Source organism: Lynx canadensis, chromosome B1, assembly GCF_007474595.2.
Source record: "Lynx canadensis isolate LIC74 chromosome B1, mLynCan4.pri.v2, whole genome shotgun sequence".
In the NCBI taxonomy this organism is placed as follows: domain Eukaryota; kingdom Metazoa; phylum Chordata; class Mammalia; order Carnivora; family Felidae; genus Lynx; species Lynx canadensis.
In genome coordinates this window covers 9,206,520-9,278,608 of record NC_044306.2, presented here as the reverse complement: position 1 = coordinate 9,278,608, position 72,089 = coordinate 9,206,520, and the positions used below count along the sequence as shown (strand labels likewise).

At 36.0% G+C, this 72,089-nt stretch overlaps 1 long non-coding RNA gene across 1 annotated transcript; it reads left to right on the top strand.

Annotated features, from left to right (window-relative positions):
* Positions 1–32,410: 32,410 nt before the first annotated feature.
* LOC115511445 lies at positions 32,411–55,279 on the top strand. The gene is made up of 3 exons (XR_003968069.1): positions 32,411–32,420; positions 38,059–38,063; positions 55,189–55,279. It is a non-coding gene; the product is annotated as an uncharacterized LOC115511445 (long non-coding RNA).
* The last annotated feature ends 16,810 nt before the right edge of the window (positions 55,280–72,089 follow it).

The window sequence follows — 72,089 nt, the reverse complement described above, 5'->3', positions numbered from 1 at the left end:
TCTTTCTTCACTTGGGGTTTTCTGCCTTTGTTAATGTTACAGTTAGATAGAGAGAATAGCAGCTTTCATGTATGTAGTATAGGTCTTTGATTTGTTGTTACCATGAGCCTTCCATATATCAGCCTATATAAATGCCAGCCTCCTTCACGATGATCGCGAGTTAATTTCTCATGAACTCGACATTTTGTTTTTGATTTCACATTTCCATCTTTTAATTTTGTGTGTCCATTAAGTAATTACCGTAGTTATAGTTATTTGTATTAATTTGTCTTCTAACGTTCATACTAACTTCACTCTTTACTATACATTCTCCTTTATCGTGTCATTTTTATACTCAAGTTTCCTTGTTACTAATTAGTACGCTACCATTTTAGCTTAAAGAAGTCTCTTTAACATTTCTTCCAAGGTTAGTTCAATGATGGTAAATTCCTTTTTTCTTTTCTTTTGTCCTCATCTCGTTCATTACTTTACCACTCTACCACTCTAGTGTAATTTTCAGTTCAGTTATTTTTTGCTTCAAATCTATAACTTCTCTTTGGTACTTTAAATATAAATATAAATACATACATGCATATATATATGTGTGTGTATATATATATATATATAAATATATATATAAAACTTCTTGGAGATTTCTCTGTGTTCATCCATTGTTCTCTATAGATTGATGGGCAACTTTATGACTATAAAGTTTTGAAATTTATCAACTAAACTTTGATTTGAACTTTTTTATCAACTAAAAATTGATTACTTACCTCCATTTCATTAAGGATTTTCCCATGGTTTTATTTACTTTTTGTTTCATATGGAATATATTCCCATTTCCTCATTTTCTTGACTCTCTGTGTTTGTCTGTATTAGATGCAACAGCTATCTCTACCAGTCTGGAGGGTGTTTTCACAGAAGGACTAGGTGTGTTGCAGTCTGCTGTCTGTGCAGTGCCCTGGGGGTTGTAGCCTGCAAAGAATGGTCTCTGTTTGAGTCCTTCAGAGCCCAGAAAGGCAAGCCCTACCTGGCCCTGAGAGCCAGGCATTCAAGGGGCATCCCCTTCATTCACCGTTTGAATTGGCTGGGCTTAGTGGGGCAGGGCCACAGGGGAGCACCCAACCCATACATTAGGGGCCAGCAAGGTTGAGAGGAGAATACAAAAATGATGCCTGCATTCGCAGGCATCAGCAAAGTAGGAGAATTGAAAAGTGGTGCCTGCCATCACTTCTCACCTTGGAGAGAGTTCCAAGAGACACCTGTCCATACAATAAATGCTTTAAGATGAGTCAATTTAGCTCCTTGACATAAAGTCTAGGCACTTTTCATCCTGATGTTTGGGTGCCAAGTCTGGGGTGAATTAAATAATAGGGTATTTTTGCAGGTGTTTATTAATAGATCAATGAAATGATGAGAAAACATGTGGCTGTATCTTCAAGAAAGGGAAGATATAGTCATTTCAAAACAATGAGAAAGATGAAATATCTATGTAATATTTGTAGTCTGATTTATTCATTACTAGATGATACTAATTAAGGAATCATGTTTACTATTTCTCTGGTTCTATAATTAAACTATTTTATCACAGTTGGGGTTTTTTGTTCTGCTCATGTTTTGAAAACAAATAATCTAGGTGAACAAAAAGTTCCCATTGCTAAAGAAAACCAAGTGTTGTTTGTTATAAAATCCTTGAAAGCAGATTACACAATCCACTATTCTATTTTTTATAATGGTGTTATACATATGGCTGTTTTAAAGATTAAATGTTGAGTTTATAATCAATACACATTTTTTAAAAATTCATGTTTACTTTTAATTCCATACAAGCACCTTAATAACTTCCAATTAAATTTAGTATATGTAAAATAATATGCTGAATTAAGCACTTAATATCCTGAACTACTCTAAAATATTATAGAAGTAGCCTCTCTTGTACTGAGTTTAGACGTCTGCATTTGAGTGTTAAAAGCAAGACAAGTCAGGGAGAAGAAGAAATAAAGAAGAGTCATGTGAATGTATTCCTATCTCATTCTCATAGAAATTTGATTTTTAATTTATGATTCCACCCATTTAAATTTTATTAAGTGATGTGATAATTGTGTAAAACAAACATGTTAAGCATTTTACTTTGGATGACTACTAATCACACAAAATCTGGAAAAGAGAAGTTTCAGCAATTATTACAGCAATTATTCATAAGTTGGCATCTGTTGAAATAATTTCCAAACAATTGTTTTTTTCCCCCACTATTTGTCAGAATATGCAAACAACTGTTGCTTGCTGAGGAAAATTACAGCTTTATCTCTTACAAGTAGATACATTTGTAGTATCAATTTTTTCTTACCAAATGAAAGTTACATGAAAATTTTAAAATTCAAAAAATTGTTAGCTTATTTGGTAACAATTCCTACAATGTCTATTAGAGGAAAGTAATCTCAATAAAAGTTACAATTATAGTAAAGTTTCAATGGAAGTATTACTTCCCAAACCTTCAAATCTTAAGAGACAAAAAGGTATTGAAATCTGTACACTTACTAAATTTTTATTGAGGCTGAACTAATGTGTTCTTTATGAATCAAAATATCAGGACACTTTCTCTAATACTGTCCAAATAATAGGAAGACTATTCTGAAGTATTACTTTTATGAATATTAATAGAAAGTTGGAAAGGTCTTATTACTCATTTGAGACCACAGGTTTCTGATTAGTGGGAAAAAATGTTGTGAAAGGCATGATAAGCATGCTAATATTTTAATAAATAAAAATATATGATTGGGTTCAGTATTCCTATATTCTACAAAAGGAATGTAGAGGGGCGCCTGGGTGGCGCAGTCGGTTAAGCGTCCGACTTCAGCCAGGTCACGATCTCACGGTCCGTGAGTTCGAGCCCCGCGTCGGGCTCTGGGCTGATGGCTCAGAGCCTGGAGCATGTTTCCGATTCTGTGTCTCCCTCTCTCTCTGCCCCTCCCCCGTTCATGCTCTGTCTCTCTCTGTCCCAAAGAATAAATAAAAACGTTGAAAAAAAATTTTAAAAAAAACCAAAAGGAATGTAGACCTTAAAGATAAATTTATAGAATATGAAAAGGAATGAAGCAGAGTTAGAGGAAAAATCATTGAATAGAAAAATATGGTGATGATAAACTATTTTATCCCACTTAATAATACAAATTAGAGAATTATATTGATGAAGACAGGTGAAAACAATATAATCTCACTGAAAGACATCCATTCAGCTTGGATGTTGAAGGGGGCCTTCACTGTAGAATTTCAGTAATCTTGTGTGGTAGAGCTTCTCTTTTGATTGGGCTCCAGTATCTTTCTTGCAAAGGTTAGTTTTCCTTGATCAATGAAAATGCTACCAAACATTCCTTGGTCAATCCTTAACACACTCTGTATGAATCATCCTGACTGTAATACTTCCCCAAGGTCACATCTAACAAATAATGTACCTGTGACTTGAATCCAAATCTAATTCACTCTTAATATTAGTTACTTATTAAAAAAAATTGCGAGGTTCTCTGACAGTCGAGGAAGCAAATGAAAGTAAACTGTTTTCTGACATACTAAATTGATCTGCTGCAGGAAACACAAAGAGCTGTACTTTCTCCTGTTTTAAATTCATGCTGCAGAACCAGTGGTGATGAATAAGTCAAACCTATGTCACAGAAGAAGAGAAAACAACCAAATTCCTTTACAAGTTCCCACTGTTGCTTCTATGCATGGTCTTCTTCAATTTGGGCCAATCTTGAACTAAAAAAATTTTGACTGTGAGAAGTTTGGATATAAGGCTAGATAGGCCTTATATTCTCGAAAAGAACTTAGGCTTAAATTAGATTGTAGTTGGAATCAGGTAAAGGAAAAAGTCCTTTTGTTGATATTTTTTCAGTAGCTAAATTTGGTGAAATGGAACAGAAATAGAATATCCAGGTAATGAGACAGAGGACCAAATGTAATCAGGGCAATAGGTAGAATGAGAATAAGTGTTTTCTTCAGTGGGTGATAGGCAGGATAAATTGAAATAATCAGTGTGCTTTGACAGTAGAACTGAAAATAATTAGGTGTATGTTTTGTTCTAAATTTTAAAATTTCTAAGTCCTTTAATCCTGAAAGTAGATATGAAGCTAGGTTTTAATAAAGATGTCCAGCTCATTTTCTAAACAAGTGGCTTAGATTTTGTTTCTCTTGGTCCAGCTGAGAAATCCTGATTTCTCACTTAAATGGGCTAACTCCAAGGTTGCAAAACAAACTTGATCAGCAGGGTTGGTCAGAACTCTGAAAAACCTCATTTCCTCTAAATATCCTGATTAATCAGATGCATCTATTTGTTTATGTGTTCATGCTTAAATCTATCAAACTAATATTTCATGAGTACCTGTTGTACTCAGGCACTAAGTAGAGAGCAGTGAAAAATTGAGGCAAAAGATGTTTTCATAGAAGTTAGACTCTTTTGAACCATAAAAAAATACATACAAAATTTATTATTCATAGTTATATCTTAGGAGGAAAACAAACAAGATAATTAGGATAGAATGGGAAAGTGAAAGTCTATTGTAGAGTTCTATACAGGGGAGTTTGAGTTTTCTATCGGCCTGGACCTAAATGCAGGGAAGGGGGTGTATGTGCATGTGAAAATTGAGATAACAGAGTATCAGTGTTTAAGAAGAGCAACTCAGGGTGGCTGGGTGGCTCAGGCAGTTAAGTGTCTACCTCTTGAGGTCAGCTCAGGTCAGGATCTCATCATGCATGAGTTCGAGCCCCCCTTTGGGCTCCTTGCTGATGGGTGGAGCCTACTTGGGATTCTCTCTGCCCCTGCTCTCTCACTCTTTGTCTCTCAAAATAAATACACTAAAAAAAAAAAAAATTACTGAAAAAGAACAGTGCAAGTCAACTAGTTAACCAACACTAACTACAAGGGACATCGCATTGACTGAAAAGTGAAATTTGAGGACAGAGAAAAATCTTTTCAATTCTAATTTGAAACAGAAGTTCTAACTTTTTAGGCTTTTGGTTATAACCATGTATACACTATATTTAATGTACTGCATTTCCACTGAAAAGGCACTTCACCAAATAGTAATATAGTAATACATGTCCTAACAATATTCAAGGGTAAATTTGATTCTATTAAGCAAAAATACACACACACACGCACACATATGGTAAAATAATAAATTCTACCAAAACACTTAATGTAAATAAAAATCACTTATAATTGGCATTTGTTAAATTTAACTTTTTAAAAAGGCATTAAATCAGAGCACCTGGGTGGTTCAGTTGATTAAACATCTAACTCTTGATTTCAGCTCAGGGCATGATCTCATGGTTGTGAGATCAAGCCATATGTTGGGCTCTACACTGACAGCCCGAGGCTGCTTGGGATTCTCCCTCTCTCCCAAAATAGATAAGCATTTGTTATTTTTTAATTTGTTTTTATTTTTTAATGTTTATTTATTTTTGAGAGAGACACAAAGAGATGAAGCATGAGCATTGGAGGGGCAGAGAGAGAGGGAGACACAGAATATGAAGCAGCTCCAGGCTCTGAGCTGTCAGCACAGAGCTCTATGTGGGGCTAGAACTCACAAATCATGAGATCTTGATCTGAGATCATGATCTGAGATGAAGTCGGATGCTTAACCAACTGAGCCACCCAGGCCCCCAATAAACATTTTTTAACAAGGGCATTAAGTCCAATAAGTTTACATGTACATAAATTCAATATGGCTGCACTTTTGGCATTGCCTAGGTAGACCTGGGCTTTACTTTTTAATTGCACCAATTTTTAAAAGCTGAAAGAGTGTATCATGACCTTAATTGTCGATCTGACTATAAATATCAGTTGTACAGAAATGAAAAAAAAAATGGAAATAATTTTATGTGACACTAAAATATACTACATAGAAATAACACACCAGTTTTAAGATACAGCTTCTTAGAAAATTGGTATTTTCATGTTGTGTAAATCAACTATATTGAGAGAGAATCTGCATACAGTAAAAAGTGCCAATTTTAGGTGCACAGTTTGATGAACTTTGACAAATACTTATGACGACAATGAAATATCTCTTAAAAAGTTCCTAAAGGGGCGCCTGGGTGGCTCAGTCGGTTGAGCATCCGACTTCAGCTCAGGTCATGATCTCATGCTCTGTGAGTTCAAGCCCTGCCTCAGGCTCTGTGCTGACAGCTCAGAGCCTGGAGCCTGCTTTGGATTCTGTGTCTCGCTCTCTCTCTGACCCTCTCCTGTTCATGCTCTGTCTCTCTCTGTCTCCAAGATAAATAAATGTTAAAAAAAAAAAACTTCCTACAAATCTCCTTTGCAGTAAATCTTGATGCGCTTTGTCACTAAAATTTAGTTGTGTTTCTAGAATTCACTAGAAATGGAATTACATGTGAATTTTTGGCTAGATTCTTTCACACAGGATAATTTATGACCCATCAATGTGGTTGTGTGCATCAGCAGTTTGTTTGTATTTATTGCAGAGTAATCTACATCATGTGTGAATATGACCGAATTTATTAATCCATTCACTATTGAGGAACATGTGAGCTGTTTCCAGGTTTGAGATGTTAGGAAAGAAGCAGCTACAAAAATATATGAGCAATTATTTTGTTCTCATTCCTCTTGGGTAAATATACAGGAGGGCAGTCACTGCATCATATGGTAAATAAATAATTGACCTATTATAAGAAACTTACTCCTCCCATTGTTTTTAAATCCTCATCGACAAATTAACAGCCATTTTATTTTTTTATAATTTAAATTCCAGTTAGCATACAGTGTTATATTAGTTTCACGTGTATAATGTATTGACTCACCACTTCCATACCTCACCTGGTGCTGATCACAACAAATGCCTCCCTTAATTTCCATCGCCTATTTAACCCATTCCCCCCATCCACATCCCATCTGGTATCCATGCATTTGTTCTCTATAGTTAAGAGTCTGATGCTTGGTTTCTCTTTTTTTTTTCCCTTTGTTTGTTTTGTTTCTTAAATTCCACATGAGTAAAATCATATGGTATTTATCTTTCTCTGTTATTTCACTTAGCATCATACTCAGTAGCTCCATCCATGTTGTTGCAAATGGCAAGATTTCATTCGTTTTTGTGGCTAATATCCCATTGTGTGTGTGAGTGTGTATATGTGTGTGTGTGTGTGTTTGTGTCTGTGTATTTCCTTATGCATTCATCAGTCCTTGAAATTTTATCTATCATAACAGATACATAGTAGCATCTTATGTTTATCAGTGCAAATTTAATACATTTTGACATATGTTCATCTCCATGAAGCCATTATTACAGTACAATACTAAACCTACTGATCACTTCCAAAATTTCCTTGTGTAATCCTTTTCTTCCCTACTTTGCCACTTGTCCATCTCTAGACAAAGATATTCTTTCTTTTCCTTTACTTTAAATTTGAATTCTTTACAAGTTTTAGTAAGTGGAACCCCACAACATATTTTCTTAGTGTATTCAGGGCATAGTAGTTCATTGCTTTTATTTAGCATTAATCCTCTGTGTACCTACTATAATCTGTTAACCCAGTGACCTATTGATATTTAGGCTATTGAAATGAAGGTGCTCTGAATCTTTCTGTCCAAGGTTTGCATTTATATATGTTTTTGTTTCCTTTAGGCAAATACCTAGAAATTTTGGCTAGGAATACCTAGTAATATTGTAGCCATTCCTACTATGGAATATAATATATACATATAATATAATGCATAATAGCAATAATGGTTGAGATATAAGGGTGCTGTATGTTTAGTGTTTTAAGAAACTGCTAAAATGTTTTGGAAAACTGTACTATTTTACATTCCCACTACAGGTTTTAATATTGAGAGTTAGTTCACAGGTCCCCAAAATGTGATATGATTCATCTTTTTAATTTTTGCCATTTAATGGGATGTGTAGAGGTAGTTCATTGGAGTTTTGATTTGCATTCGAATAGAGTCAAATGATAGTGAATATTATTTTGTGTGCTGCTTTCCCTCCAGAAATGATCTTTGTTGAAGTATCTGTTCAAATATTTTGCCCATTTTTAATTGGGCTGCTTCTCTTCTATACACACACACACACACACCCACACACACACACATACAAGTGCAAGTCCTTATTGAATATTTTCTGCAAATATTTTCTCTAGTCTGTTTTTTAAAGCTTTATTGAAGCAAAGTTGACAAACCATAAATACATACATTTAAAAGTCCTATATTAAAATACGTATCTATTTAAAACATAATTTGATACATTTTGAAATAGGTACACACCTGTGAAATAATTACCACAATCAAGACAGTATACATGTGCCTCAGTGCAAAAATTCCCTTTTTGTTGTTCGTCCTTCCCACTACACTCTCACCATCCTCTGAAACTACTGATGTGTTGCTGCTCTACAGTAGTGTGCATTTCCTAAAGTTCTGTACCAATCAACCATACTTAAAAAGTTGTTACTTTCAGGTGTATAATGTAGTGATTTGACAATTATAAACTTTACAAAATGCTCACCATGAAAAATGTAGTTATCTGTCATCTTACAATGTTATTACACGTCGACTATATCCCCTATGCTATATTCTACATTCCCATAAATTATTTATTTTATAACTTCAAGTTTATATTTCTCTTTCACCCAGCACCCCTCCCCTCAGGCAACCACCAATTTGCTATATTTGAATCGGTTTCTGATTTTTTGGGGTTTTTTCGGTTCGTTGGTTCACTTGATTTGTTTTCTAGATTCCACAACTAGAAGATTGTTGGAGGCAAATCCCCTTTCTCTTTGCAGGAAAAGGGGTCTTACCATGCAGATTACCTTGTCTTTCAGGAGAGGATAGATAGGATGTATATGGCAGACTCATTGGCAGTGACTGAAAAATTTGGCTCAGCAGTTAAGACAGAATTTCTGGAGGAAACTGGAACTGTAATTATATTAGGTATCAAGCCCCAGTTTGGGACCTCCATCAGGTGATACGATTCATCGCCTTTTGATCTGACTCTCAGCTTAATGGAGAGATGTGATCAGGTTTAAGGCATTAGCATCATTCTCAGCTACTGCTCTGAACTTACTACACCCGTGTTGCTCTTTTCTGGGGTGTCTGTTACCCATGACAATTTTACTTAACCCCTGTGATTTTCACAGGTCACATCTTCCCATTTTAAGGTGGTAATTTTAAGGTGGTAATTTTTTTTTTTTTTTTTTCATTTCTTAGATGTTCCAGTCAGGGGAATCATTTGCTTGGTGGCTAGTGCTGCAAACACACATTTAAAGCTTTTGAGAGAAAATAACACCTCAGGGAGATGATCATGATTGCTATAAGCCATAGATAGAATTCCCAATATTTAGAAGGCACTTGAGAGCTGTGGTCCCAGTGCGCCTCAGTGGCACAGTAGGTTAAACATCCAACTTCAGCTCAGGTCATGATCTCATGGTTTGTGTGTTTGAGCCCCATGTCAGGCTCTGTGCTCACAGCTCAGAGCCTGGAGGCTGCTTTGGATTCTGTGTCTCCATCTCTCTCTCCCCCTACCCTGTTCTGTCTCTCTCAAAAATCTCGAGTAAGTCAAAGATCCCATTGAAAGTCACCTTTTGAAGTCAAGCAAGTTGTTGTTCTGTAATTGCTTTAACTTCCACAGATGTGTTAATTCAGGCACAGAAGAGGTTGTCCTAGCACAGATACCACCTTGTTCAGCTAAAAGATAATTAAGAGCTATTTTATTAACAACCACAACTTAGACTAGAGAGTTTAAGGTTATCTGTTGGGTGACTACTGATTTAGCAGCAGATACTGCAGTAACTTTAAGAATTTAGTGGAAGTTTGTGATGATAGCCTCATTTACATTTCTCCCTAACCAGAGAACCATGGACCTGCCAAAAGGAATGAGTTCTGGCTCAGGATTGCCTCCTGGTGAATCCTTTTAATTTACCATTGAACATTTAGGATAGACAGTCAATAGATGTCTTGTGAAAAGTCAGTGGCACGGTTGGATTTCCTCTTAGCCTGAAATAAAAGAGGTTTCCACCCTTAGCACCAGCCTGGGAAAAAGATGACGGTGCTATCTTTCCAGGCCAATTCCAGAGTAATGGAAAGGAAAAGAGTTTTATGTTCAGTTATGAAGTCTTGATCCATCATCTTAGGAATAAAATGTCTACCTCAATGTCAGCTGCTTCTCTTCCTTGTCAAGCAGATTTAGAGGTCGATAGCCTCTATGCAGCAATGGTCAGGTCCTTTAAGCTGTACTCAAAGGCTGTCTGCCCCTGAAGATGATTTAGAATACCCTGTCATCAGTCTCCATGTCAGGTTCCTTTAAATTAGAAGCCAGAAAGGCTTCTTTAACCTGTTCATGATAGGCTTGAACATAACACATTAGAGACTCATAGTAGCTGATCATATAAGCATGAGACAACAAAGGATCAGCCAAAGATCGTATATGGATAGAGTTTCAAAACGTTCATAAGATTTCTAACAATTCTATGATTTGCACAGTAAAGTGGGCGCCTCTATCACTGGAAAGTCCAAACCAAGTGGGAAACATTGTTTGTTGTTTTTTACTGTGAGGCAATCAGACTTTGTGGCAGGAAAATGCTTTAACCCATCCAGAAAACACAGTCTATACTAAACTGCAGCTTAATGATGTCTAGCCACTTTAGAAGGAGGTTTGAAACCTCTGGAAACAAACTTTTTTTTTTGTAGGATTATGGAGCAAAAAGGTCAGACATTGCCGGTAGCTTGTAATTTTGTAGAAGTGTCTACACCTATGTCTATTTATAATTGGAGTCGTTGTGAATGTAGTATGGTGGGTGAAGAAGAAGTGCAGGAACTGGAAAATCGGGTTGGTCAGGGATCTAGGAAGAGCAAAGCCATCTTGAGCTTCCCATATCCCTGATTATTCATTAAATTTACAACTGTTATTGGCACACACACACCCCATTTTTTCTGTGATGCAGGAGAACGTTGACATGTCACAAAGGACATTAGGATGGCAAGTCTGACCATGAGGGGTCATTTTTGCAGAAGCAGGAGGGACTTTACCTACTTGGGCCCCAATTTTACAAATAAAAAGAAAGCTTGTGACGACTTCTCATGTGATTTCCATGTCAAATAAGCCTAATTAGTTTAACAAACACTTTTGGGATAGTCCAGATTAAAGACTTTTTAGAATTTGATTTGGGGAAGTTTCTCAAAAGTACTTAAAAAAATTTTTATTGCACTTGTCCAAATAAAATTACAGATTATTACGAAACCTAATATTTAAAGAGCAAAGAGACTTAGGATCTTAGGAAAAGCAGACCAAACATTCAAGAATACTTTTTTTTTTTTTTTTTTACTAAGTTTAATCTTTGCCAGCTTGATGACACATTAAATTTTTTTCCAAAGGTTTTTTTTTTTTTTATATACCTTCTATACTTCTTTCAACATTCTTATTCTGTCCTATATTTTTCTCTTTAATCCAACCTCCTTTTAGAATAAAATTACTTTACTTATCCTCAATGAAAAAATATAGTATCTCTATTTTCAGTAGTTTTAATTACATACAGAATTTTTAATACTTAGAAATCCTGATTTCTAGTGAAAACTAAGAAGTAAGCAATTGTGAAACGTTGGTCATATCAGCATTTTTTTATTTGCAAATTTATAAATTTTACAATATCTAGAAGTATATGCCTTAATTTTTCAGTATAGCAGTTATATGTCAAAATATGCTTTTAGTTTCTTTGTAATAAGCCAAAAGTACATAAACCTATACCTAGTAATTACTGTTTTGTCTATTTACATATTTAATGCATTTAATTCATCATTTCACTTGCCAAATATTTAAGTTTTTAAGTTATCAAAAATATTTGGGGAAACTTTTTTTTAATTTGCCTGAAAGTTCTCATTTAATCTACTTTTTTAACAGCTATGTTTAGATTACTTACAAAAATGTTACTAAAGGTTACAGTAATTCATTATCCTAAGCTATTATGTTGTTGTTGACATACCTTATAAAAGATAACAAACTGATTTGGCCAGTAAACTCAGGTAGAATAAAAGTTTCATATTTCATGTCAATCCTAAAAACGTGCCTGATTTAGTTAAACCATGAACCTCAACTAGCTTTTATATAAAATATTTTTCTAGATCATGTGAGCTTAGAAAAGATTTGAGTTAGTTTCCAGCTTTTTTACTTTTATTTATTTTATTTTACTTTTTTTAATGTTTTTATTTTTGAGACAGAGAAAGACAAAGCATGAGCAGGGGAGGGGCAGAGAGAGAGGGAGACACAGAATCTGAAGCAGGCTCCACGCTCTGAGCTGTCAGCAGAGTCTAATACGGGGCTCAAACTCACACACTGAGATCATGACCTGAGCTGAAGTCGGACGCTTAATTGAGCCACCCAGATGCCCCTCCAACTTTTCGACTTTTAAAATGCCAAATCCTTACAAGCGCTTTGCTTCAAACCAACTAATTACAGCTGTTTCACAAATTAATTTTAGTGCTTCGATCTGGAGGTAGGAACACATTTACAATACATACATAGGCACATGTGAACATGTAGACTCAACTTCTGTTTTAAAATCACTGTCATGAAATAGGTACAGAAATTTACCAGTTATAAACCTCCCGTCTGAGTTTTTTTGGTAGATGGAATAAGTAAAGGCCATTTGTCTAGATGTCTAAAGTAAAGCTTTCTATTTGTAGAAAAGACATTTCACATTTTTATTTATTTCAAGTTTTTAATGGTCTTTCCCCCCTTGTTTTGACAGGAAAAAAATTACTTCCTTGGAATTCGATTAAAAAAAAAAAAAGGACTAAGGAGTTCCTGGACAAGACCAGGCAGTACTCTGAATATTTACATTTTAAAGGCACCGGGTAAAAATGCAAGGAATTTTTAGGACGTGTATACACTGAAAGCCCAAATTTTTATAATACTTATAAAGCCTTTTGAGATAAATAGGGGGAATTTTGGGATTTGTAAAAAGGACTGATGATCTTTGAATTGACTTTGTAACCACATCTGTGATTCTGTAAAAACTATAATTGTAAAACAAGGACAGTTGTGTTTAATTTTACAAAGGATTGGGTTGTCCCCTAAATGATATCAAAGAACCTTACTTAGGAAAACATCTTAATTTCCTCTGGGTATATTTAGATTAAGGGAGAATGCTTAGATTTTTGTTGATCATCCTTTGAATATCACCTTCCAGATTGTCCAAATTACTTTTTAAAAAAAATTTTTTAACGTTTTTTAATTAATTAATTTATTTATTTATTTTTTGAGACAGGGAGAGAGAGAGCATGAACGGGGGAGTGTCACAAAGAGGGAGACACAGAATCTGAAACAGGCTCCAGGCTCTGAGCTGTCAGCACAGAGCCCGATGCGGGGCTCCAACTCATGGACCGCAAGATCATGACCTGAGCTGAAGTCGGCTGCTTAACCGACTGAGCCACCCAGGCGCTCCCAGATTGTTCAAATTTCTGGGCATAAAGGTAGATATGCCCACTAGGGAAATCTTTTTTTTTTTCTTTTTTTTTTTTTTTTCCATTCTGATGCAGCAGTTGGCCTAAGAGAGCAGGGGTTAAGGTAGGGAGACTAAATCTAGTATCAACTAAAATTTGGCAGTTTTAAATTGATTTTTATTTTAGTTTTTCCTTGGCTGATGAAAGAAATTACAGTTTTTAAAGAAAGTTTACCAGAGAATCCATTAGAGTCCTGCTAACTCTGGAGGGGCCCATATAGGGGGCCCTTCCTTAGAGCACCACAACTGAAGAACTTGCACAGGGCCTTTGAGGACAATCTTTTTTCCAGTGTGCTAGTTGTTGACAAAATAAACATGGATCTTTAGACCATCATTTTGATGGTCACCATTAGAAGTGTGAAATATGGTAGGTAGGCCCAGGTGTTATTTTAGGTGTCTAGCCTTGAAGCTCTTATAGCTGTAGAATTTTTTGACAGATTTTTTCATTTTATTTATGACTTTGTTCCAAGGTTCTTTCAAAAAGCTCAGCGCCAGCCCTGAGTTCAGTCAGGCCTGTGGCCTCCTATCTTTATTATTATTATTATTATTGTTGTTGTTGTTATTGCTATTGTTAACCCACTAATCTCAAGGGAAAATGCATTTACAAACAGAGCAGCTAGAGTACATTTGATGACCTTAGTTATTTGTATGGTCTGGAACACCAAAGCAAGAGTACTTCCCAATGGGCTTTAAATAGTGTCTCATGGAGTTATCTTTCTTTTGTTTGCAGGTTTGAATAATAAACCAATCAGTAGAGGCAGGGAAGACTTTGGGGGTGGCTTTTAAAAGACTAGTTTCTATTCTCTGAGCTTTTTCTGGTCCATAAGATTGACTACATTGGAGAATGGTGATCTCAAATATCAACCTTGGCGGTATGCCATTCTGCTTCCCACATCCATTTCTGGGCATCACAAGATCCTATTAAAACGTGGAGAAGCTGATAAAGATCTGGGAGCCTAGAGTTATAGGTCCTGATAATGATTTTAAATTATTAGGAAAGCTTGTGAGGCTCCTCCCTTGGTTTTGGAGATTCTTTCGTTATGGCCCTTAATTGAGTGTTTGGCCAAGGACTGAAAGACACCTGAGGATTGCCTATAGGGTAGTTTATTTTAAAAAGTAACTGTCGGGGCACCTGGGTGGCACAGTCGGTTAAGCGTCCGACTTCAGCCAGGTCACGATCTCGCGGTCCGTGAGTTCGAGCCCCGCGTCAGGCTCTGGGCTGATGGCTCAGAGCCTGGAGCCTGTTCCCGATTCTGTGTCTCCCTCTCTCTCTGCCCCTCCCCCGTTCATGCTCTCTCTCTGTCCCAAAAATAAAAATTTAAAAAAAAAAAAAAAAAAGTAACTGTCATCTCTAAAGAGTAGAAAGGGAATACAGACAAAAAATTACTAGACTAGGGATACTCAGGTAAAGGAAAGAGGGAGGCAGGAATCAATATTTTGGACCAATGGTTTGTAGTGTGTCATGTTGATTAATGTGCAGAATTTGAACCATCCTTGCATCCCTGAAATAAGTCACACTTAATTGTAGTAATTGATTATGTAAAAGCATTGTTGAATTTGGCTTGTAATCTTTTTTGTTGAGGATTTTTGCATCTATATTCATCAGGGATGTTGGTGTGTGTATATATATATATACATATATATATACATATACATATATATATATATATACATATATATATATATTTTTTTTTTTGCAGTGTCTTTGGTTTTGGCCTAGTGGAATGAATCTGTAGGCACTCCTTCATCTTTTTATTTCATGGATTACTTTCATTGAGAAGGATAAATGTTACCTCTTCTTTAAATGTTTGGTAAAATTCACTGGTGAAACAGTCTGTGGACCTATTGGGTAATCTTCGATTACTGATTTAATATCATGGTTACCAATCATTTTGCTCTGATTTTCTATTTCTTCCTGACTCAGTCTTGAAAGACTGTAGGTTTCTAATTTTTCATAGTAGTCTCTCATAAGCTTCGCATTTTTGAGATATGGGTTGTAACTTTCCTTTCCTGTCTAATTTTGAGTGTTCTTCCTGTTATTCTTGAAGTCTACCTAAACTTTGATCAGTATTCTTGATCTTTTCAAAGAATCAGCTCCTAGTTGCATGAGGTGTTCTTTTATTTCATTGTAATGCCCGAAGTTCCGAAACCTCCCACAAAAGTCCACCAGAGTCGTAAGTCAAAGCCAAGCGGCAAGGGTCGTTTATTGCAGGTTCGAACCTGGTCCTCTGCGCACTCGTCGCCGGTGACACAAGAGGCCTCGATCAGGGTTGGTACAGCGTTTTTATAGACAGAGACAACTAGCACAGGGGAGGCTTCAAATTATGAGGGGCCTGATTAGTTGATTTTAAAGTAAGGACATTTGTTGTTCTCTGATTGGGCGTCCTTTGTCTGTCCTTTGGCGGGAAGGCTTTGTCCGTTACTTGTGGCGGGAGGAAAAAGGGGGAAGGGGGTAGGGTAGGTGAGGAATGTGCTAAGCAAGCAGGTTTACAGAAGAGAGAAATGCCGGTTAGTTTATGTATAATCACTCATTCCATTACATATCAGACTACATTTAGGAAGGTTTACAACCCATTCTACTACACAGTGGGTTACATTCAGGAAAGGCCTCACAATGCTCGTAGCAAACCTCAAGCAAAACAGACTTCTCAGCAATTGTATTTCTTATCCAAGATCCATAATAAGCAGAAAAGAGAACCTGGCTTTAAACTAAGGCAGGGCTGTCATTTGGATTGTTCCTTTCATCATAAGTATCCACCTCATTTATTTTAGGCTCTTTATTATTTCCTTCCTTCTACTAATTTTGGGCTTGTTCTTTCTGTACTTGATTTAGGTGTACGATTAGATTGCTTATTTGAGAGGCTTCTTGTTCTCTGACTTAGGGTAGTAGTGCTATAAACTTGACTCCTAGAATAAGTTATACTTCATCCCAAATATTTTGAACTGTTGTGTTTCCATTTGTCTCCAGGCATTTTTCATTTCCTCTTTTGCTTTGTTGGCCCCTGGGTTGTTTTATATTATTTTTTCTCCATGTGGTTGTGTGTTTTCTAGGTTTTTTTCCCTTATAATTGATTTCCAGCTTAATATTGTTGATAGCAGAAAAGATACTTGGTATGATTTCAATTTTCATAAACTTATTGAGACTTGTTTTGTGGCCCATTACATGACTGATCCTGGAGAATGTTCCATGGGCACTTGAAAAGAATGGGTGCATTGACAGAATGTTTTACATATCTGTTAAGTCCATTTGGTCTGACGTGTCATTCAAAGCCACTGTTTCCTCAGTGATAGTCTGTCTCAATGATCTATACATAGAAATAAATGTGGTGCTCAATCCCCTATTGTACTATGGTTAGTTTGTTCCTTTATATCAGTTAATATTTGCTTTATATATATATTAGGTGCTATACTGTTAAGTGTATCAATATTTACAATTGTAGGTCCACTTTTTGGATTGGTCCCTTTATCATTATATAGTACCCCTCCTTGTTTCTTGTTACTGTTATGATTTTATCTAAGAGTTGTTGCCTTATTTTGTTTCCATTTGCATGGAATACCTTTTTCCATCTCTTCAATTTCCTTAGACCTGAAGTGTGTCTCTTGCAGGTAGCATACTTACGGGTCTGGTGGGTTTTTGTTTGTTTTTATCCATTCCATCACCCTGTGTCTCTTGATGAGAGCATTTTAACCATTCATATTTAAAGTAATTATTGATAGGTACATACCTACTGCCATTTGTTTCTCTGGTGGTTTTCAGTAGTTCTCTGTTTTTCCTCTTCCTGTGTTCTCTTATGATTGGTGACTTTCTTTAGTATTATGATTACTTTTAATAAAAAAATAAAGTTGTGGTTATTATGAAGTTTATAACAACATCGTCTGCATATATTAAGTTAGAACAAATTATAGTAGCACATTTGTACTGTACATTTTATGTATAGGATATTTTATATCTTCATTTTATGTTTCCCTCAACTAATTTTTGTAGCTATGAGTTATTTTGCTACTTTGGCTTTTTAACATTCCTACTACCTTTATAAGTGATTGATCCACTAGTATGACTATAGGTTTCCTTTTACCGAGAACATTCTTTCATAAGGTTCTTCTTATTACGGCCTTGTCTTCTCTGCTCCAAGAAATCCCTCTTAACATTTCTTGTAAGGCTGACTTAGTGATTACAAAATCCTTTAAAATTTGGTTGGGAAACTATCTTTCCATCAATCTTCAATGATATCTTTGTCAGATAGAGTGTTCTGTTATTTTTTCCTAGCCCTTTGAATATACATGCCATTCCCTTCTGCTGAAAAATTAGCTGATAGCTTTGTGAGGTTTCCCTTGTATGTGATTTTTTTGTTGTTGTCTCTTGCCGCTTTTAAACTTCTCTTTGTAGCTTCAACTTCTATTTTAAGGATGTGTCTTCTTTGGGACTCTCTATCAGAGATTGTTACAATGTGAAAGTTAGTTGCTTCATGTTGTCCCAGATGCCCTACAACCTATGCTCATTTCTCTTTATTTTTTGATGTTCAGCTTGGATTATTTTCACTATCCTCTCTTCATGATCACTGATAGATTTTTTCTGCCTCTAAACTGCTGTCGATTCTCTCTGGGGTATTTTTCATTTCACTTATTGTATTCCTAAACTATGATTTTTTAATGTTTTCATTGAGGTCATTTACACTTCTCTCCAGTCTGATGAGTGTATTTATAATCATTAAAGTGTGTAATAGGGAGATTGCTTACCTACTTTTTATTTCTGGGGGTTTGTCTTATATTCCTAGGAAAAAATAGTTCTCTCTCTCCTTATTTTGTTTGACTGTGTTAGGTAGATCCGTCACACACTCTCTCGTTCAAAGTAGTGGCCATATGCAGAAAGCATCTGGTGGATACACCATTTTTCCAGGTCACCAGAACCAGGCACTCTAGGGGTGTCTCTTGGTTTTACTGCATGCATTCTCCTGGGAAGACTGGGCTTCAAAGACTGTAGACATGCTGGTGGCTGGTTAAGAGGCCTGGCTCTAATAGCTGCAGGTGTCAGCCCTTACCTACCAGTCAGGAGTTGCCCTGGACGTTTGCTCACCCTAGCTGGAGCTGCTCACTATGTGTAGTGATATAATTGTTTTGGGGGAATGCTGATTCCTCCTGAGGATTCCAGCAGGTGTGGTGAGGCAGGAGCTACTTTCAAGGGGCACCTGCCAGTGGGGGCATGCTGATGAGCTGGTCTGCAGGGGAAGGTAAGTGGTGCTATCACATCAGTCAAAAAGTTTCAGTTCTGAACTCAGAAGTGTCTGGCCAGCTCTGCTGAAGGAGGCAAGAAAAATGGTGCTTGGCACAATATATTGTCTTGGAGAAAGGTATTGCAGATCCCAGCACCTCTGGCACACAGGCTAAAATCAGTGAACAAATCTCCTTCACATATAACTCAGTGCTTTAAAACCCCTCTTTCTGTTCTGGGTCTCCGGCTGTGTGATATACTAGCTGGCACTTTAGGATCAGTGTCTAAGTTTTCAATAGCTCTCCTGCTCAATTTCAAAGCCACATGTTATGAAGGTTGTCTTTCCCCTGAAGGTCTGTAGGGCTTGGAGGTGCCTTCTTTTGGGGGGAAGAGCTATGCATTTGTGATATTCCTCCTGAATATAAGGCACCATGCTGGGGGGTTTGGTTCCTGACAACATAGCTGTACCTGCTGCTCTTCTTGATGTGGTTGCTTCTTTTTCTGGGGAAGATCTGTTACATTAATCTTCAGGTTGCTTTCTGGGGGAATTGCATTATATGCAGCCATTGCCTTGGTGTGTCCATAGTAAGAAGGTGAGTTCAAGATCTTCCAACATTGCCATCTTTCCCTGATGTCTTATCTTTTCGTTTACAGTCCATAATTCCTGAGTAAAATTTAAGGAATTTTTGCCTACCTCAAGGTCATTAACTTCTTTATTTTCAAATATTTTCTTTGTACTTTTTGCTCTTGTATTTATTTGGATCTTCGGTCTCTTTTGAGTTAGTGTGTGTTTATGATGTGAAGTCTCAAGTTCACCATTAGATAACCTTTGCACTATTTTAGAATCAAGCTATCTTGATCTTCATTTGTTTGGCCTCTCCTTGGCTCTAGGGGTGTATATTTTTAGTCAAATTTTTTAAAATATTCACCATTATTCCTTAACTACCCCTCTCTATTTGCAAATTCCAATTACAAGATCATTAATATCCTTTCAATTTTCCCAAAGCACACAGTTTTGGGGTTCTTTTTCTTCAGGCATTTTGTGCCTTTTATTTGGGAAATTTTTTGTTATAACATCTTCAATTTCAGGAGTGTTTTCTTCCTCAGTGTGCTTTTAATCCTATCCACTGTAAATGGATAAGAGCTTAATTTGCATATCTAAAAGTTGAATTGGGGACTTTGTACATCTTTGACCATCTATAAAATAAGCTGTCATTCCTCTACCTTTTTGAGAAAATAGATGTGATTCTTGTTTTTATGCTAATTATTAAGTTTGTTTCTTGAGTGGTTTTTCTCTTCACTATTAGTGGAAGTGTCCTGCATCTTCCTATACCTGGTAATTATTTCATGCCAGACATTGTGAATTTTATTACTGTTAAATTTATTTGCATTTCTATAGATACTATTGACTTCTATCTGGGCCATGGTTACCTTGGAAACTATTGTCCTAAAATGTTTATTAACTATTATTTTAATACCTCTGAGGTGATTATTGGGACCCTTTTATAATTTGTGAATTTTGTTTATGTCTTGGCCAGCTGTTCCAAGGAATGTAATAATTAACCTTTTCAAATTCCAATGTTTACAGTCATTTTGCTCTGTTATTTTTTTTTAATATTTTACTGATGGAAATTTTAATGTATCATATGTAAAAATGTTAAAAACTCATCTTCCTGGCAATTTAATACCTTCTTTTTGCTTTAAGATGAAATAATCAATCTATGGTTTCTAAGAAATAGCAAATCTGAATGTGGTCATCTTAAAACAACCTATAAAAGATAAGATGCTCAAACCTTTTTTGTTGTTGTTGTTGTTATTTGCTTCTATAGTTAAATGCCTCAGAAGACTATTCTAAAACTATACTGGAGACCTTTGTTTCAGAGATAAATTTTCACATCTATCCACTGATTATATATAGCTATATCATAACTACAGATAAATATAAAGCAATGCATAATTAAGTAGTCTATGTGCTATACATTATTACCTTTTTTTCTTCTTTTGAAACATTTCAAGAAATCACATTAAAGAAAATAAATTGACATACTAATTGTTGAGTGTTGGTTCTAGAAATAGGGTAAAATATAATTATATTAATAATGAAGCTAAATCCTTGATGGGTCAATTTCACTGTAAAAATAACTTTGGCTACCAAAATATCATCTTAAATTTTTATGCCTAGAATCACCTAAAATGAGAGACTCTAGGACGATGAAGAGTTTATTAAGCTAAATTTCATGCTATGACTAAAGAATTTTGAGTGGCTATTTTACCTCAGGTGGAACATTGGATTTAAATTGAAAAAAAAACGAGGCCATAGTATTTTAAGATATATATACTTTGAAAGCATAAGTATTTAATGAAATACATATAAACATTAAATGTTTTCTAAATAATAGGGAGAAAGGCCCTTAAAAACAAGGGAAAATTAAGCAGCACTATTTTAGAAATAGCTTATTTTCATTATTATTTGATCATGAACCCTAGGGTACAGTGTATAAAAATGAATAAACACATGCATTAAAATTAAATACAAGTGTGATCACAAATGTCACTTTAAAAGAGGAGGTGAAGTAGCTGTTAAAACTTACTTTCTCATGTTATTTTATCTTTGCTGCTTTGGTGTATAAACTTCAAACCAATCTGTAGAATGACTTTTGACTCATTTCATACTAAAAATACCAATGGACATCAGTATTTAAAAATATTCCTGGAAAAAGATGGTGGCCTAAGGCTGTCAACTAAATTCCCAATGTCTCCAAAAAGAGTAATTCCTTTTAAAGAACTGAGGGCTGATGGAACATTTTCTGCAAAGCCAAGGATGGGGAGACCACATCAAGGAAAGATGGACACAAAATAATAATGAGGACTCCACCACCAACACAGTGACCTACTGTCCAGAGGGATATCAGTGGTGGGGACGGGGTCGTCTGTGGTGGACTCAACGATCCTGGGACCCAGTAAAAAATAAGTGGTAGTTTAAAGGGTGGCTAGACTATAGCTGAAGGAGAGCCATTTAGTAATTCACAGCATCAGACAAAAAGGCAGGGAGCTGCTGACGTGCCACTATGACTGATGTTTTGCTGTCCTCCAGTTTCCTAGTGTGCATGGAAGCAGGGTCCCTAGGCTCTGGCCTGCCTGAAAATGCCACCCAGGTGCAGCACACCTGGGCTTGCGCATGCTCCCTCCAACTATCCTGCCAGAAGGACCGTGTTCTGTACGTCTAGCACGGTACCCAGACCAGCTCCAGATGACCCAGAACCACATCCTTCGGGGGCCCGTGGGCATGTACTTAGACACCCACCCCTCCAAGCCCTGCTTGTATTTCCACCACGGGGACCTTGGCAAAACCTGCCCAAGGGCCTCTGCATTATTGTTCCAGTCATCATGCCAAAGCAGCCACTAAAACAAAGTCTGCACAGGGAATACTCCTCTCTGGGTCTGCTACTTCAAGAATGGGAAAGGTAGCTGGTCTGCCTAATTCATAAAAGCAAACAAAATCATGAAAAACAGAGAAATGCATTTTACACTCAAGAACACGATAAAACCCCAGGAAAAGAATCCTAACAAAAGAGAGGTAAGTAATTTACCTGAGGTAATTGGAAGTAATACTCATAAAGATACTTTTCATCCATAATTTTCCCGAGTTTGTTGCATAACAACTTCAACAAAGAGATTAAAAATACCCTTGAGGGATTTAACAGCAGAATAGATGATATAGAAGACCCGAGCAGCAACCTGAAAGAGCAGTAAAAACCAAGCTCTCAGAATATATATATTAAAAAAAATGTGACTAGGCTAATGCATCACTGGGATAATATTAACATAAAGCAGAGTAAAATTCACGTTACAGGGGTCCCAGAAGGAACAGGGAACACAACTGTCCCAATGAGGGGAAGAAAACAGACATCCAGACCAGGAGGCACAGAGAGCTGCAACCAAAACGAAGACAGGGAGATTCACCCTGACCCATATTATAATTAAAATGTCAAAAGTTGAAGACTAAGAATCTTAAAAACAGCAACAAAAGAAAAAATGGTCAAATACATTGGAAAGATTGAAAACTATAAGCTGATTTTTCAACAGAAAGCCTTGTGGTCTAGATGGAGCAGAGGATAACTGTAAAATACTGAAAGGGAAAAACTTACAAGGATTCTTGAACAGCACGATTATTGTTCAGAATTGGAGGATAAATGGAGTTAATAATAAACTATGCACCAGGATGTTTAAAGCAGCATTATCGATAATAGCCAAATTATGGAAAGAGCCCAAATGCCCAGTGACTGATGAATGAAGAATATGTGGGGCATACATACATACATACAGTGGAATGTCACCCAGTAATCAAAAAGAACTAAATCTTGCTGTCTGCAATGATGTGGATGGAGCTAGAATGTATTATGCTAAGTGAGGTAAGTTAATCAGAGAAAGACAAATACCCTATGTTTTCACTCATATGTGGAGTTTAAGAAACAAACAAGCAAAGGGTGGGTAAAAAAGAGAGAGAAACCAGGAAACAAACTCTTAACTACAGAGAACTGATGGTTATCCGAGGGGAGATGGGGAAGGGGATGGGAATTAAGGAGTGCACTTGTTGTGATGAGCACTGGGTATTGCACAGAAGTGTGGAATAACTATAACATTTATATACCTGAAACTAATAGTACACTGTATGTTAACTAACTGGAACTTAAACCTTAAAAACCAGAGGAGGACCCCAGAAGAAAATTACAGATGAATATCACCAATGAACAGAGATGCAAAAATCCCCAACATTAGCAAAAATGAAATTGGTACGTTAAAAAGATCATATACCACATGCAAATGGGATTTATTCCAGGGATGCACAGATGGTTAAACATGTGCAACAAAATGAGGGATAAAAATCATTGATCATCTCAATAGATGCAGGAAAACATTTGACAAAATCCATGTATCAATGATAAACTTAACCAAGTGTATAAAAGGAATGGACCTCAACATGTAAAGTCCATATAATATGAACTCACAAGTACCAACAGACTCAACAGTGAAACGGTGAAAGCTTTCCCTCTAAGATCACAAGACTGGCCCCTCTCACTTCTTTATATTCAAGTTGATATTGGTTACACAATAAGTAAGTTATGCAGATATTATGGTATTGGTATATAGTCAATAATGTAACTTTATGGTGACAGTGTCTAAACTTACTATAAAGACTGCTTTTGCAATGTATAAAAATGTCAGATCACTATAATGTTCACCTGAAACCCATAGCATATTGTGTAGCAATAATACTTTTTTAAAAAAAGTAATTCAGTTAATGCTTTAAAGGTCCCTAATGAAACATATCTGGGAAAAGAGAGAATGTTCAATACCGAAGCACAGCAAACAGTGAAGTCTGAGAGGCTGGCCGGGCAGTGGTTGGGCTTTCCTTATACAACAGAAAGATCAAGGACAAATGGTTTCCTTCAAATGCATTTGGTGCTCTGACTGTATAAGGCTAGATGCTTTATTTCCACATTTACCCAGAGAGTTAATCTTTGGATTTCCAGGTAACTTGTTACAGATGACTACAGACTTTTATAACTGTGAGGCACTGAAAAGGAAGATCTGGGGCACTGGATAAGGAAGGACACGATACTTCATGAATCAGGACACGGATAATCCGTTTCCACTGTGACCCTCTGGGTTACATTAGACAGTTCTTCCATGTAGTTAATTTGTCACAGTAATAAGATGAAGTTTCTGGGTATATACAACTAACACATCATCATAAGGGAAATATTACCCATTAAGCCAATGAAGGGCCAGCCAGAAGGTTTACTTGTGGTGATAGGTCTCCTTTATAAGTTCAGAAAAGGGAATTCCTAATGCTCAGCAGTTGAGATGTTTACTCGCCCTCCATTTCCTGAAAACTTGTTGTGCTCAAATTATCATCATTAAAGTTTTTACACAGAGGGGTCACATGTCGGTTTCATTCACATTTCACCCAAAGTAAGTCCCATGATCTCACCTGATGTCAAGGATGCATGAAATGATAATCCTTGATAGGAAGGGCAGCAAATAGGAATACAACCTTCTACATGGGCCTTATTTACTTAGTTGTCTAATTTAAGAATCTAGTCCTAGCGACAATCAAAGATCCTAAGTTGTCCACTTCAATAAATTCTTAGTATTCACTCCTTACTATAGTGATTTAAAAAAAAAAACAACTAATCTTTGATTAGATAATAGCTGCAGTCACCACACAAATTTTTTTGTATCCCATTACTAAATATAAAAATACATTAGGATATTCAAACAATTTCATTAGGCTTAATTGAATGTTAGATTGAGGCAACATTAGAATAATAGGGAGTCATTCAGATCATGGACTTTGATGTTGTGTTAGCTTTTCTTTGAGTTCTTGCTCTAACAATGCCCAATTTGAATAGGTTAAATATTTCAACATTCTTATTGGTAAAATTAGGATAAGAAAAACTTCTTCATTGAGTCATTGTAAGAATTATTTGCCACAATGTTTGCCACGTGATAGATGCTTAATATATTGTTGTACATTATTAATAGAAAATAAACTAATCCCAAAGACTCAATGGTGAATTAGGTTAATTTGTAATGGCTATGAGAGAATCATCTGTGGTTTTTAATCTAACTGCCCATCCCTCCACAATCAAGAGTCTGATACACACCCTCTCTGGAGGGACAGTCTCCCTCTTCCTTCTGAATGGTTCTATAAGTCATGAAAGAATAGCATGTTCTATCCTTCAGGTGTGTTGGTGAAGCACAAAGTTTGACAAGCCTTGCCTAGTGAATTCTAGTGTCAGCAGTAGACCTTTCATAAAGTAGTTTCAATTGCTTTAAATCCGGATCTCCATTCACTGATAAGAGTGTTGACTGCTCTAGCTCTTTCTGTAAGCTCATAATTGGGCCAGTGTCATATGCAAATGTTATCAAAATTAAACTAGAATGGACCGTGCATGTGGTGAAATATGTGCATAAAATACAGTATTAACTGTATTAGCCAAAAAAGTCTTTAGAGATTGTCAAGATTGAATAAAGTATTTCTGAATTAAATACTTTATCAGGTGGAGAAATTCTATGTATAATAGTATTATGTAAGGTATTTCAATTAAAATTAAAATCTTCACCACATGCTTTTGCGATTACACGAAAAAAGATACTATTTATACAACAAAGTAAATGCTTCCTATGGATGATATGCATAGTAACTCAAAAGCCTATATTTAAACTCACTTTTGCATAGCTTTTATCAATGTTTCATTTTACTTCTTTTGTGAAAAAACATTTTGTACTTCAATGTCCTTCCCTGCCCCCGCAAAAAACTTTTCTGAATAAAGATTTTGAGAAATATCAATGCCTTCCCATACAGGTTTCAGACTCTAGACAGTAAAATTTTAGTTTAGTTTCGAATATATTGTCCCATAAGGAGGCTTGTCATGTAAACCAATGGATGCATCAAACAATGATTCTTTGCACTAATTAACTTGAGTTGACTAAAAATATTCCACAGCGTATGCCATAAAAAAGTTGAGAGCTACTTGTCTTATTCACTATCAGTGCCAAGTTATACTTATCTAGGGGCTTTCTGTCTACTAAAATAACAGTTTTGCTATGCCTAGAGACACTTTCTATCAGTTTTATGAGAGCACACAAACAAGAGACATCAGACGCTTAGGCAGTGGGTATTTATTCTTCACACAACACAGTTGTAGCCATCTTAATCAGCTATATCAATGTGAGAACATTCCTATAGAACATATTACTGATTATTTTGAAACATGTCTACTCAGCTCAGAAGCACTTTCTTTTTTGATGTGTTCATTTTATTACTTCCTTAAACTATTGGAATCCACTTCAATCTTTATCTCACTGTAAAATAGGAAACATCATCACTTTGGCACTTGGTGGATACTACCAATAAACAAAGTTTATAAATGATAGAATGTTGGAAACTTCAATAAAAGCTTTTGAAAGTTAGGTCTTAAAAACAGAGTATTTCAAATTACTTTGAAGGATGTTTCTTAAACAGAGGAGAATTTTCTCCCTCTAGACCTTAGGTAGGTGAAGAATCACCTGCATCAGAATTAGAGTAGACAATGTCAACACAGTGATAGGTACTTACTCTAGCTCCACAGTGAGAAAAATCTCTCCTGATTCAGTGATGGGGAATTAGAACAGGAAAACATAAACATTTGGAACCTACAGCAGAAACATCTACATAGAAAGCAGTTGGATTTGAAATGAAAAACAATTTATGTTTTTAAACATAGCTGACTTTTAAGGAGTATGGATAGTTTTAAACTTAAGCATCTTGATGAATTTGACTATGCATGCACAAAGTAAAATGGGTACTGAAAAAGTCATGAATTGGTCTATATAATAATAAGGAAATTAGAGTTTCAAGGGCAATCAGACATGGATGAAGGTGAGAGAAGGGAATGGAATTAGTGAAGTGGAAAAAGGCCCAGCAGTACATGAAGTCAAGGAATAGGGGCATGTTTCAGAAAGTGAGGTGGTTTAGATCATTTTTGTGAAATGCAAGCTGTTCAAGTCCCATTTTTTTTTCAGTCGATTATATCGCAATAATGACTACTGTCCTAAATGATTTATTTCTATTTCTAAAAAAACATTTGGGACTTCAAAATATGAAACAAATTCGGTAATTGTAGAAAGTAGAACTAAATTCTAGTGAAGACCGTGATAGAATAGGTCTCAAAGTGATTATTAGGTATTTATCTGAGGCTTCCTGTGTCTACATGTATGGAAAAGGCTTGAACCAAACAGGTCTAGATTTCAAGGGACCAACACATGGCGTTCATGAGTCTCATAACATGAAATGGTTTCCTTTGGTTGTTATTTTGAAAAATAGTATTCAGAGATCAAGAAACTGTGGAATAATAAGGTGTATCAAATTTGGAGGCATCTATATGAAACCACAAATATTAGAAAATGGGGAATTTACAGAAAGTTTATTGTGAGAAATGGCATAAATCCCAAATGATGATCTGATATAATTAGATCAGCTTATCAATTAAGGAAGAGAAAATAGGATAGGGGGACACACAGTTGGAGCAAAAGAGAAGATCTGAGAAGACTTTTAATACAGATTTTATAGCATCTCTGAACTTCTGTAGTATTTAAGTAACATGTCTAACTGGCATTTGAATACAGGTATTTAGTCTCTTGAGGTATTCTCATGGGGTTACTAATCCTACTCCTTATTTCCTCTTGAAATGTAACAGAGCTTATGTGGGCTTTTTTTGGCCAAAAAAAATGTGATTTTTATCTAAAAGGTGTTGCTAAAAACATTACATTTAATGAGTGCTTGTGACATTTTGCTAAATATAAGAAAAATATATTTTGTACTGTTTTATTTTCTTAATTGCCAATAATTTCCCCTGTATTGTTTGAAATGCTGTGTTCTCTTGCAGTGTGATTCATGGTGAGAACATTTTTATGTTAATTAAACCTAGAAGAGGAGGAGTGCAAGCTGGTGGTATAGAAAGATCCTGAACTCACCTCCTCCCATGGACACACCTAATCTACAGCCACATATGGATCATTTTCCTCTGAAAACTAGATGATCTGTTTGCCACAACAAAGGATAAAAGAACTACACACAAAGATGGGAAGCAGAGGAAGACACAAATTAAAAAAACAACAACCCATCCCTGCTATGGTGACAGGTAATAGGGAGGACTGTCACTGGACAGATCCTCCTTCTAGAAGAATGAGGGATTGATGCCCTACATCAGGCACCTTAGCCCCCTGGACCTGCACCAGAAAGATGAGCCTATGGAACATCTGGCTTACATAGCCAATGGAGCTGTTGTGAGGAAGTCCCAAAGTGCTATAGGAAACTGGGATTCCCATTTTACAGAGGGCTCATGTGTACTCTTACTGTTCCCAAGACCCAGTGGAAAACAAAACAAAACAGTTTGAAGAGTACTTAGACTAAATGTAAGGGGGATTTATTTGCTGATCTAGGGGGCATCAGCTAGAAAGGCAGCAAACAGTTGAGATGATCCCCAGAGAGGAAGGTGCTGGAAGAAGCCATTGTTGCACTCTCATTACCTGCTAGCACAGGGGTGTAAGCTTGAACAGAGAACCCTTCCACTACCTTGATTGGAGGGGCCGGGATGGGCTATCACTGCACTTGCTGGGGCAGGCAATTGTGAGCTATTGCAGAGTTCTCCCTAGGTAAAATCTGCTGGCATGGGGGAGTTGTGACACTCCTCCTACCCCCTGATTCGAGATGATAAGCATCAGAATTCATGGCATTCTCCCTCTCCCAGACAAGCCAGCATGCACACACTCAAGACATTTGGTTTCTGCCTTCAAGAAACTGACAAGCATCCCCCACCCACTGCACTCCACAGCTGCCTTGCTAAAGCCAGCAGAAATGTGCAGTCCACACCAGGGACACCCCTTCATTACCAGGCCCTAGTGTCCAGGAGGCCTGGCATTTGAGAACTCCATGGGACTTTAACAATTGTAAAGAGTACTTGGCAAGCCACCACCCATAGGACAATGCACAGACAGTAGACTGAACAAAACTCATTCTTTTATGAAAAAGGCCTATTCACTTAGCCTGATACTGAAGCCTGAAGGAAAGGCATTGTGTTTTCTACACACCTAGAAGCAAAAGAAGTGCTCCCAGGGAACATCAACAGGAAAACACCTGCTTGCACACTCCCTTGGCCTAGCTACAGATCAATGAGACTTCCCAGGAAAGTGCTTATACACTTCTGTGGAGCAATGAGTCTTGCTAATGTCACATAAGGCCCATTTCCAGATCTCCTGGTCTGGAGATCAACAGATAGTATAATCATGATCTCAAAGGACTGTATATATTTGTGTGCTTTAAAAGTTTCTGCCAGAATGTCTGGCTTCCACTTAGCCTCAACATAAGTGCTAAATAAGATTCCTCTTCTTGGATTACTGACAGGTCTTGGCACATCCTTAACAATGGGAGCATGTCCAGAATAAACCAGGTGGTTTAGATAATCACAAAGGCTGGAGAGACAACCAAGAGCTAGGGCAAGGTTGAATGAAAAGCATGAGCTATACAAGGCCACAGCTTCAAGACAAAGAGATACATGTTGCACCTAATACACTGAAACAGAGTCCCGCAAAATGAGGAAACAGATAAATATACACAAAACAAAGAACAAGATGAAACCTCAGAAAAAGGCCTTAATGATGTAAAGGTAAGTAATCTATGTGATACACATATTAAGTAATGGTCCTAAAGGTAGTCACAGAAGTAGAAGAATGAAGAACACGGAGAAGTTCAAAGAGAAAACAAAGTATTTAACAGAAGTGACAGAGCTGAAGGATAAAACAGCTGAACGGAATAAACTAGATGAGTTCAATAAATTGGTGACAAGGAAGAAAAAGCAATGGAACTCACCCAAAGAGCAAAACAAGAAAAAAAAAAAAATCAAGGAACTACTCAGACTACAACAAGTGGAACAACAGCTACAGTATAGGGGTCCCAGAAAAAGAAGATAGAGAAAAGGGCAAAAGCTTATTTGAAGTCACAATGGCTATAAGCTTCCCTAACAGGGAAGGAAACAAATTGAGGAATGTCAGAATCCAGGAATGTCAGAGAGGTCTAAGTAAGATGAAGCCTAAGAAAGCCACACCATGACACATCATAATTAAAATGTCACAGTTAGAGAATCTTAAAGGCAACAAGAGAAAAACAACCTTTTACATATAAGAGAAACCCAATAAGGCTATCGGATTTCTCACTAGAAATTTTGCAAACAAGAAGGGAGTGGCTTGATGTATTCAAAGTGTGGATAGGAAAAAAAAAACAAAAACAAAAAACTTCTAATGAAAACCACCACCATAAAATGTAGGGGAGATTAAAATTTAGAGTTTTGAAATGTATTCAAATTTAAAGTACACTTATCTTTACGTGGAATAATATACGAAACCTCATATAAACTATAAAGCAAAAACTTATAAATATGCAAAGAAAATGAAAAAGGAAATTAAACACTAAAGAAAGTCATCAAAGGGGAAGAGAGAAAAAAAGAAACCGAAAAGAACTACAAAAAACAAACAAAAAAAACAACAAAATGGCAATAAGTATATATCTATCAAAATTACTTTAAATGTAAGAGGACTACATGTCCCAGTCAAAAGATACAGAGTTGCTGAATGGATTTTTTGAAATAAGGACACACACACTAAAAAAGATATTCCTTGCAAATGGAAGTGAAAAGAAAGCTGATGTAGCTATACTCCTATCAAACAAAATAAACTTTAAAACGAAGATTGGAATGCAATACAAAATAGGCAACTACATACTCGTAAATGTTGTATCTTCTGACCAAATTGAGCCTTTTATCAATATATGCACCCAACATAGAAAGACCAAAATACATAGAGCAAATATTAACAGACATAGAGAAAATGACAGCAATACAATAGAACTAGGGAATTTTCACACCCCATTTAATCAATGGATAAATCAACCTCATATGATACATTAGACCAGATGGGCATAACAAATATGCACAGAACATTCCATCCAAAGCAGCAGAATACAAATTCTTTTCAAAGCGCACACACAAATTCTTCAGGTAAGTTACATGTTCAGGCACAAGTCTCCATTTTCTAGAATATTAACTCCTATCAAGTATCTTTTCTCCCGTGAGGGTATGAAGCTAGAAATCAATTATAAAAGGAAAACTGAAGAAGAAGAAATTATAAGAAGAAACATTAACTACTGAATCATAAAAAAAAAATAGATAATTTTTAAAAACACCTAGAAACAAAACAGAAATAGGCCATACCAAAACCTATGGGATTTAGCAAAAGCAGTTATAACTAGGAAGTTTATAGTAATACAAGCCTACCCCCAAAAAAGAACAGAAATCACACATAAACAAATTAAACTTTACATGTAAAGGACCTATAAAATAAAGAACTAATGAATTCCAATGTAGTAGAAGGAAGGGGATAATAAAGATTAGGATAGAAATACATGATAAACACACTTAAAAGATAGTAAAAAAAAGATCAATGAAATTAAGAGATAACTTTTTGAAAAGAAAAATAAAATTTACAAATCTTTAGCTACATTCACCTAAATAAACTTCAAAATCAGAAATGAAAGAGAAGTTAAAACTGATACCAAAGAAATAAAAAGTTTAAGAGACTAGTATGAACAATAATATAAAATAGAAACCTTAAAAATTTACAATTTTCCAAGACTGAATAATGAAGAAATAGAAAATCTGAATAGACCCTCCCCGTAAGCCTAACTCCAGGATCACATGATTCCACTGGTAAATTCTACCAAATGTTCAAAGGAAATTTAATATCAATCCTTCTCAAACTCTTCCAAAAACGGTGAAAACAAGTCAAAGCTTATAAACTCTTTTTAATAGGTCATAATTACCCAGATACCAAAACCTGATGACATTCCAAAGCAACAAGGCCAAAAAAGGCAAAAATCCCTGATGAACACAGTTGCAAAAATCCCTATTAAAGTATTAGGGAAGTGAGTTCAACAGTAAATTAAAAGAACCATAAGCCAAGATCAAGTTTAATTTTGCCAGGGATGCAAGGAAGTTTCAACATCCACAAATCAATGTGCTATACTACGTTAACAAAATTAAGGCTAAAAATCATGATCATCTCAATAGATTCAGAAAGGCATTTGACAAAACTGAACATTCTCTTATGATAAAAATCTCAACAAAGAACTTTAGTTCAACATATTAAAGACCATATATGATAAATGCAGATAATAAGCTCAACAGTGAAAATCTGAGCTTTTCATGAGATCAGGAACAAGAAAGGGATGCTTACGATTGTCACCATCATTTGAGATACTATTTGAAGTCCTAGCTGTACCAATTAGGGGAAAAAAAATAGAAGCCATCTAAGCTGGAAAGCAAGAGAACTGTCACTATTTTCAGAGGACATGACGCTATGTATAGAAAACCCTAAAGACTCAACAAAACTGTTCAGAATAAATGAATTCAGTAAAGTTGCAGGATACAAAATTAGTATTTTTTCAACTTTATTTTGAGAGAGAAAGAGCTCACACATGAGCCAGGGAGGTGCAGAGAGAGACAGAGAGAATCCAAAGCAGGCTCTGTCATGTCAGCATGAGCCATGAGATCATGACCTAGGCCAAAATCAAGAATCAGACACCTAACTGATGAGCCAGCCAGGTGCCCCCAGAATTAATATTTTTTTATTTTTTATCTTATTTAAATCCAAGTTAGTTAACATATAATGTAATAATGGTTTCAGAAGTAGAATTTAGTGATTCATCACTGACTTATAACACTCAGTGCTCATCCCAATAAGTGCTGCCCTTACTGCCCATCACCAATTTAACCCATCCCCCCACCCAACACCCCGCCAGCAACCCTCAGTTTGTTCTCTGTATTTAAGAGTCTCTTATGGTTTGCCTCCCTCTGTTTTTATCTTATTTTTCCTTCCCTCCCCCTATGTTCATCCGTTTGGTTTCTTAAATTCTACATTGGAGTGAAATCATATGGTATTTGTCTTTGTCTGACTGACTTATTTTGCTTAGCATAATGCTAGGTCTGTCTACATTGTTGTAAATGGTAGCATTTCATTCATTGTTTAAATATTTACTTATTTTGGGGACAGCACAAGTGGGGGTGGGGCGGAGAGAGAGAAGACGACCGAGGATCCAAAGTGGGCTCTGCACTGACAGCAGAGAGACCGATGTGGGACTCAAACTCATGAACCGTGAGATCATGACCTGCGCTGAAGTTGGACGCTCAACTGACTGAGCTGCCCAGGTGCCCCAGGATTTCATTCTTTTTGATCACTGAGTAATATTCCATTGTGTGTTTGTGTGTGTGTGTGTGTGTGTGTGTGTGTGTGTGTGTGTATACACACACACATACCCCATCTTCTTTGTCAGTTGCACATTTGGACTCTTTCCATAACTGGGCTATTGTTGATAGTGCTGCTATAAATATTGGGCTGCATGTGCCCCATTGAATCAGCAACCCCAAAATTATTATTTAAAAAATTTAATTTAAAATTAAAAACAAATATCTGTTATATTTCTGTATACCAACAATCATAAGAAATTAATAAAACAATCCTATTTATAATTGCAATAAAAATTACATGGCACCCAGGAATAAATTCAAGGAGGTGAAATATCTGTACACTGAAAACTATAAGACATAAATAACAGAAGTCAAGGAATACACATAAATGGAAAGATATACAGTGCTCATGGATTAGAAAGATGACTATTGTTAAAATGTCATATTATCCATAGCAATCTAAAGATTCAATTCAATCACCATCCAAGTGTTTAGGACATTTTTCACAAAAGTAGAACAAATAATTCAAACATTTCTATAGAACCACAAAGGACCCTGAATAAACAAAACAATCTTGAAAAAGAATAAATCTGTGAGGTATCATGCAGTTGGGAAAAGATAGTCTTTTCAATAAATGGTATTGAGGAAACTGGAGCAGTATCTTACACTATATACAAAAAACTAACTCAAAATGGATGAAACACATGAATGTAACACCTGAAACCATAAAACTCCTATGAGAAAACATAGATGGTAAGCTCCTTCACATTCAGCTTAGTAATGTGCATTTGGATATGAATCCAAAGGCCAGGGCAACAAAAACTAACAAATATAACTACATCAAAACAAAAATCTTCTGCGCAGGAAACAAACCATTAACAACAAAAGTCAACTTATATTTAAAAATCTTATATTCAATAGGGGGTTAATGTCTAAAATGTATTCTAAAAGATACCTAAAACTCAAAAAATTTAAAAAAATCAATTATTAGAGAGTCTGAATTGACATTTTTTCCAAAGAAGATATAGAGTTGACCGATAGGCACATAAAAAAATGCTCAACATCATAAATTATCAGGGAACTAAAAACCCAAACCACAAGGAGATAGTCTTTTATACACATCAGAGTGCCTATTAACAATACAAGAAACAGCAAGTATTGGTGAGGATGGGGAGAAAAAGGAACCCTTATGCACTCTTAATGGGAATGTAAGTTGGTGCAATTACTATGGAAATCAGGATGAAGTTTTCTTAAATAATTAAAATCAGGGCTACCATACTATCTAACAGTTCTAGTACTGGGTATCTATCCAAAGAAAACCCAGACTAACACGAGAAGTGACATGTACCCTAGAGTCACTGCAACATAATTCACAATAGACAAGATATGGAAACAACCTAGGTGTCCATCAGTGGAGGAACGACAAAAGATTTAGTATATACATACACGATGGAATCCTACTCAGCCATAAAATGGAAGGGAATTTTGACATTTCAACAACGTGGATGGCTCTTGGGTATATTGTGCTAAGCAAAATAAGTCAGAGAAACACAAATACCACATAATTTCATTTACATGAAATCAAACAATACCCAGACTCATGGACACAGAACAGATTCAGAGTTGCCAGAGGGTTAGATGGGGAGATGAAATGACCGAAAGGGGGTAAGATGTACAAACTTTCAGTTATACAATAAATAAGTCATGGTAACACGTACACCATGGAGAATATGGTCAATAATATTGTATTACCTCAATTAATAAACAAGTTACATTATTGTTAAAGTTATATAAACAAGGACTCCCCTATTTTAAAAAGCATATCAGCAAATGAAATAACTGTAAATACAATTACATATAATATTAGAAGTTCCATAATAAATATGTTTTGATTATTTTAAAAATATTTGAGGATTTGCCTGTTTAATTTTTACCTATCTTCACTTTTTGAGCTGATTCATCTATTCTGTATGTCAGTCTATCCTCAAAATATTGTTTTTTTTTTTTTTTTTCATTTCTAGCCAATAATATTTTTTGCCCTAGATACTTACCATTTTCTCTCATTACACAAATTGTTCCTTCTGGTTTGGGTATATTGTGATCTGCATTTGAATCTCCTTTGTTCTAAGTATCTCTATAGCTGTACTATAAGAAACCACACAACTGGAAGGGAACAAAGTTCTCAAATGATATTTGTTTTCCAACTGGGAAATGTGTAATTCACTATAATTAAATGTCTATCAAAGATTAAACTTCAAGATTTTACCCCATTTTTGGATTCCATGTTCTCTCCTATTAGTTATAAGCTCTCTCAATCAAAACATAAGCTTAACTACTCCAAAAAAAAAAGTAAATAAATACATGGACATATGCCTAATACTATCTAAAAGAAGTATTTATAATGAATATAACTTATATTCATACATAATGACATGTTATCAATAAAGTGATATCCATCTGAATTTTCCCAAATCCCGCTTTCTTTTGGTAACTTTTTCAGGGACTATTGAAACTACCAAAAAATGGGCCTTTCAAAATAGGTAATATACTTCAAGTTCCAAAAATCCCAGCCTTCAATTTGATGGCAAGCACTTACAAAACCAGTGCCATACGCCCACCTTTGAAGGTGTGTCTCCTGTTACCACTGAGTTTTACTATTATTCTGGCTCGGTCAAAACATCAAAAGCCACAGCAGTTCAAACAGGAATGCAGGGATTCATGGTGCTTGCGGTCAAACAGGGGAAAATGAGATTCTGAGGGATAAGATAACGAATAGATTAGTGTCTACAGGAAACTGCTCACCACTTGGGTCTTTGGAGCAGGAGAGAATAGGTGGGATTAATGACAAGTAGAAGTGAGAAGGGCCTGTGAAGCTGGTGCTTGTTTCCTGGAGGATAAGGTTCTCTGTGCAGATGCCGGAAATGAAAAAGCAAGCTGGGAACAGGAGTTAACTACCCATTTGTTGCTACTGAAGTGACTCTTACATGAACAGCAATAAAAAAGAAAACAGGAAAGGAGTTCTATTCCCCCTCTTTCAACTTTCCGTTCCCCTTCAGTACCTTCATCAAGTTGGCCATAGTAGGATATCGTGAGAAAATCCTGATGACAAGAGAGTCAGTCTTAGCCAGGTATCAGGAAGGGAGGAGGAAGAGTGGAAGCGAACAGAGAGATCATGCAACAACTGCAGACCAGGAGACTAAAGTAGAAGTCTCAGAATAGCAGCCTGTAGTGGTAGAGGCAGAATCTCGATTTGTGAATATATCAGAAAGAATGAGAGGAGAGATCATAGACGCAGGGAGTTTAGATAACTATTTGAAATGTTTAGCTAGCATCATGAATTACCAAGATGGAGGGGTAACTGGAAGGTTATCTTTTTGTTTTAAATCATCTTTGCTAAAGTATAATTTACTATGATCCAACGTACCACAATCAAGATATATAACATTTTCCACCTCGTAAAATTTCCTCGTGCTCCTTTTCAGTCAGCCCCACCCTCAGCCCAGGCACAGCTCCACAGCTGGTCCCCATTAACCAAGTAAACTTAATGGATATTTATAGAATGCTACGCCCCATGACGACAGAAAACACATTCTGTTCAAATGCTCATGGACATTCACATAGCTCATCTTCTGTGCCATGATACAAAGAGGAGTCAATGTAAAAGGACTGAAATCGTACACAGTGTGTTCAATGACTGCAAAGGAAGTGAATTAGAAATCAAGTATAGAAAGTATTCTGGGAAATGCCCAAATATGGAGACAATTAAACAAGACACTTCATGTGGAACGTGAGTCAAAGAATAAACCACAAAGAAATTTAAAAATATCCCAACTAAACAAATAACTATATTCTCTGGGATGTATGCGAAGTAGTGTTTAAAAGAAAATTTGGTAACTTTACATACACACATGCGCACACACAGGGGAAATGGCTTAATTGAATGCTTTAGCTCCCACCTTGAGGAGTTGGTAAAAATTTTGAAAATGCAAAATAAAGGTTTTAAAGCAACACTATCAATAAATTCAATGCCTGTAAGTTCTTGGTATGAGCATAATTTTTATCAGAATATTTTTTTAAATAAACATTCTCAAAGAGAGGGGTATCCAGATGGTAGAATACAAAGATGCTGAGCCCACTTCCTTCCACCAACACAACAAAACCACACCTACCGGTAGCAAGACTCTCTTCTGCGGATGAGCTGAAGACCAGCACAAGAGCTCTACCAGAATTGAAGATGGAAAGTAAAAGCCACCTCGGGATGGGTAGGAGGGTTAGAGATACGGTCTAGTCAGGATCCACACCCCTGCACAGACTCACAAATGGGAGTGATGACACAAATGCAGAGGTCCTCCTTGAGGACCTAGGGTTTAAGCTCCACAGTCATCACCTTGGGGACCTGCAGTGGAAAGATGAGTCCCCACAAGGTCTGGCTTCGAACCAGTGTGGCTTAAATCCGGGAGAGCCACAGGCTATGGGAAACTGAGACTTTGCCCTGAAAGAGCCCAACCCAAACTCACTTGCTCTGAGTCCCAGTCCAGAGGCAGCAGTTTGAGAAGTGCCTCAGCCCTATGTGAAGAAGACTTACTGATTGATTTGGGGTTGTATTCTTGAGGAACAATGATCTGTAGGAACTTCTTCAGGGAATCGAAGTACTGACAGATGCCATTTATTTATTTGTTTTTATTCTCCTCCTACTTAGCTCCCCCGGCAATGGCAAGTGCCTTTTTTGACTTTCTGCATCTGCCCTGCAGGCCAGCACTGTATGCATTTCACTTCAGCATTCCTCTGTAGACCTGACCTGCCTAACCTGCCCACCTCAGCATGTGTTCTTCCAAAGTGGCTCCTGCTTTGACATACCTGGTGGGTGGTCTTGACCTGGACTAGTGCTGCTTCAAAGCAGCTCCTGCCCCAGGGCAGGCCAGCCCCACCCACCAGCATGCTAGTAGCAGGTGCACCCTGGCCTCTTAACCAGCTATTCTAAGGGGTCAGCCCTGACCATCTGTGAAAGTGTGGCCATTGCAACTGGGTACTGCACCTATTTGGGCTAGGGGACAGCCACACCCACCAATGCACCTCCAGCAATTGCAGCCCAGCCCCAACAGGAGGGCACAAGCAGACCTCCTAGGGGATCCCCAAGCATGCTTGGTTCTGGTGACCAAGAGGGATTAACTTCTGGGCCTTCTACATAAGGTCAGTCTCTCAAGACCAAGACCTATAGCTGATCTACTTAATACATGGAAGGAAACGAGAGAGTCGTTCAAAATGAAGAAACAGAGAAATACATTCCAAAAGAACGAATCAGAAAAAAAAGAAAAAAAAACTAAACAAAATGGATAATAACTTTAACTGATAAAGAGATCACATAATAGAAAAATAAAAAAGAACCAATTGGAGCTGAAGAATTTAATGGCTAAAATGAAAACTACACTAGAGTGATTCAACAACAGATTGCATGACGCAGAACAATGGATCAGTGATCTGGACCACAGGAAAATACTCAAGCAAAACAGCAAATGAACAAAAAATTTTAAAAATAAGGATAGTATAAGCAACCTCTGAGACAACATGAAGCATACAGACATTTGCATTATAGCAGTCAAAGAAGGACAAGAGGCAGAGTAACGGGCTGAAAACACTTTGAAGGAATAAATCTGAAAAATTCCCTAATCTGGGGAAGGAAATAGACTTCTAGTTCTAGGAATCACAGAGAGCCCCAAACCAGATGAATCCAAAGAAGGTCACAGCAAGACACATTACAATTAAAATGTCAAAAGTTAAAGAATTTCAAAAGCAGCAAAAGAAAACTAGTCATGTACAAAGGCATGCCCATAAGACTGTCAGCTGATTGTCCAGCCAAAACTTTGCACACCAGAAGGGAGTGAAATGATGTATTCAAAGTGCTGAAAGGAAAAACAAAAAACAAAACAAAAAAAAAAAAACTACAACCAAGACTATTCTACCTGGTTATCATTCAGAAGTAAAGGAAAGCCAACAAGTTTCCCAGAAGAAAGAAAAATTAAAGCACTTATTCACCATGAAACCAGCCTTACAAGAAATCTTAAGGAGACTTCTTTAAGTGAGGTGGGGGTGGGGGGGAGCGGAAGATACAACCACAAGTAAAACAGTTATGAAAGAAATAATCTCACTGGTAAAAGCAAAATATACTAAAGTCTATGAATCAACCATTTAGCAAGCTAGAATGAAGGCTAAAAGAAAAAAAATAACAAAAATCAATCATATAAACAATAATTATTTTAAGGAATACACAGAATAAATAAATGTAAATTATGACATCAAAAAACATAAAACCTAGAGGAGATAGTAAGAATGTAGTGCTTTTAGAATGTGTTAAAATGTATATAACCATCACTTAAAATAAACTGCTACTTTTATGGGTTGTTATATAAGAACCTCACAACAAGCACAAATCAAAATCTATAATAGATACAAAAAAGAAAGATAGAGAAAAAAATCCAAACATAATACTAAAAACGTGATGAAATCTCAAGGCAAGAAAGAAAAAACAAAAAAGTGAACAAATGATCTTAAGTACATACCTATTAGTAACTGCTATTGATTTGAATGAATTAAATGCTCCAATCAAAAGACATCAAGAGGCTGAATGGATAAAAATTTTTAAAAAATCTGTATCTTGCCTGCAAGAGATTCACTTCATACCTAAGGATACACACACACTGAAAGTAAAGAGATGTACAAGATACTCTATGAAAATGTAAAATATTAAATATCAATTCACCAATCATAGGAGTATCTAAATATATAACAGATATAAGGGGAGAAACTGACAGTAATACAGAAATAATAGGAGACTTTAAATCCCACCTACATCAATGAATAGATCATTCAGATAGAAAATCAGTAACAAAATAGTGGCCTTTAATGACATATTAGACCAAATGGACTTAATAGATGTATATGGAACGTTGTATCTACCAGCAGTAGACTACTCATTCTTTTCAAGTGCATATCGAACATTCTCTCCCAGAAAGATGATATATATCCAAAAAAAAAAAAGTCAATAAATTTAAAAGATTGAAATCATATCAAGCATCTTTTCCGAACACAACATTATGATACTAGAACTTAAAAAAAAAAACAAACTAGCAGAAATAAATTAAAATAAGAGTACCATTTGGGGCACCTGAGTCGCTCAGTCAGTTGACTGTCCAACTCTTGATTGTGGCTCAGATCATGATCTCACAGTTCGTGGGTTCAAGCCCTGTGTTAGTCTCTGCACTGACAGTGAAGCCTGATTGGGATTCTCTGTTTGCTTCTCTTTGTGCCCCTCCCCTGCTCGCTCTCTCTCTCTCTCTCTCTCTCAAAAATAAAGAAACATTGAAAAAAATCCCATTTACACTTACAACAAAAAGAGTAAATTACTTAGAAATGAATTTAACCAAGAAGGTCTGAAAACTATGACACACTGATGAAAGAAGTTGAAGAGGAATGGTTCTTTCTGTACTCGTGGATTGTAAGAATTAATACTGGTAAAATGTTTATACTACCCAGAGAAATCTATAGATTCAGTGCAATCTCTATCAAAATACCAATGGTGATTTCACAGACTAGAATAAATAATTGTAAAATTTGTATGGAACCACAAATGACCACACATGGCCAAAGCAAACTTGAGAAAGAACAAAGCTGGTAGTGTCACGTTCCATGATTTCAAACTCGACTACAAGGGCAAAGTAATCAAAACAATACAGAAGGGACACAAACACAGACACATAGATCAAAGGAACAGAGATCCCAGGAAGGGATAGAGATCCCAGAAAGAAACACATGCTTATAGGGTCAATTAATCCATGACATATACAATAGGGGAAATAGAGTCTCTTAAATACTGTTGGGACAGCTGACATCCACACACAAAAGGAAGAAACTGAACCCCTTTCTTACACCATGTACAAAAATACACTCAAAATGGATAAAAGTCCTATAACTAAGATCTGAAATCTTACAACTCCTAGAAGAAAACATGTTTTAAGCTCTTTGACATCAGTCTAGATATTATTTTGGATCTATCTCCTTAGGCAAGGACAACAAAAGCAAAAATAGATCAATGGGACTACTTCAAACTAAAGGCTTTTGAAAAGCAAGGGAAACCATTAACAAAATAAAAAGATGATCTACTGAATGGGAAAAGATACTTGCAAATGATATATCCAATAAGGTGACGATATCTTAATACATAAGGAACACACACAACAACAAAAAGAAAAAACTCAATTAAAACATGGGTAGAAAATTTGATTGGACATTTTTCAAATAAAGACCTGCAGATGGTAAATAGGCATATGAAATGCTCAACATCACTAATCATCAGGGAATTCCAAATCAATACCACAATGAGATATTACTTTACACTTATGAGAATGGCCATTATCAAAAAGATACGAAATAGCAAGTGTTGGTGAGGATGTGGAGAAAAGAGAACCCTCATGCAATTTTTGATGGGAAAGTAAATTGGTGCAACCACTATGGAAAACAATCTGGAATATCCTCAAAATATTAAAAATACAGCTACCATACCATCCGGCAATTCCACTTCTGGGTATTTATCCAAACAAAATGAAAAGTACTACTTGAAATAGATACATGCACTCCTACATTCATGCAGCAATATTTACAATAGCCAAGATGTGCAGGCAACCAAAATGTTTACTGCTAGATACATGAAATGATAGTATATATATATATGTATACATACACCCTGAAAACGTAGCTATATAAAAGGATGAAACCTTATTATGTGCAACAACATGGGTGGGCCTAGAGGGTGTTAAGCTAAGTGAAATTAGAGAAAAAAAATAAATGCTTTATGATTTAACTTAGATGTGGAATAAAAAACAAATGAATGAGCCAAACAGAAGCAGACTCCTACACAGAACTCTTGGTTGCCAGAGGAAAGGAGTTGAGGGAATGAGTCAAGGGAATGAACACATACAAACTTCCAGTTATAAGTCACTTGCATGTAAAGTACAGCATAGGGAATATAATAAATAGTATTGCAGTAACTTTGTTTGCTGATAGTAACAATTTATCATAATGATCATTTCATAATTTATATAAACACTGAGTCATTATATTGTACACCTGAAACTAATATTGCATAGCAACTACACTTCAATAAAAAATAAAAACATTTAAAAATGCATTCGTTTATAAATGTAATAAATATCTGTAAATTGCACACACCTATGCATATTGCAGTCACATTGTCCTTCAATTGTTTTTGATATAATATATTCTGGATATTGATTCCTTGTAGCACATATGGATCTACACGTTAATGAAGGGCTACATGGTAGGGATGTGCTACAACTGACTTAGTCACTCTCTGTTAGATTTAAATTAACTTTCAATCATTTGCTAATGCAAACAATACATTGAAAGTTATAATTCTTTTAATAAATAAAACACAAAATAATATAAAAACGCTAATATTTTTTTTAATTTTTTTAATGTTTATTTATTTTTGACAGAGAGACAGAGAGAGAGTGTGAGCAGAAGAGGGACAGAGAGAGAGAGACACACAGAATCTGACGCAGGCTCCAGGATCAGACCTGTCAGCACAGAGCCTGACACAGGACTCGAACTCACGAACTGGGAGATCATGACCTGAGTGGAAGCCGGACGTTTAACAGACTGAACCACCCAGGTGTCCCAATAATTTTTAAGCTGAAAAGATAAAGGGGTATACCTGCCTTGATGAGCAGTGTGAAATGTGTGGAATTGTTGATTCATTACGTTTTATGCCTGAAAAGGCCATAACACTGTATATTGATTATGCTTCATAAAAATTAATATTTTTTTTACAAAAGGTAAAAGCAGGCAATAGGCAGTTGCCTAAAATCAGCCTGTCTGTGTAACTTTCTTGTTTGTAAGAAAAATATGATGAAAACTGTGTTTTGGAATATTCAGGCACACAATATCCAGATATATCTGAAATATCAAAAAGGGATTATTGACAATTAATATGAAATTAGTTATTTATGCATGGTATATATACAGTTATTTCATTATTTCATTATCCCATTCCCAAATAATGCAAAGTAATGAAATTTTTGGTGATAATTTTGTCCACCTGATAGTTCTGAATTCACCCCAGAAATGTTTTAAGCATTCCTGGCCAATAGTGACAGATAGCACAGTGAAATTATGATGCACTTTTCTTAGATCTTTAATTTCTAGAGGTGAATCTATGACAATTAGTTCCATGAAAACATTTTTTAAAAATGAATCCAAATAAAGCAATCCTTGTTTTTTTCTTTTTTAAAGATATACTACCAGATGAGAAACTACAAAGTTTTTCTCAACGAGTAACAGATAGGCTGGTCAATAGCAAAAATCATTAAATGACATGAATGCATGGGAAAATACTTCCAGAAAAAATATTTTAAATAAAAGACAATAGACAATGCATTATTTGGAGAAACTAGAAATTGTGAAGAGGTCATACAAGCTATTTACCTTTGTCAACTGAGGTTGCCCATGATTCGGCATCTGAATGAAAATAATTTTTCTGATGACTAATTTTGGGACTGAACACTCTGGTTAACATTCCAGGTGTTTAAATGTTTTAATGATCAATTTGGAAACTTCCAGTTTTGTCTCTCTTTGGTGTTAAATTAGACATTGGAAATTGGCTAGGCCCTTACCTATATATTCTCCCATAATTATTAGAGTGCATACGTCAAATTTTAATGTTTCTGCCTTTGTTATTGATGGGGAATATTTTACTATCTACTGGGGAATAACATTAGTATGATGGTTTTGTGGCGGGTTGCTGTTATATGTTAGCAATAGATAGCACCTGCAATCTCCCAGCCCTTTAAAATAAACATCACACTGATTTACACCTTCTTCTACATCCTTTGGAATATCTGATACTATCCTCATTAATATGTGGCATATGACTAAGGAAGCAGTTATATTTCTGAGATTCTTTTTCCAAAAGTGCTGCCTCTATTTTATGCTTTTTTAAAACATGTTATTTTATGTATGAATGTAGGTATTTATGTACTTTTATACTTAAATACTTTTCGAGTGGGACTTGAACTCATGACAGTGAGATCAAGACCTGAGTGGAGATGAAGAGTTGGACACTTAACCAACTGAGCAAGCCAGGTACTCCCCCGCCCCCCCCCCCCCATTTTATACTTTCTTAATTAATAATGCTCCTTGGATATAGTCTCTGATTCAGTACACACATAAATGCATATCTGTTAATACACACACATACAAGGAAGCCTATGTATATATTTGTAGCTCACCAATTAGGAAAAGTGTATTGGTTTTGGGTCAAATTAGTACTGACAATCAGCATGTGATATAAAAAAACAAACTCATGGTCCTTAGTTTTCTTCCCCTCAGTCTTACATAAAGACAACTTAAACACATCCCCATACAATCCAACATCAAGGAGGTCTCAATTCCTTCAGAAAAGAAATAATTTTTTTTGGTTTGTTATTTCCACATTTATCCCAAGACTACTTTCCAAGTAGGGATTCACTATTTTCCTCTTGATATAATTTAATTTTCAATTATTTATTGAAAGTTTAAGAACCTGTAATTCTTAATTTTCAAATAACTCACTTAAATCACTTTCATGTTAGTAAGACTGATTTCAAAACCTGTCTGAATATTCCCATCACTCTCCTCAGTTGAAATAACAATCATGAAGTATTTGGTGGTCCGCCATCTTTTGGTTCTCTCAAAGTTTGAAATGTTCAGTTTTGAGGCTTCAACAATAAAAATAAATATGTAAATATATATGATAGCTAGGGTATCAAACCCTTTCTCCATTTTTTTTTTCTTGTCTCCTCATTTGAGAGAAAAAAACGCAGTCTATCCACAGTCAATAGACAGCACTTCTGTGGTTATTTGTGGATGCGTGTGGAGTGGAGAAACATGTGGGTCACCCAATGAACGTGTTCCCAATGTATTTTTTAATACATTTAAGGTCATGATTTTTAAATCTTCGCTGTTGATTTTGTTTAAAATGGCCTCCAAGTTTAGTGCTAAAGGGCTACCTAGTATTCTAAAATGTAAAATGGCTGTGATGTGCCCTATGATAAAAATACAGTTGACCCTTGAACACGTGGTGGTTACACTGACCCCCTGTACAGTCAAAAATCCATGTGTAAGTTTTGACTCCCCAGATTTTATCTACTACTACCCTACTGTTGCCTGGAAGCCTTACTGATAACATAAACAGTTGATTAACACATATTTTGTATGTGATATATATTTGTGTTCTTACAATAAAGTAAGCTAAAGAAAATGTTATTAAGAAAACCATAGAGAAAATACATTTACAGTACTATATTGTATTCACTGAAAAAATAATCTGCATATAAACACGCCCACCTAGTTCAAAACCATATTGTTCAAGAGTCAACTGTACATGGGTCAGATAGGCTTTGTTCAGGAATTAATTTACAAATAATATGTATTATACAGGCCCTGTAAATAGAAAAAGACATAAAACAAGGTCCTGGATTGATAGGCTGATGAAAATGTGACCAGAGACTCACAGGAACCTAACTGTGTACTTGCCCTAAGAGCAATGGCTCAGTATTCGTGACTTTAGTGTTCACCCAAACTTTATAGAACAACTTCAAATAATGAGCATTGACTTTGTGTATATATATCATTTATCTATCTATATTAAAGACATTTTAGGGGCGCCTGGGTGGCTCAGTCAATTAAGCATCCGACTTTAGCTCAGGTCATGATCTCGCGGTCCGTGAGTTCGAGCCCGGCGTCGGGCTCTGTGATGACCGCTCAGAGCCTGGAGCCTGTTTCGGATTCTGTGTCTCCCTCTCTCTCTGACCCTCCCCCATTCATGCTCTGTCTCTCTCTGTCTCAAAAACAAACAAACGTTAAAAAAAATACATTTTAAAAGTTTTGTAAAGTACATAGTATGTAAGAAAGCTGTGCACAAAGCATAAAACAAACACAAATTCATTTGATCTTCACCACAGAATTATGTCAACAAATGGTAAGATATGTCAATTAACTTTCAAAGACCATGTAGCTTCTAGATGACACAGCAGACTGGGCATCTCTTTGTCTTCAGAGTTTATATATTTTTTATTACAGCATGCTAACAGACCGATTTGTAAATTTAGACACTTCTACGTTCCTAAGTATGAATCACATTTTTGCATATGAAATTCAAACTCAATATTCCTCCTACCTCTCTTCTAAATGGCTCTGTATGTTTTCCCCCCCATAATAACAACAACAACAAAAATCTCTAGCTATGTTTCACCTCATTATCTTTGGATTGAAATCCTGATTAAATAATCTTCTCATTTCATATTCTGATCTCTAACTTTTCAATTCTTAATACCAGTTTTTAAGTTAGTTTTCCTATTTTCTTCTTCAAAAATCAAATTCTGCAGCTGCTTATGATTCCTCTGCAGGTGCCACCGATAATTATTCCCTATGGGTTTCTAGGACAATTCCACCAGGCTCATTTATCACATGCAATTACATCTATTCTACTTTTTAAATGTTTTTTGTTTTGTTTTGTTTCTGGTAGACTTACAAGAAACACCATTATATCAATTTTCAACTAACATCTGTGGATAAAAAGCATTATAATACAAAAGACATGTCTTCAGGGTGCAGCTCAACATTGTGTTTCTTTCTTCACTACTTAAATAGCACTACATTCATTTTATTGTCTTGAAATTTTGGAGGAAAAGGAAAGAAACAAAGCTTATTTTACCATGATAAAACTCGATAGAGTATGGTTTGCGATTAAGGACTTAAGGTTGGCAAGAGAGGGAATAAAGAATAGTGATTTCTTGTACAAAGTTCTCACAATAAAAAGCAGCTGGAGTTAGCTCTTTTTTTTTTAAGTATAAAAATAAGCAACAGAAGAAACCCCCTTTTAAACTCACTTCCAGTAACTCTAGGGCTTGTTCTTTGTATACTCTTCTTGAGAATGATGGATAATGACAAATAGGAAGAGATCTTGCTTTTCTGAGTATTTATGTCAGGCCTAATGTTAAGTCTTTAAAGACAAAGTGGTAACTATTTCAGCTCCGTGTGCTTACATGAAAATCTTTTTTTATAAATTGGTTTATAAGCCTTGGTTTTGTTTTTGTTTTTGTTTTTTTGTATAACAAGCCAGCATATACTACTTTAATTTAGTCAGAGAGGAATGTTGCTTGAAATGTAATTAATTGTAAGAATCTGTTCTGGTAACAGATTCACAATGCAGTTTTATGAGATGCTTAGCTGAATCAGCAGGACAAATTTTGCATCGAGATATCTTGAGAATCAGGATTAGAAACAGAACTCGTTTTGTTCTTAGCAGAATGGTAAAAATTGGGAGAGTTGTTAGCATAAGAGCCTAATAAAGTTGGTCTGTATGTGTAAATTCAGAATCAAAGAGATAAAATATTTTTAGAGAAATTCCAAGAATCTGAAAGGAAAGCTGGGTTTGGGACTTTGAAAATTAAGGCAGGTATATAATATGTGAGGTTCTTCGAGAGAGAATTTTTGTTGATGAAAGTGTTTCCAACTAACTGGGGGAGATGGAGAACTTGAAGAATCAGTTTGTATAAGTTAGTTTATAAGAGACTGTTGGAGTATCTGCTGGAAGAAAATATAAGATGTATTTGTGAAGTTTCTGAAGGCACATGAGTGAGAGTCAGAGATATAATTGACTAGAAAACAACCCACCCCCAACACTGTGACATACAGTTTGAGACCAATGGAGAGTTGCTACAGGAAGAAGCTGAAGAAATCCTTACAATCAATTCCTCCAGGAAGGCACCACAAAGGGGCAGAAACACACTCTGAATCTGAGGTGCCAGAGTATGACAAAACGGAACACAAGTATTTTACTACTTGTGAACAATTTAGAGGATGGATTTATTACCTGAAATTCTGACAGAACTTGGAGACAGCATCCTTTTGAAATAACTGGTATTCTGGTGGTCATCATATTATTAGTAAGAGTGATGGCGCACCCTTGAGCAGATGTGAAGGAGCATCTCTGAGGGTGGCAATCTGTTTCAACAACTCATAGTACATCTTCTGTGGACAGTTCAAGGTTGGGTGCTGAGGCCTGGAGTGAGAGAACTGACACTTAAGTGGCTTTCTGCTCTAGGGGGTTGCCAGATATTTGAGGAATTGTCGAAGCTTCTCTTAGATAGGACTCTAATTAATGAGAAGAAATGATCAAACACCAGTTATCTGGAACTTAATGAAAGATTAAGCAAAAGAACATGTTGCTAGAAGAGACAATTTTAAAATCCAGGTATCACAGGCAACATCTAAAGCTCGAGGAATTAAAATAATCTCCCTACTATGATCTAATCTACATTTGTAAATTCCACCACTCTAACTACCAGAAAAACCCATGCTGACACAGGTGAAAACCTGGACAGCTCAGAGTTCAACTTGTTTCTCATATTGCAACAGACTATAACAACTCCTTTTATATTGTTTGTGATATAACTTTGTGTCTAATTTAATTTTCTCTGAATTCCCAGTTATTTTTATCAAAATCATCCACATGTAGTTTTGTCTTCTTAAATAATTTTATAATGCAGAATAATGTATAAACATATTTTAATTCTTCTTATGTATTTTCAGGTTCACATTCCTCTAACAGAATGCAATATACTAATGATGCTGGGTTATATTTTAATAGGGCATATATATTCTTGGAGTCTTAACGATTTTCTACACTATGACATTGAAATGTTATAATTAGGTACTATAGGTAATTACAACTTTGCTTTGTCACCTGGTAGCAACTTCCATGAATGTTAGTCTATGCCCACAAGGGGATTTATACACTCAATAAGGTGTGCAAAGGGCACACCCATTATTTAGCACATTGTAGCTGTTTTGATACATAAACGGTTGCCACAAAGAAAAATAGGCTAACCATTGATAAAGGTGACATTAAATTTACCAAAATTAACACTATACAGAGTCATTTTGAAAAGAAAAGCACTGACCCATTACTGTATTTTCAGCTTCTAATATACACAGAATGAAACATTTTCTATGGAGTATAATTAAGACTGTTTTCAATTTTAATAGCAGTAACATTTTTCAACATTGCTCTGATAATTCATCAAAGATAAAACAAAAATTTTTACCAAAGGGTATTTTTGCTTCCAGTTAAAATGTAGATACTTCCAACATAACATCACTCCCAAAGTAATGAGAATACCATGGGATAAGCTATGAAATCATAATGTTTAAAACTATTAAAGATTTTAGATGTAAAAAGAGACAGATAGATTTAAATCCAGAAATAAACAAGATGCATGGCTGGCCTAAATCACTGAGGAATAGTGGGAGAAAGAGCAAATCTGCCATTGACTGGGATAAGGAGAAGCCAGGCACACTTTTAATGAACTTCAATGGCTGCATGTGGATTGTCTAATGAATTAGAACCCAAGTGGAAAGACAGAAACCCTCCTCCTACCCACCAATTCTGTCACACAGGGTCTTCACTGTATATGTGGGATAAAGTGAGGTAGAGAAGAAATGAAAGTAATCACTGAAGCCCCCTACCCAAAGGCACAAAGAATCTTCCTGAAAGCACATCAACAGCCTACTAACTACAAGGGGAGAGGGCACCTAAGTGAAGCCCAATCACTTGCATGTGTGCTAGGCCTCCACCCCCAGTGGGAGTGGAAAAAGAGCTTTCACCAAAGGCACTGCAATTCATGAAGGTGGGGCCAAACACTCATGTTAGGAGCGAAAAGAAATATCTAGTGATTCAGAAAGCTGGAAACAGTGCTATAAAGTACAGAGAAATCAACTGTGGTTTGGAAAACTGATCAATGGACTCTAAAACACGAAGAGGTCTCCAGAGTCTTGCCAATACTCAGATCCCAAGACTTGCTATAAAAAAAGTTCAAATCCTGCCTGAAAAGTAGTCATAGTCAAATCTAGTCGTGAAGTGAGTCTAACTAAAGCAAACAAAGTTCAGTAGCACCTCACCTACTCACTGGATTCACTTAGATCCTACAGTAGTAATCTGACATTTTCTTTTCTTGTATGACTATCATTTGCTTCTGTTCCTACCATTCTATCACATATACCATGGCAGGAAGGAAGTCAACAATTATGACCCATGAAGAAACAGGGAACGTGATTCATATTCAAAAGGGAAAAACAGACAATGGGAGCAAATTCTTAGATGACCTGGAAGTACGAACTAGAAGATTTAGAAGCTGGAAACTGGTAGAGTTGGAGGAACCTGAGCCTACCTCATCACACGAATACAACTGGTTAACACTGACATCAGCATAAATAACCTGAAAAATGACCTGAAAACTGGCAGAACAAACTCTACAACTGAAGGTAGACAAGAGGCCACAGAGAAGAAGGTAGAAACGCAGAGATGCAGTTTGGGAGCAAAAGAGCTGTGGCCATCCACACCGGGAGGAAGCTAGGGTCACAGAGAAGGACAAGAGCCAGACTATCACACCAGGGTGCCTACATGGGGAAGACAAATCCCCCTAACATTTGTCTTTGAAAGAAAGAGGGGCTGAATTTCTTGAGTTCTTACAACCAGTGGGACATAAAAAGCCTAGAATTAAAAAAACAAACAAAACAAAAATGGTGGGCCTCCATCTAGAGCTCAGAGGGCACTAGAAAGCTGGGCCCTGCCCTTAAATAGACAGCATGATAAACAGCCAGGTTCAGTATGGAAGCAGCAGTTTGAAAACTGACTGGGCCACAAGGGAAGGAAAGTGATTTTCTCATCTCAGAGCCTGTCCTGGAAGACAGGCATCACAGGGAGACACCTCCAGGAAGAAAGGTGCTGGCACACTGCATTTTCCTCACCCATCCTTCATAAACAGTATAAGCACAGCCACCTGCAGAAACCAGCACAGTGCCCACATTCACTACCTATCTTGGACCAAGCCCTGCCCCCACATGCTTCTGAGGATCTGCCCTTTCAAGTCATGCATGCCTGCCTCATGTTGGCATTGTGGGTCCCCTCCTCCAAAAAAACAGTCTCAAACTTTGCCAATACCAGATCTCCCAACCTGCACCTTTTGTGAGACCTTGGTTCTGGTGGCAGAGGCATCAGGTCTCATTTTTCAAGAAGACTAGTGCACATCTTGTTAAAATGCATCCCACTAAGCCAGGGACCAAACGCTGCTCACAACAGGCAAAGAGGGTTTCTGCAGACAGTGGGACTTAAGGAAAAAGAGGCAAGGACTCAACAGCAGAGCACACACAAGACACATAGAAGACATTCCCTGAAGCACCAGGGCCTGGGAAACAGAGGACACTGCAATGCAGGACACTATAGGACCTCTTCATCAGGCCAGTACCTTCAAGAGCAGGAGATGTAGATGGCTTTCCTAACACACACAAACAGACACAGAGAACTAGACAAAGTGAAGAGACAAAGGAATATGTCCCAAATGAAAGAACAGGACCAAACCACAGGAAGAGATCTAAATGAAAAGAATTAAATAATATGGCTGATAGAGTATTTCAAGTAATGTCCACAAAGATACTCACTAGACTTAAGAAAAGAATGCAGGGCGTCAGTGAGACCCTAGGCAAAGAGATAAAAAAGAACCAATCAGAGATGAAGAGCAAAATAAATGAGATTAAAAATACATTTGATGGAATAAGTAACTGGCTAGAGAAAACAAAACAATGAATTAATGGCCTGGAAGACAGGGCAATGGAAAGTAACTAAGTTGAGGGAATGAGAGAAAAAAACATATATGCAAATTGTGAATAGTCTTAGGAAAGCATAGTAACATTGGTATTATAGGGATCTGAGAAGCAGAGGAGAGAGGAAAAAGGGCAGAAACTTTACTTGAAGAAATAATAGGTGAAATCTTCCCTAATCTAGGGAAGGAAATAGACATCCAGATCCTGGAGACACATAGATCGCCCAACGAAATCAATCTTAGGAGGTTCACACCAAGAAACATAGTAAGTAAAATTGCAAAAACTAGTGATAAAGAAAAATAAATAAAATCAACAAGAGAAAGGGAACCCCCATAAGATTATCAGCAGAGGTTTCAGCAGAAACTTTCCAGACCAGAAGGGAGTGGCATGATATAGTCAAAGTGCTGAAAGGGAAAAATCTGTAGCCAGGAATACTCTGTCCAGCAAATGTATCATCCAGAAAAGAAGAAATAAAGAGTTTCTCAAATGAACAAAAACTAAAGGAGTTTCATGACCACTGCAAGAATTATTAAAGGGGGCCTTTTGAATAGAAAGGAAAGGCCATAAGTGAGAGTATGAAAAGTTAAAACACAAAACACAAAACAATAAAAGTTAAAAACACAAAAACAATAAAAAAAAAGTATTGCTGTAACAGTCAGTCAAGAGATTCATAAAATAAAATGATGTAAAATATGACACCATATACCTAAAACATGATGGGGGACAGGACTAAAGAATGCATTCACACTTAAATGACAACTTCATATAGACTACTATATGCACAAAAGTTTATATACCAATCTATTGGTAACCACAAATTTACAAAAAATCTAAGTAATAGTTATACAAAGAATAAAAATAGAATCCAAGTATATCACTACATAAACCAAACAAACCAAAAAAAAAAAGAGGAAGATAAGACAGGATCACCAAAAAACCACAAAAGCTACCACAAAAAAATGTAATAAAATGACAAGAAATAGATGTCTATCAATAATTATTTTGGCTGTAAATGGACTAAAAGCTGCATTCCAAAGAATAGGGTGGCAGAGTGGATAAAAGAATCAAGATCCATCTATATATTGCCTACAGGAGACTCATTTCAGACCTAAAGACACCTGCAGATTGGAAGTGAGGGGACAGAGAAGCATTTGTCACGCAAATAATAATAATAATAGCAATACTTATATCTGACAAAACAGATGTTAGAACAAAGACTATAACAAGAGACAAAGTAGGACACCATATAATAATAAAGGGCACAACCAATGAGAAGATATAAAAATTGTAAATAAATATGCAACCAACATGGAAGAGCCCAAATACATAAAATAATAACAAACATACAGGAACTCACCAATAGTGATACAATAGTAGTAAGGGACTTTAATACTCCACTACATCAATGGACACACCATCCAAACAGAAAATCAACAAGAAAACAGTGGCTTTGAATGACACACTGGATAAGATAGATTTAACTGATATATTCAGAACATTCTACCCTAAAACAACAGAATGTACATTCTTTTCAAGTGCACATGGAACATTCCCAGGATAGATCCCATAATAGGACACAGAGCAAGTGTCATCAAATTCAAAAAGATCAGCCATGCCATGTATTTTTATGCCCACAATGCTATGACACTAGAAATCAGTCTCAAAAAAAACTCTGAGAAGACCACAAATACAGGATAAATAACATGCTACTAAACAATGAGTCGATCAACCAAAAAAATCAAAGAGGAAATCAAAAATATACAAGGAGATAAATGAAAATGAAAACACAATGGTCCCAAATCTGTTCGATGCAGCAAAATCTGTTCTAAGAGGGAAGTTGATAGCCATCACAGGCCTACCTCAAAAAGCAAGAAAAAAACAAACAAACAAACACCTAATCTTACACTACAAGGAGCAAGAAAAGAACAATAAACTAAACCCACACCAGCAGGAGGAAAGAAAAAATAACGATTAGAACAGAAGTAAATGATACAGAATCTGAAAAACAAAAGAGCATGGCAGATCAATGAAACTAGGAGCTGCTACTTTGAAAAGACAAAAATACTGATAAACCTTCAGCCACACTCATCTAAAAGTGAGTGAGTGAATGAATGAATGAATGAATGCATAAATAAATAGAAAGGAGCAAAATAAACCAAATCAGAAATAAAAGAGGAAAATAACAACCAACACCGCAGAAATATAAAAAAATTTTAAGAGAATATAATGAAAACTTATAAGCTAACAAACTGGACAACCTACAAGAAATGGATAAATTTCAAGAAAAAGATAATCTACTAAAAGTGAAGCAGGAAGAAATAGAAAATTAGGGCAGAATGATTACCAGTAATGAAATTGAATCAATAATCAAAAAACTCCCAACAAAAAAAATCCAGGACCAGAAAGCTTCACTGGTGAATTCTACCTAACATTTAAGAAGAATTAATACCTGTTCTTCTGAAACTATTCCAAAAAAGTAAAAGAGGAAAGAAGAAAACTTTCAAATTCATTCCGTGAGGGCATCATCACCCTAGTACCAAAAGGAAATAATGACACCACAAAAAAGACAAGTACAGGCAAATGTCTCTGATGAACATAGATGCAAGAATCATCAACAAAATAGTAGCAAACTGAAACCAACAATACGTTTAAAAAAAAAAAGAAAGCATTCACCATGATCAAGCGAGAATTATTCCTGGATACAAGGATGATTCAATATTTGCAAATCAATCAGTGTGATACATCACACCCAAGAGAGAAGGAATAAGAACCATATGATCATTTTAGTTGATGCAGGAAAAAATCATTTGACGAAGTAGGACATCCATTCACGATAAAAGCCCTCAAGAAAGTAGAGATAGAGAGAACATAACTCTCTATAATAAAGGCCTTATATGAAGAACCCACCAGCAAACAACATACTGAATAGGGAAGAACTGAGAGCAGGTCAGGAACAAGCCAAGAATGTCCACTGTCAGCACTTTTATTCAACATAGTACCAGAAATCCTAGCCACAGCAATTAGACAACAAAAACAAATAAAATGCATCCAAATTGGTAAAAAAGTAAAACTTGCACTCTTTGCAGATGTTATAAAACATGTAAAAAACCCTAAAGACTCCACCAAAAAACTGCTAGAATGGACAAATAAATTCAACAGTCACAGGATACAAAAATCAATGTGCAGAGATCTGTTGCATTTCTATACACTATTAATGAAGCAGCAGAAAGAGAAATTAAGGAATCACATCAGGCTTGCTGCTGTCAGCCTGTCAGCACGGAGACCATTTCAGATCTGCCCTTCTCTCTCTGCCCCTTCCCCACTTGCATTCTGTCTCAAAAAGAAATCAGCATTTAAAAAAATCTTTAAGAAAATACATTACCATGATCTAGCAATCACACTACTGGGTATTTACCAACAAAGTACAAAAACACTAGTTCATAAGGGATACATGCACTCCTATGTTTACAGCAGCATTATTTACAAAGTGAAATTATGGAAGCAGTCCAAGTGTCCATCGATAGATGAATGGATAAAGAAGAGTGGTATATTCATATAATAGAATATTACTCAGCCATAAAAAAGAATGAAATCTTGCCACTTACAACACCATGGATGGAGCTAGAAAGTATAGTGCTAAGTGAAATAAATCAGTCAGAGAAAGACAAGTAAGTACCTTAAAAAAAACAAACAAGTAGGAACTAGAAGATAAAGATTTTAAGCAATTAGAATAAATATGTTAGAAGAGCTAGGAAAAAAAGCCAGGTAATAAAAACATAACAGTCACATATAACACTACATATAAAAGGAAACAAATAAATGCAAATACTACAAAGATTATAATACTGCAAACAAAATTCATTTAATTTAATCCTATTCTAATTTGCAGATGATCACAAATATTATTTAAACTGAAAACACACATAAAGCATATTTTGTGAGCAGGGTTTCTAAGATTTGTAGAATTTATATATGAATAATTGGAGAACCAGCAAAAAATAGGGGATAAGGGAGAAAATTTTTGAAGAGATAATGTCATAATTACCCAAAATTGATGAGAAACATCAAGCCACAAATTTAAGAAGCTCATTGAAACTCAAAATTTAAAAGCAAAGAAAATCATACTTAGGCACATCTTAATTGAAACTTGCAAAAAAGTAAGTCAACTGAAAAAAAAACATGAAAAGTGTTAAGAGAATATAGAGATTTGGCATACATGGGATATGTGATATAAATAATGACCATCTTCAGAAACAGAGGCCACAGGGGAAAAATGCCATTTTTAAATGATGTGAGAATAAATTAGTAAACCCTTCCCAATTTAGAATTCTATATCTAAAAAATATATTCTTCAAAAAATGATGCGAAGTAAATGTATCTTCATATCATCAAACTTGGAAACAGTCCTATTCCTGGAGACTAGCAGTGTAAGAAAAGGTATGGAAGCCTAGATCTATAAGAAGAAATGAAAGACACCTTACAAGTAATATTTATGAAATAATCTTTTAAATAACAGTGTTTTTTCTTATTGTAATATATAGTGTGGTAGGCAGAATAATGCCTTCCCACCATTTCCAAGTTTTAATCCTCAAAATTTGTGAACAGGTGCAATTGCGTGGCAAAAGTGAATTAAGATAGATGGAATTCAATCTGCTAATGAGAAGATGTTTGAATACGATTATCCAGGAGAAACCAATGTAATCACAACAGTTCTTAAAAGTGTAACTCTTACATCAGAGTAGCCATCAGAGTCAGTGTCAAAGTGATGTGTTAGGAGAAAAACAATCAGCCATTGCTGGCTGTGAAGATTGAAACAGGGCAGGGTCACAAGCCAAGAAAAGCAGGCCCCCTCAGGAAGTTGGAAAGGTTAAGAAAATAGATCCTTTCTTAGAGCCTCGAGCAAGAACACAACCCTGTTGAAACCTTGATTCTAGCCTAGAGAACCCCCCTTAGGATGTCTGACCTCATGACAGATAATAAATTGGCATCGTTTTAAGCCCCTAGCTTTGTCCTAATTCTGCACAGAGTGGGTGGAAGAAAGATCAATCAATATGCTACTGTGAATTTCTCCCTTGTCAATGGTAAACCAGCATAATCATATCTGAAGGTTGATATTTTCATAAAGATGCATATTGTAATTAATAAAGGGGTAGAGACAACCATAAATATAATAAGTAAACATGTTGTATCTGAGAGGGCATTAAGTGCTACTGAAAAAAAAAATCCCAAGAGAAAGGGCTAGGAAATTCTAAGGATAAAATCTGTGATTTTCAATAAAGTTATCAGAACAGCTACTGTGGAGAAGTGACATTTAAGCAAAGCCTTAGAAAATGCTAGAATTTTAGCTCTGGGATATCTGGGCAAAAATCCTCCCAGATAAAAGGCACAGCCAGTGCAAATCTGTAAGATGTGTGGGGTCCTGGCATGTTAGATAAAGAACAAACAGCCCAGGGTGGCTGCACTGAAATAATCCAGGGACGAGAGTAGCAGGAGTGGAGGTCAAAGGTTACTGAGAGGTCAGACAGCATAGAACTGTAGAGGCCCTTTCTTTTCCAGTGTATAAAAGGGATTATGCTCCATTAAGAACCAGAATCATGGGGCATCCGGGTGGCTCAGTTGGTTAAGCATCCGACTTTGGCTCAGACCATGATCTTGTCATTCATGAGTTCGAGCCCCACATAGGGCTTTCTTCTGTCAGAACAGAGCCTGCTTTAGATCCTCTGTTCCCTTCTCTCCGCCCCTCCCCAACTTTCTCTCTCTCTCCTCTCTCTTTCAAAAATAAATAAGCATTAAAAAAAAAAAAAAGGACCAGACTTGTGCTTACATGGGCAGCTTGAAGCCTGACTCCAAGCCTAGGCTGCAGCTTAGTGTTAGTTATGGGAGACAATACAGAAAGAAGGTAAGTGCCTAATTAATCGTTACTCATCTCACAAGTTACAGTCCCACAGATGGAAAACCTTCCTTTTATTCGTATGAGAATATCTTTGCAGGCTTTTGATAGGAGAGTTATGTTAACATATAAGGATCCAATATGTTCTGAGACGGAATGTTCTTTAATATAAAGTTTCAGTATTGTTCTTGTGACGTGGAAACTAAGTCCTTATTAGCAAATTTTTAACAAAATATTCTATCGTAAAATGTGAAGCGTCACTATGGTGATAAAAATTTTCATGTTAGCAGTTTCCTAATAGACCATGAGGCATTCATTGAATGTAGATAAATGCTATTTAACAACACGGCTGTGAAATAATTTAAAAAGTTTAAGTTATAGGGAAATAAATGAATATTCAGTGTCCTAATCTAGCAATATTAAATGATTTTCCTTTCATAGACATTTTTGTACTTAAAATCAATTATCTTAGGAATAATTGTGATCCTTACCCATAGTCTGTATGTCAGGGGTGACACTGATAAATATGCCACCAAAAATCTTTTGTGTGATAAAAAAAAATTTCCTTCTTCAATATGTGGTTTTTCTAACATTTTCATTTACTAGTGAAATATCCCAGTTTGTAAGTACTGCCTTCATTCATTTGGCACTATGCTAGTTTCTAGGGGTACAACAGTGAATAAAGATAGGACAGGGTCCGTACCTATCTTACTTGTACCTTAAAATCTATACTCAGATGCTATGGTTCCATAGTTCGGCATCAAGATTCTTGGTTATGTATAATTCTCCTACCTTTCCCTATTGAAGAATATCTAATATTTGACAATAGACCAGAACCCAAAAAATAAATATGACTCATTAGAAGAGATCACGAAATGATTACAATCTAAATCTGATATGTAATGAGTACAATTCCACCTTTATTCTCCACTATATGAAACTGATAGCATGTCCGTTACATGGCTTTTGTCATCAGGCTACACTAATCACGATCTACCATTTTACATTGTGTTCTTGTATTCCCCCCCCACCCACCAGATTTCAGTACATCAGTACAATGACACCTCAGTATTTTCTTGTTTCTGACAGAGAATCAGTACCTGGTCATTTGTCAGTCATCACAGGAAAGTTTTGGATCTGGAAAGACAAAGATTCCACAGAAAGACAAAGAGATTCTACTGACTTGTGCCTTGCAACCTCTAGGGACCTCTCAGTATAGTGTTAGGTAGATGGTACATTTACCTTCTTAGGAAAAAAAAAAAAAAAAAAAAAAAAACAGTAAAAAACCTTCCACATGGAATCCTTTGGGAGGGGCTGTTGTCCATATGCATTTTGCTTTGCTGTCCATATTTATATTTCTTTGCCTCTTGATAAGATTCTGACATATGCTAAGATGGGAACAAGATGTTCAACTCATTAAGCCTATCCTACATCTAGAAAGAGAGAGACAATGTTTTTTTATTACATTCATGTGCTTAGGTCAAGTAGTGTGGTCCTTTGGAATAACAAAACACAACAGAATGCTCCAGAGAAGGGTCAAACTGATGACTGTGATATTGATGGATTAAACTATTAGATATATAAAGGTTATTTGTCATCCTACTCCTGCCATTTAAATGAGTAAGGACTGAGAGAAGAGTTTCTATCAGCTAAAGGGTAAATAAACCAGAAAAGTAATTTTCAAGTCTTCATTTCATTTGGACTAGCAAAGCCAAAAGAATGTGTTATTGTGTGCTGGTAAAGATATTTACCAAATAAAATTAAGGAAGAACAGAGGAGAACCTTATAAAATAGGTGCAAATGTGCTATAACCCCACTGAGGTCAGAGTATATTTAAAATTGTTCAGATCGGTATCAGTCAAAACCAACTAGGTGATGCTGTAAGTACAAAATAATTCCGAAATCTCACAGGCTTAAAAATCACAGGTTTATCTGTCCTTCATGCTATGTATCTTTCAAACCAACTCTATTCTTACAGAGATTGGTTGCATATTTGTGTTTGTACAATTGCAGAGACTGAAAGAAGGCATATGGTGAACCATGTACTGAATGGTAAGGCTCTGTACAAAATTAGTATAAGCCATTTCCACTTGCACGTTACCCACTAAAACAAGTGGCAAAGTCACAATTCAATGACTGCAGAGAAGTTCAGTGCCAGCATCAGCACCAAAATATCTGGTAAACACCGTTAATGACTCCTCATGACTCTGCTCACCAACTTTGATTTGGAAATATATATCTTTATCTTTAGTTTTCTTTGGAAAAGTAATTACCATTATACCTGTACCAAAGCAAGGTTAATATATCAAGGTTAACATTTTAAGATGTTTCATCTATCTCTGTAAAATTATTATGCTTAAAGAATTTAACATGACACCTTCTTCACAAACATTTAAGTATACAATACATTATTGTCAACTACAGGCACAATGTGGTACAGCACACGACTAGAAGTTTATTCATCTTCTACAACTGAAATTTATGCCCATGGAATGCCCATCTCCTATTTTCCTAATGGATGGATATAATTTCAGTTTGTGAGCTAAACTTATTTATTTTTCTTTCTTACCATGATGGATGTTAAGTTTTCTTTTTCTGCATTTGTGGTATTAAAGATAATATTCAATGAAGTTTTACCTACCTATCTGTTATTTCTATACAGATATCTAGAGATAACATTGCTAGATAATGTGTTTGTTCATTTTTATTTTTAACAGACACAGAAAATTACCTCCCTAAAACTTGTTAAATTAGTTTGTCTGTCAACAGTAAAAGAGTCACATGTTTCCATTTGTTTAAATTGTGGAAAATTTTATGTGGTCATCATTCACCTTGGGATTTTGAAATTTTTAAACTGGAAACAATGATCTCAGTTGTGTCAAGGTTTAAAATCAGCTTTCACCCTTTTTTGTTCTGTTGGAAAACTCAGGGCAAATAAATTCTATGAACAAAACAACTAACTAAATATCTTTTTGGTAACAGTGACATATGCAAATTTAAGATTTAGAAGTAACTAGATTTGGTACGAAAATATTAACATCTAAAGAGCAATGGCTAATTTTTATTGACTAAAAATTAGTGAAAGGATTTAACCTAGACATAATTTGGATTGAGAAATTTTCACCAGCAGAAATCCTACTTGGCTGAAATAATGACATCAAGGAAACTGATGAGGTTTTGGGGGACAGTGGGGTGTGTGGGGTCTGGAGCCGATGACCAAGAAAGAATTCTTGAAGATGTCTTTGGTGCACAAAAAGGTCATTTTATGAAAGCACTGGGACAGGACAGGTGGGCAGAAAGAGCTGCCCTGGACCATGAGGAGACTGGTTATACACTATGTAGTAGGGGGAGGTAATATCCTAGGGAAGTTTCCAGTCAGATTTTCATATGCTAAAGAAGACTCCCAGGATACTGGAGGCCTAGCTATTGTCAAGCTAAGGTTGGTTTTCCCTGTAGCAAAGCATTAACATTAAGACAGTAGGGAGTTAACTGCAGGCCTCAAGTATTTGTCAATGGGCTGCAGGGTATAAGGAATTTAGTTCTACCTGCCATTTCCTTCTGCCTTTGTTCCCTACATCACTATGGAGGGGTGATGGAGACTTAGGTCCTGGGGACTATGATCTCTATCAGTTAACCATTTGTTTTTCCCCTTTCCTTTGCTCTTGGGCAGCCAAGATTGCCCCAGGAGTATCACACATATCCCATCTGGGGCAGGGTGGGTGGGGAGAAGGTTTGAAGCCAGTCAGCTTGCCTTATGTACCCTCAGGAGAAACTACAATGGCAAAAATAATATTTTGGGAAAACTAATATGCTCTGAAGAAACAATCAGGAAACCAAATATTTGAAATTTATACTAAAGGAATCCATCCTGAGGAAAATTATTTCAATGACATCAGAATGGAATTAAGTGGGAACATATAATGGTGCTATTTAAAAAAAGAGACTAAGTGAAATTGGCTTAATTTCACTGGGGAAATACATAGTTTCACTGAAAATGGGGTATATCAATTTTGGTATAAATCCCAACATCCGAATTCCGAAGAAAAAGGATTTCAATACACTTACTACAAATTGATCTCTACTTCTACGAAGGTGAGGTAGAAAATACTGAAATGAAAATATGGGTATGGTCATATCCAAGCAAATATACAGTTATGGAAGTTTTAATAACTTATATATTCATTATTTAGAACCCATACACTTTAAAAAACTTTGAAACATTTTCTGTAAAGAAATAATATATTTCAGACTGATTTTGAAAGCTTAAATAATGACCACTATAGGAAATAGGTGTGTATAAATAGATTTCGGGCTTTTCTTACACTCAATGTGGTTATTACTTTTGTTCACAAGTCCTAACTCTGAGAATTCAGGCACATACAAATTGAGTTACACAGTTTGATGTTCTGAACAAAATATCAAACCTGCTTTCTAAGATAATCAAACTTTCCCAATACTAAATTCTGAAAGTAATGTGTTCCCTGGGTACTCATATGAATGACAAAGAACAGGATAATGGACAATCTCCTCAACAGCAGCTTATCAGCAAAGCTAGAAGCATTCTTCATACCTCCATTTATTGACTCTAACCTTAATAAAAGCCAAGGGTATAACATTAAAAATCATGCAATGATGGCATTTCTGCAGAAATCCCTGCCCAAGTTCATGCCCATCAGGTAAGCATTTTTATAATCCAACTTGATGAAATGGTCAAGTTTACACTAATTTGAGATGTGATGGATAGAGGTCTTGCACTTTGGTTATCTTTCTTGAATATCAGTCTTATTCTTTACATGAAAGAAAGTAATTTCAAGTTCAACCTCTTTGACTTGAGCCAGGAGCACAGGGGTTCCAGATTGCTGAAAGAGTAGAGCAAGCATTTTACAACAGAGATTAAAGAGTATAATTTATAGTCTCCACAGATAGAGTGTGACAGAGAGATGGACCAGCATTTTCTCAATGAGTTTTAGGTCATTTTAAAATATGTCCAACTGAGGTCACATGCTGTAGGTGAAAATTTGAATTATACACAAACTTCAGAGTTGCTCCCACAAAACTTTTCTTCTATGAATAAAACTAAAAATTATATTTTTCCAAATATTCCATATATCATTAGTTGGAACCAGCATCCCATTAGACCCTCAAGACAGACACAGGATAGATTTAATTTAGATTTCTAAATTTCCCCCTCCTTTATTCTCTACTTCTAATCGATAATCAATTTCCAGTAAGTTCATCTCTTAAGAATATGTTTATGATATTTCTTTTTCTTCCCTACTCACACAGTCCTCATTGAACCTTTGATTACTATTACAAGAGACTATCTATGTTCCATCTTTTCCACCAGAGAGGTCTTTAAGACATAACCATTGATCAACACTCAATGACATAAACTTTCGATGTAGTTTCCTAGCCATCAGGCAAATGGCTACAATCATTGTCCTGGTATAGGAGAACTTAATGACATATGATAATATCTTCACTTTCAAACTTAACGTTATCTACTATAGAATTATGTGTTACCTCAGCTTTTTTACATTTCCTCTACTTATAGGCATAGCCTTGTCTTTCTAGAAAAGTACTAGAAATTATTTTCTTAAGATTTTTTTAACTATTTATTTTTGAGAGAGAGAGAAAATGAGCAGGGGAGGGGCAGAGAATCCTAAGGAGCAGGGGAGACACAGAATCCGAAGCAGGCTCGAGGCTCCGAGCTGTCAGCACAGAGCCCAACGCGGGGCTCGAACCCACGGACCGCGAGATCATGACCTGAGCCGAAGTCAGACACCAAACCAACTGAGCCACCCAGGTGCCCTGAAAAGTCCTAGAAATTATTAAAGACAATGCTCCAATGGTTTCTGTGTGAGATCCCTTTTCTGAAACTTCACACAGAGGCAATTGCGTGTGTGGTTACAGTAACAGTAAAATAATGAATGTCACTTGTCGACAAAAATGAAGCATAGTTCATTTGAGGATTATTTTTGTGAGAAAGATTAGGAACTTTCCATAGATGGTCATATGAGGTAGGAAAAACTCAAGGAGATTAATTGAAAGTGGATTGTATTCTAGTGTGATAACAGAGATAAGATTTGGGAAGAAAAGCCACTGTAAGTAATATTTATCAGTTAATGGAAGTGGGGATTAAACAGATTCCACACATGGGGGAGAATTTTCAATATGGTAGACTCTGGGGGTTGAGGTAGATTTTCAATAAAACTGATGATGGGCAAGTTCCAGGACCCAGGTTCTACCCAAAGCTTTCATCTTTTTATTTGCAGTGCTGTACTCTTTTACTTAAAAACAGCCCATAAAAGTGTGTAAGCTCCAGACCCTGAAAACCTTGACAAAAAATAGAATTAAACCAAACAAAAATATAGCAGGCTTCCTTTCTATGTGTTTGCCGGTTTCCTTGAACTTTGACCATCATGGTTTTCTGTTCATGCTTAGAGGTGAGTAGCACAGAGGAAAAGATTTCTTTTTTTATAATTAAAAAATTCATTTGTGGGGCCCCTGGGTGGCTCAGTCCATTAAGCATCTGACTTCGGCTCAGGTCATTATCTCATGATTCATGGGTTCAAGCCCTGTGTTGGCCTCTGTGCTGGCAGCTCAGAGCCTGGAGCCTGCTTTGGATTCTGTGTCTCCCTCTACCTCTGCCCCTGCCCTGCTCACACTCTCTCTCTCTTTCAAAAATGAATATTAAGAGCAAATTTTAAAAATACATAAACATAAAAATAAAAATTCATTTGCTGATGAAGCAAACAATAAGAATCAGAGCATCAGTTTTTAGGCAACAGATGTGTTTCTGTGGGTTTCTTTTCAACTCTTTCTCTCTCTCTCTCTCTCTCTCTCGCTCGCTCTCTGTGGAATGTCATATATATGTCCCTGCCTGTATTCCTGTATGTTTGTATGTGTACGCGCACACACACACACGCACACACACATAAATATATATGTATAATATTCCTAAATAATCTCTTAGAAATAATTCAAGCTCTTGCCAATTTCTACTAAATTCCATGCAAAATGGAGAAGGGGAGATCTTCCTCTAAAAGATTTGCTTCATTAGAAAGTAAATAATAACAGTAATAATCTATCAATAACTATGTTATTAAATACATATTTTATGCTTCATTTATTTTTATTCTTTACAAATGTGAAATATAAAGACTAAATATTTTGTCTTCTGAGAGTCTAAATCCCTTCAAAGCAATTAATTTCCCACAGGCCAATAAGAACATGTGCAAAGTTAAAACCCACTTCATATTGATTCTTAAGCCTAATATCTTTCTACTAATCCACTGGACCATTCAGTTTGAAAACAATTGCAGCATTCTAGCACCAAAGGAACCCTGGACACTGATTTTGGATACTCTGCTGTTCACTTTCCAAGAAGGAATCCCCAGATCAGAACTACTTGGTTATTTATAAAAGTTACATGCTGTATTTTTTTTTTTTCCTTTGGAAGTTGTTTACAATAGGGTTTTTCTTCCTGGAGAGAGTTTCCTTTCACTCAGGATTGTACTGTATTTATGGACCACTCCTGACAAAATCAGATGCTGCATGTTTTCAGAAGAAAGTGGGTTGTTCATGGGTAAGGAAATAATAGTGTTCCTTCCTCGGTTAAAAGCTCATCTACTGATGTCAGCTGAGAGTTGCATTTCAATACTGGCCTTATTGTTTGCTAGCACCGTAACTATTGAGTAACTAATGAGTTTCATTTTTACTGTCGGTTAAATGAGGATAATGATATTGTACACATAACACTTAAAAAAAAAAGTGTATGTGCTCATGCAAGTAACAAGTTTAGAATGTTTCTTTCCGCCTTATCGTCTCCTCCCAGCTGATTTTTTTTAAATGTGTTTTATTTATTTTTGAAGGAGAGAAAGAGACAGAGCATGAGCAGGGGAGGAACAGAGATAGAGGGAGACAGAATTTGGAGCAGGCTCTAGGCGCTAAGCACAGAGCCCGATGCGGGGCTCGAACTCACAAACTGTGAGATCATGAGCTGAGCCGAAGTTGGACACTTAACCAACTGAGCCACCCAGGCGCACCCCAGTTGATTTTTAGGGGAAGATTTTACAGTCACGCTGCACTATTTAACAGATTCCTAGTATTTCACTGGGGCTGATTTTACTGTCCACAAGTTCACCTAGGAGGAAAGAAGAGAGGAAACAGGTACGTGCTACCGAAGGAGCCAAGTGATTTCTGCTTCTCTCCAGTCATTCTGGGGGTTAAGTACTTCTTTTTAATTATTTATAAGTGATAACAAGTAATAAAGTACATGAGCTAAATATACAAACCAAAAATGGATAAAGTGATAAGATTTTGATGGCGAAGAATGTGAATCCCAAGGCTAAACTCTACACGGAGGAGAGGGCAGTGCTCTCTTAGTTACAGGTACCATCAACAACTCACCTGTGGCTGCATCCTCGGCCTGGGACTCACTGTACGAAGTCTCCTTTGAAGAACCTGAATCCATACCAGAGAGAAGGCCAAAGTCTGAAACAACCTGAAGGCAGTGAACTCCCAAACATAGGAGAGTTTTCTCAATAAACATGAGAAGATTCAGCTGACCTATCTGTTGGGGACTATCCTAAACAGTCAAAGGAACAGACTCAGCATTTAGTCACAGAACTTTCCTGATTCTTGGAGACAGATCCAAACTGTATTTTTCTGCTATTGTCATTTTTCAAAGAAGTGTACGTGGACCAACACCGAAACCAAAGATTCAAATGAGGTATTGAACTTAGGTTTCCTCTTGAAATTTGAAAAACAAAATCAAAAAACAAAGAGTGGGGAATCCATAACTATGTGGAAAGTATGTATTTGCATTATGTAGTATAAAAAATTATAAATGTTCACAATGAAATATCTCCTTGAATAAAATGGGTGAATTTTGTTTTCTAATTTATTAAAAAATTAACATAAAAGACCTATGGCCTTATAATCAGAAAACATTATCATTATTTTACCATTGCTATTATCTACACATGTAGAGTGGTGATGTTTATCGCAATAATTATCTCAATTTTTAAAACTTCTATCAGTATGTGAGACACCGGGCACTTGAAATTCCATTTGAAACCCCTATTAATAATGTGCTACCTTTTATGACTTACCTTTAAAAATTTACAGTAGACCTATAAAGTATACATATGCCTTAATAACCATCTATTATTTCTTCTGATATGAAATAGTACTTTAATCAGAAATGTGTTCTCTTTAAATTAAGGGTATAAACCTTTCCCAGATTTTATCCTGTTGTCATATAGAACCATCACATTCAATGTTTGATGAATAGTAATAGCGATATACTACTTGGAATTTGATAAAAACATGAAGCTTATTTCGAATAGATGTGCTAAATAGCACTAATGTATTTTCCAATATGTTTTCACTATATGAGATTTGAGAGATTTGACAGCTAGGTGATGTGGAAAAAGGTCTTAATGCTAATCAGTAACTGCCCAGCTGAAGATGTAAAAATTCATCCACAGGATAAAGAAAATCGTATGAAGTTAGGAATCCCTTGTATTTATTTCAGATGCATATTCTTATCGTCATAAGATTAAATTCACTTAAAATAGATCTCTAGTTAAATAAAAGGAAGTTTCTACATTAATTTATTCCCCAAGACAATCTGAAAATATGCTTTTTCATGAGCCTAAGAAGTGTGAGCTGGATATATCGGAACCCCCAGAAACACATCCTCATATTTTTGTCTTAAAAAAAAAACAACAAAGCAGGCCCTTAGTGGACTGAGGTAGCTACAATTACAAAGAGGTAAGTCTTACAACACCAGCCACAGCAGGAAAGGGCCCTGTGTCATATCCAACTTTGTTGGTCTGAACAGTCAACTGGACTAGGGCAGGGAAAAAAAACCCCACAATTTGAAAACATTTTTATAAGTTGGAATGAGATATATGGCTTTCATATAATCATGCTCACATCAGAAGAAGAGGTTAATGACTCTCTAGGTGTCTGCTACAGAGCATAATTTGAAATTTTCTTTATATTTACGCTAACAAATGTTGCATAAATTGATTTCACAAAGGTGTACATTACTTGTTTTTCGAATAAAGTGAAAATATGTGAAACTATTTTTGTTAGCTTAAGTGTTTCCTAGTATTTTTATTAGACCTGAGGGTAAAGCTGAATCACAAATGAGTAGTTTATGTGCCAATGAGGTATTTTGTATTGAAGCTTTTAACTTGATATCTTCATGAGTTTAAAAATAGTTTTATAGTATTTCTATACATGTAGTTTTATGGGTTTTCCATAAACTTTCCTCTGATTAATGGAAACTCAAGGTCACTCTACTCCTCCATAATAAGGAGTGCTGGTTTCATTTATGGATAAACGTTCATGTTTGATATTTCAGATCTCAGTACAGAAAAATCTCAAGACCTATATTTCCTTTTAGTGTTAGCACAATCTGCAGTTGTTAAGAGAGCTGTCAATCTCTTCTTAATACATTCGAGCCCTTTAGAGAAAAGCATAAGCCAAAGGGGAAAACCCACAGTAGAAAATTTCTGAAGCTGATTATAGAGCAGGCTGAATGGTAGTCAAAGGTAAATTTCCAAAGGGATCCGATTAACATTGCTGTATCAAATAAGAACTGGAGAATAAGCCATTAATTGTATGGCATTTTGTTCTCCTACCTGGTTTTTCATAAGTTGGACTTCCTTCCAGGCTAATTAACCACTAAACATTTTACAAGCAATCCAAGTGCGGAAGCAGTAAAAGATGAATTGCACTTATGAAGTAATTGACAAAGGGTATATTGAATATTTTAAGCAATGATGGTATGCATCCTCATACCGGAAGAAAGGCTTATGTACTGCCATTTGACAGGTCATTAGTTAATCTTAAACCTCAGGAGCAGATAAAAGAAACTCAAGGCTAAAATGAACTTACGCACACTAGGTGGGGGGTAGTAGCCTCGTGCCAAGATCTTCTGAGAAAACGCTTAGCGTTCTTCCCTTGGCATTATCAAAATACCCCTGGTGTTATCTCAGATGAATTCCCTAGTTATTTTATTTCCTTTTGACAGTAAAGTCAGAACTGACATACCAAGGCACTTCTCAGAGAAATTCAATTACTGAAATGTCTGACAGCTTGCTTTGCCTCTTACTAAAGTTTCCAAAGTTGCTTGAAGCATGTATAATACAGTTTGCTTTGCAAGACATGTGCTGCATCTTATGAATAAAATAAAATACTATCAAAAGAAAGATAAAAGTTTCAGAAACAAAAATTTTCATTCAAAGTAAAAAAAAATCAAAGTAATGATATTAGATTTAGAAATATTTATAATTTTTTATTGAGGACATACGAGCTTTCCTAGTATTGTTCATGGCAGTCAGGAGATAGAATACTAAATTGTTTCTGTTATTAAGAAGACTGAAATCTATCAAACACTTATTGCCGGGAACTCTGAAGTCACTAAAATAGTTTGAATTCAAATGGCGCACTTCAAATTTTAAAATGTTTTTTTATTTCTGAATAACACTATATCCGTGTGTTGAGTAACTGCAGTGAATGACGATTGAGGCATGTTTAAGGAGCGTCTGGATCATGTGGCCCATTTTCAAAAATTGGGATAAATATCAGATGAGATAAAGTACTCCATATGTGTATATTATTATGACCCAAAATCTATATAAATTGCATTATTAACATACAATTGCTGTACAAAATAGGTGAGTTATATTTATATCGTGTATTAAAAATGATTAAAAAAAAAGTATGCTCAGAAGCAAGATTTCAAGAATTACCTTGCTTCGACTGATTACTATGTTTAACTTAAGTTCATATTCTCTTCATCTAATTACAACTCGAGATTAGGCTTCAAAGAAATATTAGGAAGAAGGATGGACAGACACTGTGTCTACATTCTACCACTCTTCCAACTAAGCCTAACTTCAAGGGAGTGGGCAGTAGAGAATTCAATTAAAAACTGCAGTTCTTCCTGTAGTCTGTCTTAGAACGTAAGAGGACATTTGCACTGACTGCCAAATGAGTCACTTATCCTCTAGTTTCTAGAAAAAAATTAATTTACAGTTAGTGGGTTTTTTTTTTTTTCTGAGTTAGACTTAGACACGTTCATCCTATTATTCCAAAGATGGGCTTTCTGAAGCTACATGCTGTCAAAAATTTGACCTGTGTGGCACTTAATGATCATCTGGTCCCAGCCTCCTCATTGACAATATGAGGAACTCAACATTAAACATTAAATAAATTATAAAATCATGCATCTGTTAGGGAAAAAAAAACACTTGGGTTCTGTACTAACTTACATCCTCAAACACCGCACGTACTTCTAATCATATATAATAATACCTACTTGCACATATCAGCTTTCAAATACCCACTGCCCCATGAACACATTTTTTTTTAATTTTTTTTGGGGACAGAGAGAGACAGAGCATGAACGGGGGAGGTGCAGAGAGAGAGGGAGACACAGAATCGGAAACAGGCTCCAGGCTCCGAGCCATCAGCCCCGAGCCTGACGCGGGGCTCGAACTCACGGACCGCGAGATCGTGACCTGGCTGAAGTCGGACGCTTAACCGACTGCGCCACCCAGGCGCCCCATGAACACATTTTAAAAACAAAATTAGACAATGTCTTCCTTGATTTTATTGGTTGTACATTTTCTAGAGAGTAAGTTATGTGGCCTACTTTCAATTATATTTTGTAACAAAAAAAATCTAATTTTTTTTAGTAATGTAATGTCAATGTGTATTCTTTTTATTTCTAGTGCTTGGCTCCAAGCAGAATTAGCAATAATAGGTAAATGGTTATTTAAAACGCTGTTAAGCCTTTTCAACAAAGTGAATAATAAACCACTGAATGCAATATAAGATTCCAACTTCCCAGGATTTTGATCCAATTAACCTCTTTTCTATCTCTCCTTCTATCACTGCTCTCCCTGGAAAAGCTTCATCTGTATTTAAGAATCTAGCTCGCTGTTTATACCATGATGGACATTGGGAAAAAACACAGCCATGTTGAATGGTTTGTTCTATAGTGAACAAGAGACTGTACGTGAGCATTACAATGCCTTTGGATAGTGGTATGTTTTCTCAGAAAATTCTGTCTTTACTTTTGTAGGTGAAGACTTCATAACTTCTCTTTTCCCCCTCAAATTGTCCAATCATTCATACTCCTTCTCATTATCAGGTCATGATCCTGATTGACTCTTTCACTAGAAAAGAGAAATAATCAGAAGAGAACATCCATATTCTCTCTTGACTTCTAGGTGTTAACCTATCACAACTGGACATTTATGTTCTGCTTTTTCTTATGTCATGGGTCAAACCAGCTAACAGATTCCATTTCCTTATCCTCCTTCAAGGCCCTGGCTGCTGAGGTTGTTCCCTCTGACTCCTGCAACATAAGCTATTCACCCTCCTATGACTAATTCCCCTCAAGTACACATACATAAGCATGTATCTTGATTGATACATCATAGAGATAGATAGATAGATAGATAGATAGATAGATAGATAGATATGGATGGATAGATGATAGACAGACAGTCAGAGAGAGAGAGAGAGAGAGAGAGAGAGAGAGAGAGAGAGAGAAAGAAAGAAAGAAAGAAAGAAAGAAAGAAAGAAAGAAAAGAAAAGAAAAAAGAAAAGTCTACCATCTTAAAAATAGAAACTGGAAATAAAAGCTCTTATTTATATACGAGTCAGACACTGCCCTGTTTTTCTCCTCTTAGAGTAAAACTTCTCAAGAGTCTCTGAACTTACTCTACTTCTCCAATTCTCCCTTAAACCTACCTTCATCTGTTTTATCTTTATCACTCCTTGGAAACGTTCCCAAAAAAACTACCAGTGACATATAATTCACCCAAACCAAGGGTCATTTCCATCTCCATGTTACTCAACTTCTTAGCATTATTTGACACAATTGATCAGTTCCTGCTCTGGAAACACATTTCCCACCCATATT